This window comes from Equus asinus, chromosome 28 (assembly GCF_041296235.1).
Source record: "Equus asinus isolate D_3611 breed Donkey chromosome 28, EquAss-T2T_v2, whole genome shotgun sequence".
NCBI lineage: Eukaryota > Metazoa > Chordata > Mammalia > Perissodactyla > Equidae > Equus > Equus asinus.
In genome coordinates, this window is record NC_091817.1 from 38,037,772 (window position 1) to 38,090,739 (window position 52,968).

Consider the following 52,968-nt stretch of genomic DNA (forward strand, 5'->3'; position numbering starts at 1 on the left):
GAGGAAGATTGGCACAAATGTTCACTCAGGGACCATCTTCCTCAAGCAAAAAGAGGAAGATTGGCAACAGATGTTAACTCAAGGCCAATCTTCCTCACCAAAAAAAACCGAAAACAGAACTATCATATGATCCAGCAATTCCACTTCTGGGTATATGCCCAAAAGAATTGAAAGCGAGGACCTGAAGAGATATTTGTCCACCCATGTTCATAGCAGCATTATGCACAATAGGCAAAGATGGAACCAACCCAAGTGTCTATTGACAGATGAATGGATAAAATGTGGTATATACATATAATAGAATATTATTCAGCCTAAAAAAGGAAGGAAATCCTGACACATGCTACAATATGAATGACCATTGAAGACATTATGCTAAGTGAAATAAGCCAGACACAAAAGGGCAATTACTGTCCTCATGCTTATATGACTTGATAGTCTAATTCATAGAGACAGAAAGTAGAATGGTGGTTGTCAGGGGCTTGGGGGAGGGGAGAATGTGTGGCGTTATTGTTTACTGGGTACAGAATTTCAGTTTGCAAGATGAAAAGAGTTCTGTGGACGGATGGTGGTGATGGTAGCACAAGAATGTGAATGTAGTTAATGCACTTAGGTGTCCGCTTAAAAGTCGTTACAACGGCCCATTTTATGTTATGTGTGCTTTCCCACAATTTAAAAAAAAGAGTGAAGCTCTTCATCTCTTTGTGTTAGAGCCATTTGTGTTTCCTTCTCTGTGAACCATCTGTTCACATTCTTTTCACATTTCCTGCTGTTTTCTTGGTCATCTTCTTACCGATTTGCAGAAGCACTTCACATTAGCCTTTTACCTCTGATCTAAATTGCAAAAATGTCTTCCTTTTTTCTACTCATTTAGTTTCTGTTGTTATTTTTGGGTTTTAGCTAAGTAAGAGGTAGAGATCTGACTGAAGTTTAAAAAAAACCATTTTATTATGGAAAACTTCAAATACATGTAATATTAGAAAGATGTTATAATGAACCCCAAGTAACCATCACCGCTCAGATTCAACAATTATCAATTTAGCCAGCCTTGCTGTATCTATCCTTCCGCCTCAACCTTTGATTATTTTGAAGCAAACTCTGGACATCTTATCATTCCATAAACATGTTTGCAGTATATATCACTAAATGAGGGCTTTAAAATAAAAACAGCACAACACCATTAGCACACTTAAAACTAATAATAATTACTAATATCCAATGGTCAGTGTTCAAATTTTCCCTTTTCTTTTTTTTTAGAAGATTGGCACCTGAGCTAGCAACTGTTGCCAATCGTCTTTTTTTCCCTCCTTTTTCTCCTCAAATCCCCCAGTACATAGGTGTATATTTTTCAGTTGTGGATCCTTCTAGTTGTGGCATGTGAGATGCCGCCTCAACATGGCCTGATGAGTGGTGCCATGTCCACACCCGGGATCCGAACTGGTGAAACCCTGGGTGCGTGAACTTAACCACTCAGCCACGGGCCGGCCCCTACCCTTTTCTCATACAATTTTTCTTTCAGTTTGTTTGAATTAGGATTCAAATAACGTCCATACATTGCAATTGGTTGATATAGCATTTTTCAATTTACGGATTCTCCTCTTTGTGTTTTCTTAAAATTTGCAATGTGTTCATTGAAGAAACTGGGTCATTTGTCCTGTACAGTTTCTCACTGAATTTTGTTGATTGCATCCCCATGGTTTCAAATAATATGTTCCTGTGATACCTGCATTTTCTGCACATTGGTAGTTGTCAGATTTGGGGTGATTTCTTTTTTCAACACTACTTTCAGTGTGTCATACTTCTATCAGGGGTCAGTTATCTATTTATCTTCAAATGAAGCCAGTTATCTTCATTTTTCATGATACTGGTAGCTATTGGTGATTTTTGATTGATCCACTAATTCATTCAGAGTCAACTTTTTAGTAGGTGATTCCCCAATTGTCCCTACACCATTTATAGAATAATTCATCTTTCTCCCCACTTACTTGAAATATATCTTTACCATATGCCAAATTTCCATGAGTATTTGAGTTTATTTCTAGACTTGCAGGTCTATGTCACTGATCTACCATACTATTTTAACTTTATAATATGTTTACTATCTAAGAAGGCTAACACCTTTCACTACTGTTAGTTTTTCAGAAATTTCCCGACTAGTTTTGCTTGTTATTTTTCCAAGTGAATTTTTAAAATCCATTTTTATCTATTTGTACTGGGATCCCATTAAATTTATAGATTAACTTGATTTCTTTTTGATAGTCTTCCTATCTAAGATCATAGTATTTTTTCATTTGATCTTTACAACTACTCTAAAAAGTAGGGTCTATTATTATTATTCCCATCTTACAGATGAAGGAACTGTGTAACTTGCTCTGGGTCACACAAACCATTAGATGTGGGAGCTGCCAGATTGGTCTGCCTTTAAGCTTCTGTCCCCCAAACAGAAACCCAGGGAGGGAGGGAGCCAGCTCCTCTTTGCACTTTGCTACTTATAGTAGCTGTCTGCCTCCAAAGCCCTCTACTCTCATCTGCCATGTTGCACCGCCTCCCTTGCTCTGGACGGTTCACTGGCAAAGCTAGGCTTTTAAATGAATGATGCAAATTCAAGTGCTACACAAGGGATGAGGCTCACATGGGGCTGAGGCAGTTGGGGAGAAACTTCTGGAAGAAGGAAAACTCAAGGTAGACTTTGGACAGTCAGGCAGAATTGGGAGGGGTGGAGAAGGTGGGAATGCGCAATCAGCAAGGGGAAACAGGTGAACCATTTCGCCATCTAATTGGGAGGGAGCGAGGGTGGTGATGAGCGTTCTTGTTGGAGCTGAGAGATAGAGAGGGTCTGTCTGTCCTGCCGGTGAAGAGCCATCTTAATTTCCCCCTGAATAATCTGCTAATACAGATTTGGGAGATGGATGTAAACTCAAAAAAGGCTCATTTACCTTCTGCCTGCGAGGCGGATGTTGCCATTGCACGTGACTCAGGCGCAGAGGCAAAGCCCCTGCAGGAAGGGCCTGGCATCTGGTTTTACGGGCAGAGCATGGGCTTAGCCCATCACAGCCTGTGATGGGAACACATATCTAAAGGAAACAGAAAAGCATTCCAGAGTCAACCTTAGTGAGGGTCCAGTGCCTCTGGTGGCCACTTGGCTACTTGCCCAAGGATATAGTGATAACTCACCGTTTTAGCAGTTGGTGGAGAAGGGGAAAGCTAGAGCCTGGGTCCCCAGGACTCAGAACAGATACTCCCTTTGCCAAAGATAAACAATGCCAGATGCTAGTTAAAGTGGTAAGGCCAAATTTTAACCAGTAATACACTATTGCAGTAGTGAACAGGGTCCACCGTGAACTGAACTCAACTTCAATTCGCACAGAGTGAGCCTTTCAAAGGGAGAATGAGGGAGTAGGTAGGGATATAGGTAGGGAGGTGAGCAGGGGCTCAACAGAGTCAGGGAAGTGAAAAATTACAAAGGGTTGGTCAGTGTAAATGCTGATTAGGCCAGTTGTATCTGTTAGCTGGCCACTCTCAAAGTTAGGATGCTATCCTCTCACAGAGCCTAGGAGAGGAGGCCCTATCCTTAGTGATGATTACATTTCCAAGGAATGGCTTTCAGGTCCTTGGGAAAGACATTCCTCAGTTGTAGGAGATACATATACATCTCAAAGGGACAGAGGAAGGAGCCATAATTGTAAGCCCTTTTTAGTAAATGCTCTAAGAAGGGGTGGTCAGGGGCCTATCATCAGGTGTTGGCTAGAACAAACAGTAAATTCTTTTGGCAACCTTGAGCTTTATCAGACACTTTAAAGAGGGCTAGAGTCATCCTAGGGATGTGGCCTTGGGCTGTTAGAAACTACGTTATTATGTGTGTCTTTTAATGCGTGTTTGGGAGGGAAGAGTGGATGAAGTAATTTGTGTTGAGAGTATAGTTGTGTTTTGTTTTGTTTGTTTTTCGTGAGGAAGATTGGCTCTGAACTAATATCTGTGCCCATCTTCCTCTATTTTATGTGGGATGCCAACACAGCATGGCTTTACAAGCAGTGCTAGGTCCGCGCCCGGGATCCAAACCTGTGAACCCCAGGCCGCCAAAGTGGAGCACACGCACTTAACCACTATGCCACCAGGCCAGCCCGAGAGGATAGTTTTTATAGGCCAAGGTTGGCAACTGTTGGAGAAGAGAGCTCAGAGGAGCCTGGCTAGGGTTCGGTCGAGCAGAGAACATTTGTCAGCTTACAGCTGAGTCCGAGATCATGCCTGAGGGTGATGGTCACCAGGTTTCCCCTGGAGAGGTTTGTAGTTCCCAGAACATCAGGACAGCAGATGGTGAGGAGAGGCTACCTGGGTAGGTATGAGAATCACTCTCAGATACTTGACAAGTCAGGAATCCACCTCCCCACCTCTCACTCCTCCAAGCCTGTTTTAGGTCATAGCCCACCCAGAGGCAGCTCATTCTACTGAGCTGACCCTTTCCTAGGTGTTTGAGGTCACGACCCCTGGTTTGCATCCATAGCTTGGGGGGTGGCACTAGGTAGACTTCCTCTGCCCGACTTTTGAACAAAAAATCTTTCCAGCTTTAGAGTGAATGATACTGGCTCAACACAAGATTGACATGAGGGAAGCCATATTGTAGAAAAGAAACCATATTGTAACTTTGAATGACCTGATTAACTAACCCAGCTGGATATGCACCCTCCAGGAGATATACATGCTCTGTAGATTTTATGGCCCCTCTCAGCTGCGATAAATTGATAACTTTGTTCTTTTGAATTCCTTAGGAATGTGATGACCCCTGGACAGAGAGTCTATGCTGACAGCCATCATCAATGACAACTGAAAGATCTGGGCATAGGGTACTGCTCCGGTCTCTGATACATATCCAGTAAAACAAAAGATTATCAGGAACTAAAACCAGATGCCTCCCCAACCCAAGGGCCAGCTCCCTATATAACTGGCCTATAGTCTCTCTTCTGTGAGATGGTTCTTTCAACATTAGTCAGATATCCTCCCCCTTGCTAACAAGCTGTAATAAAATCCCTCTCTCACCATCTTGCCTCTCAAACTATTGGTGGGCGGTAACAGGAACGCCAAGGGCCAAGGTCTGGAACATCTTTCAATCAGATGGCCCACCTAGTATCTTCCCTATACTGGATGAAGTGATTTGTTTATTTAATTTACAGTTAAAAAGAGCATTTCTGTGCTAAACTAGACCGGGACCCTGCCTTCCATGGCTTGGCTCTTCAGTGGCTATAACTGTACAGCAGGCCCATCCTTGAAGGACAATGCCAGAACTCTAGCCAACAAACACCACCAGCAGTAGTTTTCAAAGTGGTTCCCCAGACCAGCAGCATCAGCATCACCTGGGAACTTGTTAGAAATGCAAATTCTCAGGCTCCACCCTGGAGTTAAAGAAACAGCAACTGGGGATAGGGGCCAGCTGTGTTTGAACAAACTCTCCAGGAGAATCTGACACTCGCCAAAATCTGAGAACCACTGACCTACAGGCCTACCCTCTGCCAGAGGAGATGAAGCTTGGAGAGCGAGACTGCGGTCAACCTGGAGCCTCGTTAAGGATTTGAGCTACGTTTGGAAGTTGGAGAAAGGATGTGCTAAGAGAAGACATGGAAAAATATTAAATGTGTGCACTTTAAGCTAGGCAGTAGGGAGGTAAGGGCATCTAAAAGAAAGGGAATGAGACTGGACGGAGTGCCCCTGTGAGTGAGCACTCCCGGAAACCCACAGACACTCGGCCCCCTTTCTCCAGGTGGGGAAAACCCCATGCCTACGCAGCTCCTGGTGCTGGGCGCAGCGCCTCCACCGCAGCTCCGGCTTGCGGAGCCCGCGCATGAAGCCGAGCGGGCCTCAGGTCATGATTCTTTGGGACCGCGAGTGGTAACGGTACCCGGGGCGCGGTTCGCGGGGCCAGAGGCTTCTCCTCCAATCGGGCTTGGCTGCAGCTGGCCACTGCCGCGTCTGAAAGGCATCCTGGGCTGGTTTGCACCTCCCTGGAGATCCAGGTATTCAACCCGGGTCCGGGACACCGCAGATGCCACATCCTGTGTTTCAAGCTGCTCGGAGGCCGGCCTTCTGGGAATGAACATTTCCCATCCCCCCAGCCCTCCTGCGCGATAGACCCTCTGAGTCCCGGCCGAACCACAAAGCCCACAATCCCTAGGGCGCGCGCACTGTCTTCTGGGAGTAGTAGTTCTGGATGCGGGACACCCCTAGCAGCCCAGCGCCAGCTGGACTTCACATCCCAGCATGCCCAGGAACTTGAGGGAGGAGGTGGGTGGGGAGAGACGGGGAGGATGTGAATGGGGAGGGGGCAGCCGCCCCCCTTCCCCCACCCTTCCCTTCAAGCCGGGCTGGGGTGGGGGGAGGGGCCGGGCTTTGGCGGCGGCGGCGGCGGCGGCGGCGGCTGCTTTCTCTGGGAGGGCTGGGAGGGCAGGGCGGGCAAGGGCGGGACTGGCCCGCTGCGGGCAGACGAGGGAGCCGCGGAGCTAACGGGTCGGGACGCCGGCGGCGGCAGCTTTCTGCACGGGCGGAGGCGGCGGCACGAGCGGCGAGCATGGCCCGCGCGGCGCCCGGCGCTGACTGAGGTGCGCGGGCGGGAAGAGGGCGGGCGGGATGCGGGGCGCCCCGGGCCCCTAGCTGCCCTGAACCCCCTCTGCGCGGGCAGCTCGCTCGGCCCGGTGGCCCAGACCGGTCCGGTCCACCCCGGCAACTTCCCTCGCATCGCGGCGGGCGGGGGGGGCCCGCGTGCCGTGGCCTCAATCCCCATCCCCGCCTTCCGCTGCTGCACATCAAGCCGCTCCCAGCCCTTCAGGCGCGACTGTTCCACTCCTTGTTAGCAGCCCCCAGCCCCAGCCCTGGGAAGCGCTCCCTGACCCATTCCTGACTTCCGATCCACTGCCTAGTTGGTTCCCCCAACCCCGGCGTGCCCCGGCCTCTGCACTACCTGGAGACCCCTGCCCTGCTGCTCTTGGCCAGAGGCTGTCTTTGCACCATCAGCGCCTCTCTCCTCTTTCCCCTACCTGGCACTGCCCCCTAGCCACCCCCAGTGGCCCAGTTCTCTCTAATAAGACCTAGCAGCTTGACCTCCTTCCCACTTTGGAGAAACTGAGGCACGGCACAAGCCAGGAACTTGTCCAAGGCCATGCCCCAGTCCTGTGGGGGCTGGCCTGAACTGGTGCCTTGCAATGGAAGAGTCATTTCTTCCCTCCAGTCTTTCCTCTATGACTGGACCAAACTTCCCAGCCCCCTGCTGCAGTTCTGGGCTGAGCTCACTTTAGTCTCCCCTTAGATTTCTACCACTTCTCTTTCCCCCTCCTCCCTCCTGTCGCCCACTTCTGGCCCTCTCCACCTGTAGAGAGTCACCCACCCGTTGCTTGTTTGCTCAAGTTAGCCTTTCGATTCCTGTTTCTTTCTCACTGCATCCATCTCCCATCTTGCCTCTTGCTTTACAGCTGCGTAAAGCACTGTAGAACAGAGTGGTTCTACAGAGTTGGGGGAAAGAGAAGAAAGAGGTCCTGGTGGCCGAGAGGGACCACTAGGGGAGTACGGGGCACTCTGGGTCCTCTGGGAAATGGTCATTTCTAGCCAGTAACTCAGATTCCCATCTTGTCTTTGGGACAGTTGTCTAGAAGCTGGTTGATCATCCCTTCTTCTTCTTATGCCTGGTGGGCTCCAAAGTCCCTCTGAGATGGAGGGAACCTCCTGTATTGGTGGAGATGGCAGCGGAAGAGGAGTACTGGGAGACCACACCCCTAAGCTTCATCTTGCTTCTGCTGCTAACTTTGGAGGGAATTCCAGTTCAGGGAAGGATGCTTGCTAGGTGTCCCGAGCTCTTTGTGGAGGAGGGCGTAGTGGCTGAGGCTGTGATCTTAAGTTTAGTCGTGGTGTCCAGGATTCAAAGGGAAGAGGGAACCAGGGCTCAGAGAGGTGGCACAGGCTTGCCTGTATAATTCAGTGTTTTGTTTTCTCGTGTTTCTTTGGCAGATTTGCCTTTGGGTCATCCCTTTCTAGCCCAATCCTCAGTTTCCCAGTGGGAAGTAAGGGGAGAGAGGAAGGCTCAGGAGGCTCTGGGAGTTCATTGGGGGTTCTGAATGAGCAATCTTGATCTGAACCAGATGGTTCCCTGCTTCACGCCCCCTCTCGTATCCCTCCCCCTTGGCTGTGAATGGGACGCCTTTAACCTTGTAACTTGAGAATGGAGGAAGGGAGGCCAGGGGGCCAACTGTCTATGTGTGTGTGTGTGTTTATGTCTGCATCTGCACACTTGCGTGCAAGCTTGCCAGGGGCCTGTGGGAGTGACCCTGCCCGAGAGTGCATTGTTGTGATGTGCTGTGGCATGCTCACGGCCCCCTAGGAACTTTCTGAGCCCAAACCCCATTTTCCAAGCCCCTAAGAACCACTGGGTGTGGCCACATGGGAGCATTTCCTCATGTGCTAAGGCACACCTCAGGGTGAGGATCCCTCTTCCTGAGAAAGCTGCCTGTGCTTGAGGAATTGGAAATAGCAGCAGTGTGAGTGGGTTTCCCAGAATTGGTGTTCTCCTTCCCTAATCATGTCAAGAGAAGGTCTGAGGGGTTGGCCCTGGGGAGAGGGTTGGGAAGCCAATTCCTCTGCCTTGTCCTATACCACATCCTGCCTTGAGTATTTGTGTACTTGATTTTGGCCCCCATTAGATTGTGGAAGTTCTTCAAATGTGTCCTCGTTTCTGAAATACCAACCCCCAGCTTGGTCCTTGGCATGCAGGAGGTGTTCAGTAAATGTTTGAGTCAAAGTGGAAGGTCTTATGGTTAAAGGTTTAGGGCAGGATTCCTCATACTTGGTCAGGCATCAGAGTCCCTTGGAGAGCTCCCTAAGACACAGATTGCTGGGCCCCACTCCCAGAGTTTTCCGATTCAGTCAGTCTGGGTGGGGCCTAAAATTTGTATTTCTGCCCAGCTCCTTGGAGATAATGCTTTGAGAGCCACTGGTTTGGGGCCATCACAGTTGCTTGGGAGATTAATCTAGGCAGATATAAAGTCTTAACAGAGACTTCCTTCCACTTGGCTTCCCCACCCAGGCTTGTCCTGGCAGCTGCATGGGTTTGGCCTTTTCTTTTCATTTTCTTGCTGCTCAGTGTTGGCTAGGTTAATGGCAGGGGTGCCTTGTGGTGCCTGAGCTCCCAGTCTCACTGTAACCACATAGCAGGCCCTGCCCCCTGGTTATTTGAAGGAAGGCCCCACAAAAGCAGGACATTTAGGAACCAGGGCTTTGGAAAAGGGGTGGCTACATGGACACGGGGAAGCAGATTCTCGAGCCAGGCCTTTGTCTGCCCTGTGCCTGTGTCATAGACCGAGCAGGTTGGGGTGCCTGCAAGGTGAAGTCCTGCCATGGCCGCACGCTGGACAGGATGCCTGGGACTCTCCAAAGTTTAGAAAAGCAGGAGGAATCACTTACATTGTGCTTTTACTTTGTGAAGCATTTTCCACCTGTTGTTTTTAGGCCAGTAGGAGGTTTATAAGGCAGATATAGACAGAGGTGGGCTTACTGAGGAACAGAGAGATACACTGTGGGTCACACAGCAGGCCCCAGGACTCGTGATTCCAGCTTCTGATGAAGAATCTGCTAAACCAGTAGCTACTAATAGCTGGAATAATGGCTGCTGTTCACTGGGTGCTTACTACTGCCAGGCACCGTGCTGGATGCTTTCACGCGTTATCTTGTTGAATCCTCACAGCAACGTTGCGAGGTGAGCATCATTGTCACTATTTTGTTGATGAAGGACTGAGAATTACAGAACTTTTACACTTGCCCGAACTCAGCTAGTAAGTGGAGGATCTGGAATTCAGACTCAGGTCTTTCTGATGGCATACCCCATGCTGTTTGTCACTCACTGTCTGACTTGCCCAGCAAACCTGTAATTGTCTTTTGGATTGACTGCCCCCAGACCCTACGGAATTTTACTGAGCCTGGAGCTATGCTGGGTGTTGTGGAGGAGACAACAGTGACCAAGTCACTGTCCTCCGAGAGGAAGATAAGACAAATACAGCAGTATCTACAGTGGAAGGCAGAGGGACAGCCAGTGCCTTGTAGGTTTAAAGGAAGTGCAAGTCATCCCTGTAGAGGGTTCAGAAGAGGCCTTTAGGATGGGCCCTGAAGGGGCAAGTAGAGTTCCAGCAGTGCCTATGGCCTGTACAGGCCAACAGGTGCAGAGAGAGGTCATCATGGTACGTTTAGGGAGTTTTCCCTTTTGGCTGGCTCGTAGGGGATGTATTTCAAAAAGTAATAAGAAGATCCTCTTATGTTACAAGGAACAATTTGGTCAACTTTGGCAGGAAAAGGCTTCCTTGGAAGACTGTGGGAACTCCCACAATCAGAGGGATGACTCAGGACCCAGCTCCCCTTCAGGATCTTGGAGTGGGTGCAGCAGGAACCAAAGGCCAGCCTTTTCAGGGTTGCACTGTCGCCAGGGTAAATCTGCTCCAGCTGTGCTCAGTAATTTTGTCACCACAGCTTGGGATTCACATCCCAAGGAGGAAAGGAAATGTCTGGTTGGTCCAGCCTGGGCTGTGCTCCCGCCCTTGGCCAGGGAAGGGCTGGTGCATGGTAGGCAGTCCCCGTCCCCCCCCCCCCACCCCCGGGCTGTATCTGAAAGCTAAAGTCCCCAGAGAAGAAGTGGACACTGCAAGAGATCAGTCCAGAAAGGTGCTAGGCGAGGACTTGAATTGGCAGATGGCAAAGGAGGTACTCAGTTCTGACAAGTTTTTGAGCAGGCAGAGGGCAGACTGGCAGCCAACTATGGTTGAGTCATAAGGGGGCAAGGAAAGAAGGGAGGGAGGACATGGAACACTAGATAGGGTCCAGGTGAGATGTAATGATGGCTGGGACTTGGCAGTAGAAATGGAAAAGAAGAGGCTCTGGAGAGATTGTGAAAGTGGACATCATCTTCTGGAATGACACTTGATTGAACAGACGCTTGATTGGCTGGGCTTTGATATTTCAGTGTCTGGTTGATGAGGTTGATTCCTTTAGCTGAAATGGGGCAGTGAGGAGGAGGAAGGGTTTGCAGGAGAGGATGATGGGCCCTTGTTTTGGAGATGCTGCGTGCAGTGTGCTGACAGCGCATCTGGAACCCTGGTGAGCACGTTATTCCTGACTCCACACTGCCCGAGGTTTGGGGCCTCAGCCCTGAAGAGGTGGGGCCACAAAGCCCCAGGGACCCTGTATATTCTGAAAGCTGCTCCTGCTTTGTGGCCCGAGCTCAGCACGCCTGCATGTCTTCAGTCTCCGCACTTGAGCCTGGGGCCGGCTTCTTCCTTCCCCTTCCCTGCTCTCAGTTGCCATGCCCCAGCTTCCCCTAATTCATGTTCAGCATACCTGACCCCTTACCAACTAAAAGTCCTGCCTCAGCTCTCTGGGGACCTGGTTTTCCTCCCTTTCTGCTCACAATGGCTTGTTAACAGTAAGTCCTTGCTGACTATTAGGGCAAACATCTCCAGGTGGTATTTCGCAAGGAGAGTGTCTGAACTTCGCCTGCTGTCTGGGGAAAACAGACTTTTCCTCCAGTTACGCCGTGGGATGCCTGCATATGTCCCTAACTAGCCATTCTAGAGTACTTCTTGGTGCTTATTTGTAAATCATTATTGTAATTGCAACATATTGTCAAACGAGCTTTCATGTTGCCTTTGCAGATCTCTCCTAAGGCTCCTGGGCCCAGGGTGGGTTTTGGGCCACCCCAGCTTTCTAGCTGAGAACTGGGCGAGTTTCCTCCTACAGAGATGGGGGGCGGGGCAGGGTCCTCTCTGGAGTGGAGCAGGAGGAGCTTTATCTCCACAGCTTCTCAGAGAGAAGTTTGTCTTCCTGGAGCAAAGAGGACTGTTCCCCTCAATTCCAGCTGTTGGCATTTGAGTAGATGTGGTATTTTGCCATACATATTTTTGCAGTGCATCTTACCAAGTACAGTAAGGTGAACCAAGGGCAAGGGAAATCTGGAGAAAAATGCAATTTTTCTTTATTTTTAGTATCAGGGATAAATTTTTATTTGTATAATAGTAATATTAAAACAAAACAAATAGTTTTGGTATTGGATGTTGAAAAACATCCTCAACCAGCTTCTTCCTTCAGGGGGATGTGACTCTCTAGAAATGAGGAAGTCCAGAGAGGGTAAGCGATTTTCTGACATCACCCCCTCTGGTTGCAGAGGTGGGAGGGGAGCCAGTAGCACATGGGTCTCCTGCCTTGAGGAGCATTGTTCTCCGTCCTGTAGTCTTCTGTTTCTCTCTCTTCCTCGATTATGATCTTTGTCCATTAGTGTCCTTTTCCCTTTTCTCCCCTCTTGCTCTTTTGTACCAGAAGGACACAAGGGGCAGCCCCACTTCTGTGTGATTAGGGCGTGAGGCCACCCTGAGGCAAAGAGGCTCCTTGTGCTCCCGAAAGGTTGGCATTGTAGGACCCCAGAGAGGGCAGGCAGGGGATCCTGGGATGCTGGGGCATGACCCGGGGACCCCAGAAAGCAGTTCTGCCCTGCTCTGCCCTTCCTCTCCGGAATCCTTCAGCTATCAGGTCCTAGCATGGGCTTGGGCAAGCAACATCCTCCCAGTCTGAGCAGATCTACAGCCTTCTGAGGAAGAAAATCAGCTACAAATGCAAATAGCTACTTGGTCTAGAGGCAACTACTCTGGTGAAGAAAAAGCAACAAGTTATTTATTTGTGTGGCTAAAGGGGATTTGGAGTGGCTGAGTGGGTAGGGAAGAGGGAAGGTGAGAGGTGGATTGTAGGAAGAGGCACAGGTGAGAGAATTGAGGGATGGGGTGGGGCTTCCTCCTCCCCACTCTTGTCACCCCCACAACTTCTTTCCTTCTTTTTTATTGAAGTATATTGACATATAACATCATATTAGTTTCAAGTGTACAACGTAATGATTCGATGTTTAGATACATTGTGAAATGATCACCACAATAAGTTTGGTTAACATCTGTCACTATGCGTGGTTACAACCTCCTTCCTTCTTTGCAGGGTTCCTCTGGGTTTGAAAGGGATGTTAGTAGAACTTTGAATCTCCCCTGACCTGTGAGCGGAGTTCCCCTCAACTCTCATTCCCACCCAAGATCAGTTAAAGACAAAATACCGGCCATTTGATACTGATAGTGAACTGGAACCAGAGTCAGGAGGAAATGAAAGTCTCTGTGGGCCTGTGCTGAGTCCTCTGGCTGTGCAAGTAAAACAGACAGCAACCAAAAGGAGCGCGGCTCTGTGGGCACTGCAGGGGAGGGGAGAGAGCCCCTGAGCTCCTCCTGGTTCCTGACTCTCTTGGGTGCTGTGAGGGGCCATGTGAGTCTGGTGGCCAGGACCCGAGGGAGTTTCCAGGGGTTGGCCTTCTCTCTGTTCCGTCCTGTCCTACAGGGCTTGGTATTTCCCTAGATCCATGCCTGTTTAGCCTCTGGGTTCCTGGGGCCTCCAGCAAAGTTCAGCAGACTCCAGGTACCATGGGTAGGGGGAGGCGTGAAAGCCTGAAGAGGGTGAGGAGAGGAGTGAGGACCCTGTTCAGGCTTTTCCAGTGGAGGGGAGCCAACATCTTCCTCAGATAGGACGATGCTGTGGAATGGGGAGCAGGGTAAACAGTCTGTGTCAAGGAGGTTCAGCCCAATGCCAAAGTGGCAGTTGTTTGATGAAGGAATTTCTTTAGTGCCTGAAAAACAATTCACGCTTGATGCTAAAGCGGCAGTGGGCAAACTTCTAGGATGAATGTGAGTTCTAATCTCTCAAGTGGCATTTCCTGTCCTTAACACAGGAGATACCCCACTTCCCTTCAAACTTGGGTGAGGTATTTTGGAGGGTGTCTTCTACCCAAGCCACCTGTCCTAGCTGTTCCTGCTCATCGCACATCTCTACCCTGCCATTCATCCTGGGCAAAACAGGGAGAGGAGCCGGTAGGCCCTCTGTTGGCAGCCTGTGAGGCCAAGGTAGAGGCCTGGGCTGGCTGAGGGCCCGAGAGCCTCAGGGCAGGGCTGCTTGGCTTTTCCAGAGGAGAAGCAGCTTGTTTGGTCAGGGGTCTCCTCAGTGATTTTCACAGTCCAGGGACCAGTCTGGTTGGATACATACAGGGTTCTTGCTGCCTTCACTACCCACAGGGGATTTGGTGCTGTGTGACCCAGGGCAAGTCGCTGCCCTTCTCTGGGCCTCAGAGTCCTTATCTGTGAGTATAGAATTTGAAGGTCTTTCTCTCAAACCATCTAGATCCAACAGAAGAACACCATATCCTGAGTAGGGTGGTAGTGCTAGGGACCCAGGATGGCACCATACAGCCCAGACATTCATGAGAATTGGCTTGACCTTCCTCAACCTGCTGGAGTACACTGAACTTCAGTCATCCTGCTTTAGCATCTCTCTGGAGAACTTGGGCTCCTCCAGCCAAGGGAGATGTCCCCCGGCCTCTCATTGTCCTCATCCCCACCTCCCATCCCTTGCTCTGACTCTGTTCTGGGTTCAGGCAGAAAAACCCATCTGGTCTCTCATCACATTCCTTCCTTTCTACACTGGCCACTGGTTAGGCCTTGGGATGACTGTTTATAGGGTTCCCATTTCTTTCTGCTCCCAATTCCCCACACCCCCTTATGCCCTGGGGTCTGCTGTAGCCGGTTGTTTCCCCAAAGCCAGGGTAGGAGATGGGATCACAAGCTGAACATGGGAATGTCCACGAACGAGGTTCAGCGGCACAGACCTATGGCAGGTCTGCCGGAAGTTGAGAACACGCCTGGAAGGGACTAGGGTAGGGTTTCATAGTAGAGGAAAGAAGGAAGGTGGTGGGGAAAAGGCCTCATGTAGCATGTATCATGTATGAGGCCTGAACTGAAAGGGCAGGGGACGACTGGGCACCTTGAGGAGTCCAGTTTGGGCAGAGCATAACGTTTCTGGATCATTGCCCAAGAAGGAGGGGCAGGTTGGATGGGTCTGGAGCCAGCCCGGCAGGGAGGAAAGTGCAGGCTTTCCTGTGGTGCTGGGCGGTCACACAAGGATTGTGTGTGCAGGAAGTGTGGGAGGGGTTGTTAATGGCTGTTTGCTCTCCACAGGCCTCCAGGCTGCCAAGGGTCAGTCTGATAAGAGGGAAGAGATAAACTCCTTGAGTTTTATACTCCCGACAGCTGCCTTCTCAGCGGCCCCACAGATACTGACAGTTTATTGTGGCACTGCTTTTAGTCTATCTCTTCTGCTTCCTGAAATACACAGTCCTTGGCTTCAGCCCAGCTGGGTTTTCCTTGCCTGGCCGCCAGCTCCCATTCCCATCTGTGGTCAGATGAGGTCTGCACTGGGGGAGGGGGTCAGACCTTGCAAGACTGAGCCAATTCTGAACCTGGCCTTGGAGTGGGAAGCCTCCCCAGGGTAGGGCCAGGGCTGAGCTGCGACTCCCAGACCTGCCTGGTTCATTTTGGTCTCAGGGTTCCCATGCCTCCTGGCCAGCCAGATCCGGGGCCGTGGGGCATTTGTGGAGTACCACGTTTACCCCCAGAGCATTGGGAGGTCTGCCTGTTTTGCTGGAAGGAGTAGAGATGGGATCTGATGGGATTTGCATTTGTGAAGAACACTTTGGCCTCCCTATGGAGAGTGAGTTGGAGGGGTCTCTTTAGTGGATCTGGCGCTTTAGCATTTAGGGAGCTACTGTAGGTGGAGGGTGACGGTTCCTTAATTAGAGTGATGGAGGGAGACGTGGAGAGAAGTAGGAAGATGACAGGTTTAGGTGGTAAAAATCAGGTGGGCTTTGTAATAGATGGCCGAGGGAGGTTGAAGGAAGGAGGGGACATAGCTCAGTCTTGGGTGTCAGCGTTGGATGGATGATGTCCCTTTCTCAGAAACTGAGAATACAGAAAGAGGACCGGATTCGAGGGGCTTAGAGCGTGGATGAATTTGGTTTGGGGCAGGTTGAGTTTGAGGTACTTTTGGGTACCTCTAAGGTATAAGACGTGGCATCTAGAAATGAGTGGGATAGATGGGTCTGGAGTTCAGGGCAGTGTTTGGCATCATTTGAGAAGCAAGACATGACTCTCTCTCTCTTTTTTTTTTAATATTTATTTTTTTCCTTTTTCTCCCCAAAGCCCCCCAGTACATAGTTGTATATTTTAGTTGTGGGTCCTTCTAGTTGTGGCATGTGGGACGCTGCCTCAGCATGGCTTGATGAGTGGTGCCAGGTCCGCGCCCAGGATCTGAACCGGGGAAACCCCAGGCCGCCAAAGCGGAGTGCACGAACTTAACCACTCAGCCAGGGGATGGGCCCCCAGACATGACTCTTAACAGGCTGAGAAACAGGCTTGGAAAGGGCTCCCCCCAAAATCCATTGCCAGACAAGGAATGGAAGTTAGGGTCCTGACTTCCCCTTGTGTTCCATGTCCAGGGTCATCTTCTCTTTCCCTGACCCCTTGAGCTGGTTCAGGGCCCGGCTGAGCAGCAAAACTCATAGTACCTCTCCTACCGAGTCCTCCCTGTGGTTGGGGAACTCTGGTGGTGGGCAGTGCTGACCTCAGGCTACCCAGGAAGGCTGTGCCTATCGGAGCTTCCCTTACCATCTGCATGTCTGGGCAGTGTCCCTGGCTGGAGAAGGACTTGAGTCCTGGCCAGAATTGAGCCACTGCCGGGAATCCCAGAACCACTTTTGTTCCTGTGGGCTTGTGGGCCTCTGAGCTAGGTTGACCTATCAAGTACAGGGTTTTAGGGACAGGCTCAGGGAACTTAGAATCACTGAGTCATTCCATTTACAGATCAGGAAGTGGAGGTTGAGAAATTTGCCCACTATCCTCAAACCAGTAGGTAGAAGAACTGAGACCAGAAACCAGGTCATTTGACTTTCAGACTGGAGGCTCTTTCCAGTATGAAGTGGTTTTTTGAGGGAGGAGCCCCCAGGCGCCCAGGCTGCCCATCCACAAGAAGTGGTTCATCCTTTGGACTGCGGGACAAAGAGCTGGCACAGGAGGGTTTTGGCAAGTGGTCCCTTCCTTGTGGTGGCCCAGGGCCATCTGTGTGGTGGTTGGTGTTCTGCAGGGGTCTGTCTGAGATGTGGGAGACACTGTGGCTTCATCCAGGTCCCAGTAAACAGGAGGCATTTGCCCAACTCTGGCTGGCCTCTGCCCTGGTGCTGCCTCTGTCTTCTCTTTGTCTCCGCATCGTCTTGGCTTCGTGAATGTCCACCCACCTCCGTGTTGTTTCCTGCTGGGGCCTGGATAAGGATGTAGCTCCAGGGCTGCCGTGCTTTCTGGATTATGTTGGGGTATTTCCTGCTGGGGAGAGTTGTGCCCCTCTACCTTCTCCCTTGGAAGAGAATGCCCAGGATAGTGATGCCAGTTTCAGGTACAGATGGATAAATAGCGCGATTTTGTCCTTAGTTCCCATCACCTCGAGTTTGTGAGGGTGTGGATATTTGACCGAGCTCGGCAGAGGCAGGAATGGGGTGTTGTACAAAGAACTCTAGGCTTCAAGCCTCCAACTTAGCAAGAGGAGACCTCACGTTCAGTCTGACATAGGCTTCTTGCCTTGGGTGGGTCACTCCCCTGGGATCTCTGGTCAGAAAGGGAAGGCTGTCCTCATAGAGACTTCGGACGTGTGAGAGTGTGAGTTATGTATTACGATGCTGGATGTCCTGGGAGTTTGGGGGCAGTTCTCACCTGTTCCTTGGTGCACAGGGGGTGAGGTGGGGGCTCTTCGGAGTTTGGGACTGAATTCCTTATTCATTCTGACCTTCTCCTCATTGCATCTTTCCTTCTGCCCTTCAGATATTTGCTGACAGCCAGTTCTCTCCTGAACTGTCTGCCAGCCCAGACTGATCAGGGTGCTGACCAGGGTGCCCTCTCTGTCCCTCATGCTCGGCTCCTGGAGGGCCCCTGATCTCCCTGTTTCTGTCTGGGGCCGTGTTCTAAGTGGTCCCTCAGCCTGGGTCAGACCTCCCTGTTCCCTTAGGCTTAGCCACAGTGTCTGCTCTTGTCCCTGTCTTCCTCCTCTCTCTGAGGCTGAAACTCAACGGTCCCTTGGGTACACAGTGCTTTGCAGCTTACAGTTCTCACTCATTTCAGCTTGGCAGGACCTGTGTGAGGTAAGTAGGGCAGGCGTTACGATGCTCATTTTACAGATGGGGGACCTGAGTCCCAGAGAGGTATGATTTGCCCAGAGACACACAACTGTCAAATAGCAGAGCCCGCCCTGGAACTGAGGTCTTCTGGGTTTAGTCTACAGTTTGCTGTAAAATGTTAACTTGTAGGCACATGTTGGGGTGGGGATGCCCCAGTCTCACCAGGGAAGGCAAGAGACTTGAAAGCAGGTCCTGGGCACCACCTCTTCACAGCCCTCAGGTCACCCCTGCACAACCCAAGTCCCAAACAAACACCTTCATGTTGACCATGCCTGTGTAACCCCAAGATACATAATAAAGCCAGGCAACAGAGACCACTTCCTGGGGACTGTCATAATGGACCCCAGTCTGTGTGTTCCTCCCTTCCATGTCCCCTGAAAGTTGACAACAGTAGTGCATGTCATGACAGATATCACCTTAGCAGGGAGCACATAACTTAGCCAGATCTGGGGGATGAGTCACACCTTGAGGACAGGACCAGGGGGGGCTCCTTACTCCCCACCCTGGCTCCCCTCACTGGGGGTGAGGGTCAGAGGCAGTGCAAGGGGAAGGCTCTCTTTGTGCCTACTCATAGCAGCTGATATTGCCACTTTCCAGAGGGGCTGAAGTGGATTACCTGGCAACGTTGGGGATGTTCTGTTGGGGATGTTCTTTCCTCCCGGGGGCCCTGCCTGAGTCAGTCACAGCATATTATCAGCTCCTCAATGAGGAGGAAGATTCCTCAGCCAGAGCAAGGGAGAAATGAAAGCAGGTATGTGTGGATGTGTCCCAGCCCTACAGCTGAGCTCTCCAGTTTACCAGTCACCTGCTCTCTGTCTCCTGGAGCTGAACGTTAGTGACACAGGAAAAAGTCGGAGCACAGGGCAGGGGTGCTTCCCAAAGCTGCCTGTAGGGTTGGTGGTAGAAGTTACCTGATGGCATCAGGCTGGGCATGGGCTCAGGGCCTCTAACTGGAACTTCCAAAGTCTTTGTTGGAAAGGCGACATCGAGAAGACACAGCGACCAAGAAAGGGGCCTGACTCTGGGCTCCTCCATCCTTTTACTCCACTTCTCTCTACCTCCACTCCCAGGAGAAAGAGGGGACATTGCTTCCTTTAATCTCCCAGTGCAAGCATAGATGCAAATACCTTCTTTGGGTTTCCATTAGCATAGCTGCCACAGGCTGACCTTTCCAAAAGACATTACTAAATATAAAAGGAGAACAAAAGAAAGCTAAAGATAGGGTATATGAAAAGTAAAAACAGTCTGGCTCACAAAGTACAGGTTACTGGTTTGTTTCCAGGGTTTTTGGAGTATTCTCACTGGAGATACCTACCTCTAGGGCCAGCGTACGTCTGCATGCCCTTCTGCCAGTCTCTGGCCTCCTAGCACTGACACGTCTCCCTATCTAAGGCACGCCATGAACGTCTACTCACACCCTGTGAATCTTCTACAAGACAGCTGGCCCACCTCCTGGTCAAGTGCCTGTCCCACCCTCCTCTCTACCCAGGCCTCACTGGCTGTGGGAAGTATGGTGCCTTCCCTAGGTCCCCCAGGGGATTGGCACCTGCATGACTACCTTATAGGAGTGTCATCTTATTCTAAATAAGCTTTGTGATTGGATGCATCTCTTGACTCAGTGCTCAGGCCCCAGCTTAGCCCATAAGCTGCCATAGAAGGGCTGGTGGTTCTCCAACATCTTATCTTGGCAGGAGCTGTCTAAGTCTCCCCCACCTGGTTTCTTCCTCCCACTGGGCTACAAGAATAGAAACTGATAAGAAGTTGGCCTGGTTCATGGAAGTTTTTGGGTGGGTTGAGGGAGAGACTGTTCTGTTTTTTTTTTTTTAAAAAAAACAAAAAACAAAAAGAACACTTTGAAGTCATCTAGTCTTGATGAAGGAAGTAGATAAGAGCCTGACCACAAAGCTGAGTTTCCAGCCTGCAGCACCGCCTCTGCATCTTGCCTGGGATGTGAGTGGTGCCCAGGAGCCAGACAGGTTAGCCACATAGGCACTCCAAACTGCTGCCTGCCAGCACACGTGATGCTCCAGTTTCCTACCAGGTGACCAGATGAAGCCACAACAAATCAAAAGAACCGCTGCCTCACAAGGAAATATGGGGGCAAGATGGATAGAAAAAGGGAGGTTGTCATCACTTACAGCCCACTGTCTTCTGCTAACGTTGGAGCCCTTCAGATAAATTTGCCCTGTGCAAAGTAGGCTTCCACGCCTACACCCCAGGCTGTACCTTCGCCATATTGCCTGGTCCCAGAGGCTCTGGCAGACATTCGGCCTGGGTAGTTTGGCTGAGCCTTGTGGACTGAAAAGTTACAGCCAGAGGTCATACCAGCCCAGGAAGAGATCTAGCGCATTACTGGGGCTGATGACAGAGAGCCTTGTTCTCACCTGCACCTTCAAGTGTGATGCTAGCCCTAGCTATGTGAGCGAGCTGCTCCTGACGTCCAGCCCCTGGGCTGGGAGAGGGGGGAATCCCAGACCTGGGGCTGCTGCATTCTGAGGGAGTGTCATTTCTGGACCCTTACACCCCAGAAGCTCGCTCAGCATTCTCATGGCTGTAGCTTGTCCTATGCATCAGAGCTTTGGGCCAAACCCATCCCAGTATGCCACCCAGGAAGAACTGGTGTCTGCTTTTCATTTGCTGAGGGCCTGGCATCCTATTAGGTGGTCTGTATGCAGTGACTGCACAGACCCCAGTCCTGCAGCCTGCCTTGCCAATGAAGCAGTCAGTTACCCTGCTTCCTGGGCCGCTTGCTTTCAGGCTCATGGTGCTGGTGGTTGGGTTGTGACCTCTTCCCTGGCTTTGTCTCTGCTATCCTCCTATCCCATAAAGGATGTGGGGATAGATGCTGGAGTTTCAAGTTGAGTCCAACTCTGGACCTGGCCAAGGCCTGGCTGGAGTTTTGAGTCACAGAGACTGTGGCCTGGATGCTTCTAAAAGCATAGCTTCTCCCTTCCCTAAGTGCACATTGGCAGGACTTGTACATGCTCTAGCTCAGCCCTTCTCCATCAGCCCCTGCAGGGGTCTAGAAGGTGTGAGCCTTCTTCAGGGTGGCCAACCTTCCAGTGCTTACAGGTAGAGGCAGAGGGAGAACCCAATCCAGAGCCCCTTGCTATGGCCCTGGCTTGGGAAGGGGCAAGAAAGGGCAGTGATGGAAAGCAAAAGCACCAATCCTGTTCCTTTCCCTGAGGTAGGGGAGAGATGGGATTTAGGAATTCCTGGAGTTGCTATCCAAGGGTTGGGAGAAAGAGGGCTCTGGAGTTAGGGAGGGAATGCCCTGCCCCTCTCCGCCATTTTGTATAAGTCACAGTTCCTTTAGGAGAGTGCTTGCCCTCTATCCCCAGCCCCTGGGGCTTCCTTCTCAGTCTGTGTCCCCTTGCCCAGGAGTGTTCCAAGAAGCTGACTGGGTATGGTGGACCATGTCTTCACTGGCCTTTTCCCTGTCATGTGGGTCCGTGAGTTGAGGAAGAGAGGGTTGAAGGTTACCTGGAGAAACCATTTACTCCTCTTCCCTTTCACCCCCTTTCTGGTGAGGGTGATGGAGTGCAATGAGACTCTCTTCTAAGTCTTCTCTTGGACCTTGTCCTCCCACCCCAGGGCAGAGGGGGTGTGTGTGTGTGTGTGTGAGGAGGCAGCATTGAGGAGAAGTGGATTAACCCACGTGTCTAAGAAGAGCAAGGAGGGCTCTCTTTGATAAGAGTGAGTTTGACAGGGAGGATGGACCTTTTCCCCCAAGGGGCTGTAGGGTGAGGATTGATTCACCTCTTCCTTCTTGAAGCCCTTGGCTCGGCCCTCCACCAGTGCTCTGGCTGGTGGGTATGGCTCTGTTTATGCCCCTCTGAAGGGCTCTGTGATAGGCTGTGGAATCGTGTCACTGGCTCCCACCTCTTTAGAGGGCGAGGCCCATAGTTGGGACCTGGGGTGCTGGTCTCCGAGGTCAGCTGCCCCATGGCATACCCTTGAAAAGGCAGCCCTCCCAGGGGAAGCCTAGCTGGCAAAACCAAGGAGCCATGGGTGGTAGGCAGGCTGGAGAGGCTGGGAAGAGTCCTCAGGAGAGAGGAGCCCCATTGCTCTGCTCCTTGACAGAGCAGGAGCTTCAGGCCTTAAAGAAGAGCTTTGCTAAGGCGCAGTGATGAGGCTGGGGGAGAAGGCTAGGCTCTTCCCATGCTGTCTGCCACTCCCTGGTGGCCACCATTATTTGCTGAAAGAGCTCATCCTCTGCTTTTCTCTTGAGATTCAAAGCATACCCCAGACATCCAGACAAGTACAGAAGGAAGAGGCGGCCCTGGCAGCTTCTCTGTGGCTCTTCGTTATACATCTCTGGTATGACCGAGATCTGAATCATAAACAGTGATGAATAGCCAAGCCACCCGGCGCTTTGAACCTTATCTTTAAAGGAAATTAGAGCAGACCATAAGTACCTAGTCCCCTGACCCTGGGAGGCAGTGTGGTCACGTTTAAGTGCCCCTGGGAGGCGGAACGGGGCAAGAAGATCTAAACCCCAGCCGTCTAGACTCCTCTCTGGCTTGCCGTGGGCCACAATTCGTCCATCCCACTCCCTCCTTCCTCCAGAAGTCCCCAAAGAAACTTAGATTTCTTTCCCAGTCTCTAACCTTCAGGATCCTCCACGTGTCTCCTGCCTCTCTTAATATCTGAGGCTTTCAGTCCTGTGGAGAAACCCCTTATTAACTTTGTCTTTCTGGACTCTTGCTGCTAAAGAGCCACAGAGATGGGCCTCGGCGAGCTGTTTAGAACATGCTCAGGACAGGCCTCTGTTCCGTGTGGTCTGATGAAGTAGAGCTGGGAAAGAGGTGACAGGCTCTGTGACCTACAGGATGCTCTGCCACAGGATGGACACAGCATTCCTCTCTGCACAGCCTGGGGGCAAGGGTCAACTGGGGCAGAGCTGACTCCGAGACCTCAGGTCTACACTGTCCATCCCATCTCCCTGGAAGTTTCTGCTTGCCGCTAGGGGGATGGTGGGGGTGGGCAATGCCTGTGGTTAGCCAGGAAAGGGAGCTCTGGAGCAAGACCCTGGCCGTGCTGGCCTGGGGAGGCTGGAGTGGGGCTGGGGATTCTGAGGAACCCATGATGTCTATCCAGGGTCATGGGACTCCAGCCAAGAAGAGTGGCCCAAACTGGGGCTGAGGTTAACAGAACTGTGGCCCTCAGTCTGCTCACCCCAGGAGTGCAGGCACTGAGCTAGGAGCTTTATGCCTCTCATCCTTACAGAAACCCTCCAAGATGGATGATATTCCCATTTTATAGATGAGGACCCGGATCAAAGAGGTTAAGTGGTTAGTGGCTGACAAGTGGCCAAGCCAGAAGGTGAATCCAAGCTTTTCTAGGTGCTTTCTTCATTTTGGGAGGCTTGACTGGAAAGAGGCTTTGAGCTGGATGAACAGATGTGAGATCTGACAAGCCCTAGCTAGGGAGGACTGCAGCCAGTAGCCTGCGGTGCTTAGGGAAGTGACCAGAGGGAGTTCCTCATTAGCAGCCCCTGTGTGTCTCTGCTGACAGAAACTCGAGAATGGGGCACTTTCACCGTTCCCACGGTCAGACAGCTTCAGCTTTTACACACACACCTTTCCCATTGCCTCGGAGTTGCTAAATCTCGTTTGTAACTGACTTGTGTTTCTTGGGGATCCACGAGAAGTTGGAGAAAACTTTCACTTCTGGAATATCAAAACTGGAAGAGCGGGGCAGAATGTAATCATCACTTTCATCTGCATACTTATATAAGGATTTATAAAATTGGTTTCAAAGCATTTTTTCATTACCATTATTTCTTCTGATTCTTATAACTCTGAGGTTATATATAGAGCTGATACTCAGTTGGACAAATACTTTTTGATGCCTATTATACGTAGGCTAGTGCTAGATGATGAATTAAATAACATGGTCTCTTTACACTGAGAGGTTGTATTTTAAGTGAAGGTGATAGACATGTACATGTCTTTTTAGGTTCCATGTAGGATCTTAATAAATATGGGCCAGCTTTGGCCTGTAATCCAAATTAGTTCATAACCCCTAGAGGGTAGGGTATGGTGGGAGATCGGGCTTAGAAGAGTGGCCTGGTTTTGGGATCTCTGGATGCTATATTAAGGAGCCTGACCTCGGCCTCATGAATAAGGGCGCCCTGTCTTGTATGCTTTTGATTACAAGATGATGAGTTTAAATCTGAAGTGCCAGATGGACACACTAAAGAGGCAGTTGAGAGTGTAGGTCTAGAACCCAGGCTCTTAGATTTGGAAGAGGATAGCACACAATAGAGAGGCAAAGAAGAAAAAAAGCCTGAGGGCAGAACTGTCAGGACACACTAGCGGCTGAAAGAAACAGTTAAGGAAGGGTCTGAATCAAGCAAGTAGATAGCAGTGGCTTGGAAGTCAAAGCGGTGGTCAGCAGGAACAGACAGGAAGTAATCAGAGAGGAAGAGGGTGGAGGTAGGCTAGCCTTCCTCTGATTGTTAAAAAATCTTGGTCCGGAAAGAAAAAATGGCTTGCTACCTCGTGACAGCCTGGATTAGAATTTGGCTCCTGAATCCACTGCTCTTCTGATGTAACTGAAATGAAAGCCTGGGCCTGCTGCAGGGAGGCTGGGGACTTGAAGAGAGTCAGATGGGCCTTTCATCAAGAGTGTCCATATGGCGAATATGCATTTTTCCCTGGCCAGGTAAAAGACTGTGAAATGGTCAAGTGGTATGGAAGAGGTGCTGAAAGCTAGGGTGGACTTGCTCACTGAAGGCCTGGTCAGACCACAGCTGAAAGATTCTGTTTGCGTGTCTGCCTCCCTCACCCCCCACCCTGCTCCCACCCCGCTGGGGACTGGAATGAAGATGGAGTGGGGATGGGAGAGAAGTTTTAATTGGGACTTTTGATCAGCTTACCCCAGGCTATCTCAGTCTGCTTCCTTCAGCGTGCTGGCTGGAACTCTCTGAATCTCATTAGAGATGGTTTGATATGCCTTCCCAGGAGACTGGTATTGGCAAAGATCCCCAGTTCCCTGGTACAAATAGTTTAATCCAACTCATCCAGTCAAGATGGCACTGTAAATTTATACTCTAAACATATAGCAGTAATACATAAAAAGATAACATCCTAAAAACATAGTCATGCAAAATCCCTTCCCCCCCACCCCCGATGACATCCTTGTGATGAGAAGTGAAACAGGAACACAAAGAGGAGAGTGGGGCTTAAAGCTGCAGGCCTGCTGGTCTCTGAGTCTGGAAGCAGGCAGAAGCAGCTGGAAATGTGAGGTAGCAGAGCCATAAAGTGCTCCACATGAAGAATGGAATTAGAGCTAGCACACTGCTTGAACCCAGGGGCTGGAAAAAGTTGCTACCAATCCTTCTCTGGGGCTATGGCTTATTATAAAAGATGCTTACCTAGGAAGACAGAACCTTACAGCCTGGAGTAAGCTGACCTGCTGCTACAAGATTTGATTCTGGAGTGGGAGACCCAAAGGACCGAGGGAGGCAAAGTTGAAAACCCCTAGATGCGGAGGGAAAGTCAAATGTAAGAGAGAAGATGAGCTTATAGACTAAAGTTTAGAAACCCAAGAAAAACTAATGAGAAAAAAGGCTAATAAAATCAAAGAAAAATTTACCCAGGAAGAAATGAAAATAACAGAGTAATCAAAGAATGTCTTTAGGGGCCGGCGCAGTGGCACAGCGAGTGGTTAAGTTCCCATGTTCCACTTCGGCAGCCAGGGGTTCGCCAGTTCAGATCCCGGGTGCGGACATGGCACCGCTTGGCAAGCCATGCTGTGGTAGGCATCCCACATATCAAGTAAAGGAAGATGGGCACGGATGTTAGCTCAGGGCCAGTCTTCCTCAGCAAAAAGAGGATTGGTGGCAGATGTTAGCTCAGGGCTAATCTTCCTCAAAAAAAAAAAAGAAAATTGTCTTTAATATAAATAGGTTTAGGGACTTTGAAGAGATAAGGAAACACAAAATCCATTAAAGAAAAGAAAGAGAAGTTACTAAAGAAAAAAGGGTGGCTGGCACCGTGGCCAAGTGGTTAAGTTCGCACGCTCCACTTCGGTGACCGAGGGTTTTGTTGGTTCTCATCCTGGGTGTGGACGTGGCACTGCTTGTCAGGCCATGCTGAGGCAGTGTCCCACATGCCACAACTAGAAGGACCTACAACTAGAATATACAACTATGTACTGGGGGGTTCTGGGAAAAAGAAGAAGAAAAAAAAAAGATTGGCAACAGATGTTAGCTCAGGTCCCAGTCTTTTTTTTTTTTTTAAAGAAGAAACAGGAATTGTGAATATGAAAAGGTATTAAAAATTCTCACAGTGAAAAATAGTGTCATTAGAAGCTAATACTGAGGAATTCATCCAGACTGCAGCACAGACCTGAAGGACAGATTGACAGGCTTTGGCATGTGTCTAATAGGAATTCCAGATATGAGTCAAGAAAATGGCAAAGAAGTAATATTTGAAGAGAGAATGGCTGAGAATTCTAGAATAGAAGAAACAGCATGAATACCAAACAGAATAAACAGATATCTAGGCATAAGACGGTGAAACTGTAGGCACCAGTAAAGTGAAAATATTAAAAACTACCAGAGAGGACAAGAATTCAACAGAATGACAATTAGACTGACAGACAACATTTCATCAACATTAGATGCCAGAAGATGATAGAAGAGTATCTTAGGGAAGCTAGAATTATATATCCAGCTATCATTCAAGAATGAGGTGAAATAAAGATATTTCTGGACATACCAGGACAGCTGTATCACCTACTGACCCTTGCCAAATAAAAGAACTGCTAAAGGTATATGTCAGTAAGCAGAAAAGTAAACCTGGGGGAGGGAGCAGGTTGTTGGTGCCAACAGTAAACACAGAAATCGACACATTATGTTGGCAAATCTAGTTAACTATAGACAGTATATCAGGATGCTTTATGCTAACAACGGAATAACCCACAGTAACTTAAACTCCAAAAAATATTTAATTAGCTTATAATGAGAAGTGTGGAGGAAGGAAGGTTGGGGTGGTGGTCCAGTGTTGCAACAAAGGACCCTAGATCATTCTATTGTTCTGCTCTGCCATCCTCAGGATATGAGATCTCTCTCCTCATGGTTGTGGGATGGCTGTTTCAGCGCCACGCATCATATCATTACCCTATGGCATCCTAAGCAGGAAGGCAGGGAGATGTTAGGAGAAAGCAAGCTTGCATTTTGTTTTTTTTTTTTTTTTGAGGAAGATTAGCCCTGAGCTAACTGCTGCCAATCCTCCTCTTTTTTTTGAGGAAGACTGGCCCTGAGCTAACATCCATGCCCATCTTTCTCTACTTTATATGTGGGACGCCTACCACAGCATGGCTTGACAAGCGGTGCCATGTCCATACCTGGGATCTGAACCAGTGAACCCTGGGCCACCGAGGTGGAACATGCGCACTTAACCACTGTGCCACCGGCCAGCCCTAAAAGGAAGCTTTCTAATCTGCCTCTTTTTCAGGAAGGAGAATTTTTCCAAAAAGGCCCGAGCAGACATCTCTATGTCTCATTGGCCTGAGCCGGTCTAACTTTGACCAGTTCTTGGTAAAAGGGAAAAAGCTTACTGTGATTGCCTTTGACCAGGCTTGCCTCATCTCCTGGGACTGGATCCTTTGCTGCCTGAACAAAATCAGGATTCTGTTGGCAGGAGAGATGGGGGAGTGGCTGCTGGTAGGCAACCAACAACGTCTGCCACAGATGGCAAAACACATGAACAAAAATCGTGTCAAATTTGTTTTTTAATTTTTAAAAAAGGAAAACTAAAATTGTTGACCACATTCTCAAGGAAGAATAAGATAGAACAAAGAGAATTTCCTTGTTAAATCACACCAAGTTTTTGCCCTCCCTAAGAGAATAGCGTTGCTGAAAACTATATACTTTATTATAAAAACGTGTACATGCTAACAGCTGAAAATAGCCACTAAAAGAAGAGGAATATAATTTCCAAGCCAGGAGGAAAAAAAAAAAAAGGTGGTGGGAGTAGGAATAGTATTTCAGTCCAACAGAAGGCAGGGGAAGAAAGAACTAAAGAAAGCTTAGTAAAGAGAAAACTCAAGTAAGATAGTAACATAAGTCCAAGTACATAAGTATAATGGAAAAAGAAAAACTACCAGATTGGATGAAAAGCAAGAAGTGGTCTGGAGAGTGGAGAGACCTGGTCAGCAGGACAGGTGGTTCTGTTCTTTATACAACTTTCTATTCCTTGCCACATCTGTCCCCTCTCTCCCCGACTGTTTCTGTCTGGTCTTGTCTGCCTAACGATTGAGATAATGTTGTTTTTCTAGGCTTTACTTCCTGCCCTAGTGTAGATATGTATAGCAAATTCCTGGACTTTAGCCCTCCCAAGACACGAACAAACCACACTGGGACTTCTGGAGCCGGCAGGTGTGGAGCAGAGCTGGGCTGGAGCAGAGCAGTCTGACTGAAGAGACCCCGCAGCCTAACTCTCCCCTGCCCCGCCCCCTCCCCACGCCTCAGCCCAGCGTTCCTCCCCTTAGAGGCTGTTTCTCAGGGCGTAACATTGATCTCCAGATGAAGACTGATGGTTTATTTCTCTAGGATTGATCGAAAGTTAGCCAGAATGACGATCATAAGTTTAAAGAAGTTTGTTAGCTCTTGCTTTCTGATTTCCTGGCTGCTAACTCTGGGCCATATCAGGAGCACCAGAGCCGAGATCTCAGACTGGATATTAAGTCAAGGAAGGCAGGGGCTCGAAAGGCAGAGGCTGCCGGAGGGGTTGTCACTGGGGAGCAAAGAGGCCTGAGTCATTAGGATCACTGTGAGGGGTCTGTGCCAGAGGCTGGGGCCAGAATGTTGCAATGTGATGACTTCAGTTAGCCGAACGTGCAGAGGTGCAGCAACCAGTTCTCAGACATGCTAGGACGTTCCTCACTGGGTTTGAGTTTTGTGTAAGGAAGAGGCTGTCAGGTCTCTTCCTCAAGATCATGACTGACACCCCCCTCACCCCCCAGGGCACCTTCTGCCAGCCTCAGCTGCTGCCTTACCCAGAAGGCAGGGAGTTTGCTAGGTTGCTAGGCTGGCAGGGATCTGGCCCTCGATGGTTGTACCCCAGTTAGTGGGAAAAGCCTCTCTGGAAGGCAGTGGGCGCTTGTGGAAGGAGCACTGGCCTTGGAGCCTTCAGACCTGGAGTGGCATTAAAACTCCATCACTTCCCGCCTGGCTGACCTCGTTCAGCTAGTCTTGGGACTTCTGTGAATACCAAGTGAGACGCTATGCCTGAAAACGCTCAGACACTCATAAGGCATCATGCAGTGTGAGTAATACCCTGTGGTTTGATGCCTTTACTTTGAGGCTCCGGGACACATCCTCAGGCTGTGTGTCAGTGGGTGGAAAGAGGGTGCTTCATCAGCATCTTGCTGGCCTTTTTCCTTCTCCCCACCCCTTCCAGATTCAAGCGGTCCACCTCCCCCCATCCTCTGCAGCTTATTTTGACATTTCTTTTCTCTGCCTGCCAAGAAGATTGTGTTCAGCTGCACTGGTCTGAGGCTGTGCTATCCTGTGCTTCATTAGGTTAATTCGACGGCTTGCCTCCTGGGAACTGACCTGAGAATGGCTCTAAAACCCAGTTGCCACTATTTTCTTTTTGGGGCAGGCTTTGCTGCTCAGTGCCTTACCCCTGCTTTTCCTCTCCTCTGCCTGTGAGCTGGTGAGGGCCTCCTTTGAGCTTCCATTGGTTTCTTGAACCTGCCAGAGCATGCATCTCCTGATTGGTAGAAGGCTCTAGGGGAGGGAGGCCATCCATTCTTCAAGGCTCCTGCTGCCCCTGACCTGGATTCTGGTCTCCAGTTCCTCTCTTCAGCCTCAGCATCTCAAGCTCGACCAGCCATCCACGGGACATTTATTGTTAAATGGTCTCACCAAATTTGCTAGATCTGTGACCACAAATCTCTTGGAAGACTGTAGCATTGCCTTGCCACCCGCTAAATTTCCCTCGTTCCTCCCCTTCTCTCTTAGAGGACTGTTTCACATCTGATCTCTGTAAATCTCCAACTCCAACAATAGTGAGACCATCCTCACTTCCCTACTGCAGACTGCATCACTCCCTGGGACTCTGCCCCATGCTCTGCTTTGCCTCCTGTTTCACGGGTAGACCCTCTCCATGTAGGCACTGCATCCTGCCCCTTCTTGCTACTCAGGGACGTTGTTTCTCGATTATCTTCTCTTTTTCCTGCAGCAGTAACCTTCCGTCTACTAAATCATTCCCACCAGTATACAAACATTCTGTAATATCTCCCAACTTAGCCCCCATTCTACTTTATCCCATTCCCTTTTTTTGGGTAACACCTTTATTGAGATATAAGTCACGTAGCATACAGTTCACCCATCTCAAGTGTACAATTCCATGGTTTTTAGTCTATTCACACGGTTGTGCAACCATCACCACAAATAATTTTAGAACATTTCATCACCCCAGAAGGAAACTCCATACCCATTAGCAGTCACTCCCATCTTCCCCAACCCCCAGCCCTAGGCAACCACTGATCTGCTTGATGGATTTGCCTATTCTGGACATTTCATATAAATGGAATCATATCATATGTCGTCTTTTGTGACTGGCTTCTTTCACTTAGCACAGTGTTTTCAAGGTTCATCCATATCGTAGTGTGTATCGGTATTTCGTTCCTTTTTATGGTTGAATAAGAGTCCATTGTATGAACATATGATGTCTTGTTCATCAGCTGATGGAACTTTGAGTTGTCTCCACTTTGGGGCTAATATGAATAATGCTGCTATAATCATTTGTGTACATGTTTTTGTGTGGACATATGTTTTCATTTCTCTTGAGTCTATACCTAGGAGTAGAATTGCTGAGTCATATGGTAAATCTGTGTTTTACCTTTTGAGGAACTGCCGGACTGTTCTCCAAAGCGACTGCACCATTTCTCATTCCCACCAGCAATGTATGAGGGCTGCAGTTTCTCCACATCCTCACTAACACTTGTTATTATCTGTCTTTTTGATTATAGCCTTCCCAGTGGGTGACAAGTAGTATCTAATTGTGGCTTGGATTTCTCTGATAGCAAATGATGTTGCGCATCTTTTCATCTGTTTGTTGGCCATTTCACATCCAGTCAGGTGTTTACTCCCACCATACCTCTGGATCAGTCACTGTGAAGGTCGCCACTGACCGCCTTCTCTTGTCCATGTCAGGCCTTCCATAGATAATTCCTCCTGGTCCTGTAGTTTTAAAAGTGAGCTGTGCTCTAATGACTTTCAGATGTATGCCTCCAGCTCTGACCTCATCCAGAGCTTCAGATGTGTGTCCAACTGCCTATTGCCATTTCCACGTGAATGTCTGAAGGGCATCTCAGATTTAACCTGTCACAAACAGAACACTTGTTTTTTCTCACCCAAACCCATTCCTTCCTGAGTTCTGTATCAGTGAATGGCACCCCCACCACCAGGTGGCTCAGGTCACAAGCCTCCGTGTCCCCTGATTCTGGTCTTTCTTTCTCACCCTCCACCCTCCATCCAACCCATCAGTTAAACCCTTCAGAATACATCCAGCCACTTCTCACCACCTCCACTGCCTGGGATATTGAAGTCCTCCTCTCTGGTCTCCCTGCTAGTCTTACACAGCAGGCAGAGTGGTCCTTTACTGAAAAATGTTGTAACCTAAAAAAACCATAGATTTTATTATGAATGTATCACATACTCAAAATAGTATATAGCATATATATATTCTTTAAAGAATAAAAATAAAAAAGACTGTGTACCCACCACCCGGATTAAGGAGTAATTACTCAGTACTTCTGAAGTCTTGGTAGGCCCCTGCTTGATCTTATCTCCCTTCCTGCCCCACCAGAAGAATTTCCTGAATTTTACAGTTGTTTCCTTGATTTTTTTTTCCTATTGTTTTACCATCTATATATAGAGTCCTAAACAATTTCTGGCTTAGCTTTGCATACTTTTGAACTTTTCGAAACTCATACTATAGGCATTCATCCACGATATATTCTTTTTGCTCAGCATAATAGTTTTTTGATCATATTTGTGCCTGTTGATGTCTGAAACTGGCTTCCCTTCATTCTTACTATATGACATGCATGTACCACAATTTATCTGTTCGATTATGATGAACATTTGGGTTGTTAGCAGTTTTCAGCTATTACCCAGCGCTGTCTTGAACATTTTTTTTCTATTTTATTTTTTTTATTGAGGTTATGATAGTTTACAACCTTGTGAAAGTTCAGTTGTACATTATAATTTGTCAGTTATATTATAGGTGCACCACTTCACCCTTTGTGCCCACCCCCACCCCCCCTTTCCCCAGGTAGCCACTAGTCTATTTTCTTTGTTCATGTGTTTGTTTATCTTCCACATATTAGTGGAGTCATACAGAGACTGTCTTTCTCTATCTCGCTTATTTTGCTTAACATAATACCCTCAAGGTCCATCCATGTTGTGAGTGGGACGATTTTTTTTTAATTTTTTTTTATTTTTTCCTTTTTTCTCCCCAAAGCCCCCGGAACATAGTTGTATATTCTTAGTTGTGGGTCCTTCTAGTCATGGCATGTGGGATGCTGCCTCAGTGTGGTTTGATGAGCAGTGCCCTGTCCGCGCCCAGGATTCGAACCAACGAAACACTGGGCTGCCTGCAGCGGAGTGCACCAAGTCAACCACTCGGCCACGGGGCCAGCCCCCTAGGGGTTGATGTTATCCTTTTTTATGGCTGAGTCGTATTCCATTGTGTATATCTATAGATATAGATATAGATATAGATATAGATATAGATATAGATATATACCATATCTTCTTTATCCAATCATCAGTCAATGGGCACTTAGGTTGCTTCCATGTCTTGGCTATTGTGAATAATGCTTCAATGAACATAGGGGTGCATGGGTCTCTTTGAATTGCTGATTTCAAGTTCTTTGGATAGATACCCAGTAGTGGGATGGCTGGGTCATATGGTATTTCTATTTTTAATTTTTATGAGAAATCTCCATACTGTTTTCCATAGTGGCTGCACCAGTTTGTATTCCCACCAGCAGTGTATGTCTTGAACATTTTTGTACATCTCTTGGTTCAGATGTTCATATGTACCTGGTAGCAGAAATACTAGAGTTTACCACATACCCACTGGGATGCCTAAAATTAAAAAGAAAATATCAAGGACCTGGAACAAATGGTGGAAATTTGTTACTGGTGGAAATGTAAAGTGCTACAATCACTTTGGAAAACTATTTGATAATTTCTAGTAAAGTTAAACATACACCTACCCTATGACCCAGTAATTCCACTCCCAGGTATTTACCCAAGGGAAATGAGACTTACGTGTCCACAAAAAGACTTGTATAAGAAAGTTCAGGGCAGTTTTATTCATAACAACCAAAAACTGAAAATGACTCAAATGTCCAAACGTGGAAAAGAACAAACTATTGATATACACAACATGGACGAATCTTCAAAACGTTGTGCTAAGCAAAAGAAGCTAGACACATAAGAGTACAAATGTGTGTTTATATGAAGTTCAAGGGCAAGTAAATCTAAGCTGTGGGGACAGAACTCAGAAAAGTGGTGGAATGGTGACTATGGAGTGGGAAGGAACACAAGGGAACTTTCTAGGGTGAGAGAAGTGCTCTGCTTCTTACGCTGGGTGCTTACACAGATGTACACAGAGGCAAACATTCACCAAGCTTTACGTTGAAGGATTTCTGCATTTTATTGTATATGAATTAAACCTCAATGAAAAAAGTAGATTGTCCCAAGTGGGGGTGAGGTTTTGGGGGAAAATGAAACAGTATATTCAACCTGTTGTCAGAATTCAGCTTAATCTTTAAATCTGCTTAATATGACAAGCTGGCTGAACTCACTGACTTTGTAATTCAGCGTTTTGAAATATTCAATCTTTGGGTGAGAAACCATTTGTTCCCGCCCAAACCTGAGGATTGCAATCTCTGAGGATGTCTCCACACATGGGAAGTCATAAAATAAATTAGCCTAGGATGACTAGGGGAACTTTCTAGACTCTCATTCTGTTCTTACGCCATATTTTCTGTGAGAAAGATGGTTGTAATTCCTCTTACAAAAAAGAAAAACACCACTGGGATGTGCCCATGTCCATCTTTATGAAGTAATTTCAAATTATCTTCCAAACATTGGAAGATATTTATTTTTTTCCCCACCAGTGGTCAGTGTGTATCAACTCCACATCCTTTCTAAACTCTTGGTACTGTTAGTTTTAAAAAATTTCCTCCAAGGATTTCTTTTAAAATATAGATCAGGTCATGACACATCCCTCCTCAAAACCCTCCATCAGATTAATAATAAATCCTAATGCCTTCAAAGTCCTCTGTGGCCGGGCCCCTCGTGCGTTCTTCTCTGGCACTCTCCCCTGCTTTGTTCCATATAATTTCCCTGTCATCACACTTTGTAATCACCTGTGCCTTTGTATTTGCCAGTAGACTGGAAGCTCCATGAGGACAGGACAGGTATGTCCTGTCCCACACTGTCCCCCTGCCCTGGCACTGGCCTGTTAAGTATCTGTTGACTGAGCCCCCACTGGGAAGTGGCCCAGGAAGACTGGCCTGCTTCCCTTTGCTGGCACCAGAGGTGGGGGCCGATGCCAAGTGTGTGCCCTGTGCCCTCCCTCCGGCTTTTTTGTTCTGGCTTATGCATGGGCTTAACGTGGATGACCAGAGCAACTGTGCAGGGGGGAAGCAGAATGAGGCAGTGAGCAACTGGAGGGCGTGGGCAGTTCACCGAGGAAGCAAGCTGCGTGCAGACACTTTGTAAGGGTCAGCATTGGGTGACTTCTAGGATTTGGGGTGCATGTGTAGGGGCCTCTGACATCTAGTCCCAGTTAGCAGCAGCCCCTCCCTGTGCCTGCATTTACCCTCAAACACAAGTTGAGCAGCTCAGGCTCCCAGGAACAGCCCCGCCATGGGGTTGCAAAGGAAAGGCTTTTGCTGATTATTCCACTTCTTTGCTCTTGCCAGACATGTCAAAACTAGGACTTTTCCTCTCCCCTCTCCCCAGCAAGGCAGCCAGTTACCTCAGATTCCTCCTTTGTTGGGTCAGAATCCCTAGGAGTGACTGACTTCTGCAATGGGAGAGGTGTTTCCTCTGGTGCCTCCTGCACCAGCTGCTGCCCAGCCCCCACCTTCAGTGGCCATAGTGGTCCAGGTTCACCAGAAACCAGGTTTCCCCAGCGAGGCCCCTTGCTCCCATACCTTGCTCAGCCTGGAAAGTCACCGCCTCACAGATCCACTTGCCTCATGGCTGGCTCTCCTCAGATCACTGGATGCTGGGAGCAGGATCCTGCAAAGCCAAGTTCCTTTCCTTAGAGTTGGTTGTGGAAATGGCAGAAGAGGACCTGGAAGAGTCAATGACCTGGCTTCTCCTTTACAGACTGTCCAGCCAAGGCCATGCCTAGAGTCTGGCATGCTAAATGAATCGATAGAACATTGGAAGAAACACATTGGAGCCAGTGCTGCTGGGGCCCCTGTGGATTACAGCCAGGAGCCCTGGGTGAGGCATGCGGCCTGGATGAAGCTTCACTCTTGATGGGAAGCAAGCTTCTCTGTCTCCTTCTCTCTCACCCCTGAGTCCCTGGGTAGTTGAAGGAGCTCATGGGCTGCTTTCTGTACCCTGGCCAGTTGCAGGCTTTGGAACCAGATAGACCTGGACTCAAATCTCACCTCCACTCACAAGGTTGTGACTTTAGGCAAGTTCCTTCACTTCCTTGAGCATCGTTTTCCCACCCAGAATAATGTACTCCTTATGGGAATGTGCCAGTTCCGTGTCCTGATGGCTTTGTGGTTTGGCTTGGCCCCAGAAATTTGAGCTGCCACGAATGGAAGGAGTGGCTGAGGTTCTTGAACATAGAACCTGAGAGGCTGTCTCTGCAGCTGCTGGCAGCAGCCAGAGGAACTGAAAGGGCTGGAGCTGGAGCTAGAGCTTTCAGTGAGAGGCTGTGAGGCCCAGGGGCCAGGTCAGAACCAGGGCTAGCCGGATTTGGAGAGGAGCTGATGGGAACAGGCAGGCAGCCAGGTTTAAGTGGTATGGAGCCAGTGCCTAGGGGCCTACTCTCAGCGTTGTCCCTGACTTTTACCTTGGCTCCCTTGCATGTGGCATCCATTTAGGCTCCTTTCCTTAGGGCGATCCCCAAACGGCCCCGCAAGTGGCCTTTTCTCCCTGCTCTTGCCTGCCAGGGCAGCACAGGGCCTCAGGCTGTCAGCATTCCCAGGGACCCTGGTATTCATTTTGTCCATAACATACAGATGAAGGTGACTGCCCAGAGGGCTGACTGGTGGTGGTGCTGAGCCCAGCACCCCTGAGTCCTGACACAGTTGGGTTCTTTCCCTGACACCAGAGCTGGAAGGGTTGTTAATGGTTCACTGAACTAACCCAGGAATGCTTCATCTATAATCCACACCCGAGAGAGAAGAGGGCAAATTCCAGAGCCCAGACCCAGCCCCCCTTCTTTCTCTGAGGGGCTTCTCACAGGCACTGTGGGTAGGAGGGTGCTAGGGCACTGGGATGGGGAGTCATATCCATGGTCCCCTGAATTTTCTCTGGGTCATTTTCTCTTAAGTGTCACCTGAAATTAACCTCACATGTCTGTACTGGGAACTGTGTAAACCTGGATCTTGCAGTGATTTGCCAGGCACTCTGGGAAACTACTTTCTGTCTTTGTTTACCTCCTAGCTAATAAGTGAGGATGGCGGGCTGATCTCGTCCTTTGCGGCCCTGAGTTATGGAGAACGGTGCTATCTCTGGATAGAGGGGAGAGCCCTTTCTTTCATCCACACTTTGGTTAAGTGGGCGTCTCCTCTACTGCCAGCTTTGTCCTCTCTGGGACTTGGGGGCGGGGCTGGGAGAAAACGTGTGTGCGCGTACATTTATCTGCACATTATTTTTCCTCTCTGCAATTTCAGGGTCACGCTGTAGCAGCCTGGCGCCTGATGAGTGACGGGGAACCTGCCAGGGGATTACTGCTAGCGAGAGCTAACAGCAGGACAGCCAGCCTCAGGGGAGTGGGGATGGGCAGAGCAGCCTTGGAGCCCGGGCCAGCAGCACCAAGACGGAGGCCTGGGCCCTAGCAGGGAGCTCGGCACACGCTCGGCTGACCCAGGCGGCATTCAAAGCAGCACCCTTCTGAGCAGCAGCTGTTCCCAGGCCCCAGAGGACCTCACAGCAGGGGCAGGAGTTATGAGACCCCCTACGCAACTGCATCCAGGGCTGTGACCTTCAGGAGAAAGGACTGGCACCTCAGATGGGAAGAGGAACAGCAGAACCTAACACAAGGAGGATCTTGGTCTCTGCAGCAGAGTTTTCTGACACCCACAGAGCTTCCTGTGTTTCTTCTCTCAGGATTGGGGCCTGGTTCCCTCCCCTGGCAGAGGGGTTGGGCCAGGAGGGCCAACAGAGGTGGGGGCGACTCTTGCATGGAATCCAGGCAGCTTGAAGCCCATGTGTTCTCTGTTGTGATTGGGGTGCGAAGGCTTCCCCCCTGTGGGGGACGAGGGGCCGCCTCGGCATCTGCTCATGAACCACAAGGACCCCGAATGCTCCAGACTGGACCGTTTCAAGCTGCCAAAGAAGGGGGCCCCCAGAGCTGGCAGCCAGCAACTCCAAGGGACTAGAGAGCTGGGATGGATTGACCTCCCTTTCGCTGGGGCGGCGGGAGAAGCAGAGCCTCTGTGGCCCAGCTAGTGACGGAGAGATCTGATGAAGCCGTAAGCAGGGGCCTGAGTGGCTCAAGGACAGGGGAGCCACTCCTGCCTACATACTTTCTCCTTACGTTGAGGGAGGGTGGGACCCCTGCTGCTGTCCTCTTCTTGGCACGTGCCTCTATGCCCTTTGCACGTGGTGCCAGAGTCGGCAGGCTACACCGTGGCTGGCCCGTCAACAGGCTGGGAACGGAGTGGCCACGGTGACACCCTCCTGCCCACCAGGCTGGTGGTCCAGCCCCCGGGGCGCTGAGCCATGAAGTGCTCCCTGCGGGTATGGTTCCTCTCCGTGGCCTTCCTGCTGGTGTTCATCATGTCACTGCTCTTCACCTACTCCCACCACAGCATGGCCACCCTGCCCTACCTGGACTCGGGGTCCCTGGGTGGGACCCACCGGGTGAAGCTGGTGCCTGGCTATGCTGGCCTGCAGCGTGTCGGCAAAGAGGGGCTCGCTGGCAAGAGCTGTGCCTGCCGCCGTTGCATGGGTGACACCGGTGCCTCTGACTGGTTTGATAGCCACTTCAACAGCAACATTTCCCCCGTCTGGACTCGAGAGAACATGGATCTGCCCCCGGATGTCCAGAGGTGGTGGATGGTGAGAGAGCCGCGGCCCCTTCTGCCTCCTCTTTGCTGCCCCCTCTCCAGGGGTCTGTCCCCCTGTTTGGGGGTCACTCTTAGAGCCCATTCTTGGATTTGGGCTGTCTGTCTTCTGGCTCCCAGAGCCTTAACAAAGTGTGAGGTCCTTTTGACCAGAACCATCTACTAGGATCACAGATCCTACAGGGCAGAGCAAGCTTTGGCCTGGAAGGAAAGAAAACAAGTATTTCCTAGTGCCTGTAGGGGCCAGGCATAGACCAGCAGTGCCTGCTGGGCAGGGAGGTAACATAGACAGGAGAAACAGATCCCAAGGGAGAAGATGGTGAGAAGCGAGGACCATGGCAACAGGGAGAGGGCCTGCCCTTTATACAGGAGGCAGCCGCTCTCAGCCCCAGCGATTGTTGCTCTGTAGGGATGTGACCCATCACGACTGGATCTTCTGGACCTTTAAGAGAACCCAGAAGTCCAGATTTTTTTTGCTAAATATCCTAATTTGTAAATGTTGGCTCAAAACAATTTTAAACACCATGAGGGCCACTTACTTGGTTCTTTACAATTACCGGAAAAGATTTTCTTCTGGGCAGGGATAAGAAAGCATTGTCAACTCCTCTGGGGGTTAAGGGTGGTGAAGGGGAGGGGCTAAGGGGACGCGTGTGCCCACGCCTCCCGGCTCTTCTGGATTCTGTCGCCTTTCTGCTGCTTTTAATTCCCTTCACCCCATCTCTGTCGTCTCTAGAGGGTTGCTCTCCAGGCTCTGCCAGGGGCTTCTGGTTGCCACATGTATCAGGGGTGGAGCAGTATCAGTACTTAACCCAGAGACCCGCAGGCTGCCTGCATTCCCCGAGGGGGAACTTGGGAGGCAGCTCATGGTCCTCAGTTTCCCCCTGGCAAATGGAGAGGATGATGACTCCCCCTTTTTCTCACCTTCAGGGAAGCTGTGAGGGTGAGTTCGTGTGATCAGGCTTATCACAACTCACAGATCCTGCTTCCTGGCCCAGACTGTCATAGTCCCTAAGGAGGAGGAGAACAGGGGTCACCAGGAGCCCCACAGCCCTTCCTGTGACAGCCTGGAGCCCTTGAAGGGTTCTACCTGTTGCTCATAGCCACAGCCTTCAGTTTATGGGAAAATCAAGGTTCAGAGAGTACGCAGGGTATATCCAAGGTGATGAGTTTCAGTGGTGGCCACCTAGGGCCAGAACAGGAGCCTGGGCAGGTGTAGACCCAGGGGCAGGCCAGGCCTCCTGCCTATGGGGTGGAACTCAAGGCTATTTAAGCACCAAGCATGTTTCTTGGCTGAGATGCAACAGAGGCCACAGTCACCCCCTTTTGCCACAAACTTAGAAACTCTTGTCTCCGAGCTAAACTTCCATTGCACACTGAGTTTGTGGTCTTGTTCTTGAAGGCCTGTTCTGTGCTCAGAAGAGGCAGAGAAGCAGGCCTACCCCTTCCCCTCCATGTATTCCGTCCCCTGAGCAGCTCCTGCTGGGCCACAAACCTGTGGTGTTTCGGCTTAGACCACAGAGCATTTGAAAGCCCTGGCTTCTACCTTACCAGCTGGTGGTCCCTGGGCCAAGTCTAACCCCCCTCAATGTTTTTAAAATCTTTGCATTAGTTACCAACGTTTAGGAATCAGGATATTTCACATGAAATCCATATTTTCAGCTTCTCTTTAAAAACTGTAAAATTTGGTCCTTCTTGGCTCATTGCTTCACTCTTGTGTGTTACTTTCTGGCAACGTAGGCATCTGAGTGCTGCCCCAGCCTCATTTCATGGTCTTTCACAGTCACTGGTGGTGGGAGGTACAGGGGACCAATTTCATTCCAGCCATTCTGACTTTGAAAGAATTTCTGTGCCTCCCTTCCTCTCATTAAGGGCTCAGGGAGTGGCTCTAGGTATCCTGTGGTGCGGCTTCTGTAACCCCAAGCCCTCAGGCTGAATCCCAGGGTTGTGTCCCCGTAGGCTGATTGGGAATGAACTCCTGAAGCTTGGTGGAGCTTTCCACATTAACTGCACCTCACAATAACTCTGTGTGACTCAGAGCTGCCCAGAGAGGACAGGAGAGCAGGGGCCTCTTCAAACATGACGAACCCAGGCAGTTTCTCTGCTTTGTGGCATGGGCCTGCAGATCCCTGGAGAATGTGTTGAATGGTGCCTTGACCCCTGAGCCCCCTCCAGTGCGTCAGGGCGGCTCCTCACTAGCAGAGCACTGTCTCAGAAGGGAGACTTTGCTGCTATTGAGAGAGGGGAGAATCCTCACTGCTCAAGGAGAATTCCTACTCACCCTGACAGCGTGGTTAGGAGGCCTGTGTGGCTTGGACCCTGGAGGATGAAGGCAGGGAGGGGAGGTAGGTGGGAATCTTTCCCTGCTCACACCCCTCCTTTCCCCTCCGCAGATGCTGCAGCCCCAGTTCAAGTCACACAACACCAACGAGGTGCTGGAGAAGCTATTCCAGATAGTCCCAGGCGAGAACCCCTACCGTTTCCGGGATCCCCACCAGTGTCGGCGCTGTGCTGTGGTGGGGAACTCAGGCAACCTGCGTGGCTCTGGCTACGGGCCGGATGTGGACGGGCACAACTTCGTCATGAGGTGAGCCCAAGGGTGAGCCCAGGACAAGCCTCCAGGAGGGAGGTCTGACCGCCTTGGCCTTGTTTGGCAGTGTAGAAGTTGCCAGCTGCTGGGGGTGCCATGGGTCTCTGACATCCAGAACCTTTTGTGACAGGCTCAAGTCTCTCACTTTTGTCTGTTGGGGTGGATGGGGAGACAAAATTCCCATTCTAAACTTTGCTTGAGGCCTGCACTCAGTTGCCAACTCTGAATTCCTCTGAAAAGACCTGGAACTAGACTCCTGGCTGATGTCTAGTGAAAACTCCCAGCAGAGGCCCTTCCACCTGCCTGGTCCCCTCAGCAGTTGGGCCAGGAGTGAGGGCCCCAAGATAGCATCTTGCTTAATAGCCACAGGTGATTCCTTCTGGCAGACTCACAGAAGACTGAAGTCCTGGGCAGGAAAAGGAGCTGTGCAGCGCTTGCTCTGGGCTGCTGTCCCTCCCCTTTATCTCGTAAGGTTTAGATCATGGAGGGGCTCATTCATTCAGCAGATACCTATGCCCGATCTTGAGGAAAGGAGAAGGGTTTGGAGGGCATTCATTCCATACAAAGACGCAGAGTGAGGAGCCTGGGAGTGAACAGGGACTAGAGGGTAGGCATACAGGGCTGCTCACTCTGCTCCTGAACCTCTGTCTTCTGACTTCCTCCCTAGATTTGAGGACAGGAAATGCCCCAGTAGGGATCCTTCCATCCTACTCCTTGGTGGAGAAAGAGCCTTAAGAATAAAGATACTGAAAATGCCCTGTTTTCACTTTTATCTTAGGATGAGCATTGTAGAAAGACCAGGTTTCCCAGGAGGTAGAAGGAAGGGCTTTGTCTTAGAAACTGTTGCTGTCTCCATAGCAACACCAAGGCAGCAATAGGTCTCTGAGGTTTTCAACATTCCTTACAAAACCTTTCTCATGTTGAGAACGGTGGGGGCTGGGAGAGAGAGAGGGATGCTAGGCCCCATCCAGGAACCCAGAGCCACCTGAGATTCTCCCCATCCTCCAAGTGCTGGCACCCAGAAGGTGAGGGAGGCAAGCTGGGAGCTGAGAGGGGCCTCTCTCCACCTAGAGACTTGGCCGAGATTGGGGAATGAGGCATCCATCACTTCAGTGCAGTGCCTTGGGAAGCCCAGGGCAGTGCTCTCGAGTGCCTGAAGCTCCTGCCTCACCTGTCCTCCCATCTACACCTAGTGGGAGCTTTCATTATACACGTTGGTGATGGTTGTGAAGCTCCAGGCTACAAGCACGGCAGACAAAAAGACTTGGCCTCTATGACTCATGGGCGGTACCTGGTCAGGCCCAGCTGCAGAGAGGAATTCACAGACATTCCCTCACAGGGACCAGGCTAGGAGATGTGGTGTTTTGGAGTGGACTTCAGAATGGCTTTGTAGAAGGGGTAACCGAGATGGTAATTGGCTTTTTGCTGATCTGTATAAGGAGCCAGATGGCAGTGGAGGTGACTCTGCTTATAGGCAATATGTTGGTTTGGAACCAGTGGGGAGGCCCGCCTTTCGGGAAGCAGGACCAACGTAAGACCTCATGGAAGGGCTGAGCTGAGATACAGTGAGATGATGGCTCTACCCACCTGCCCCCCAACCAGCTTCCTCCTCCTCCTATATGTCTTCTGAGCCCTGCTGACAACTCCAAATGGAGTTGAGCTGGTCCTGCCTTTACTGGCCAGCAGATAGATCCATGACTCCTAGAATAGCATCTGGCAGATTGGTAGGATCTGGTAGGATCGCCATAAATATACGAATAAGGAAAGGTATTAGGCGGCCAGGTGCCAAACCCTAAGCGTGAATGCATGTCAACCCTGCCTGTGCCCCTGCCCCCAGGTACTTCTTTGGCAGCTGGAAGCAGCCAGGAACAGATAGAATGCTAGAATGCTTTTCCTCCAAGTCACAGAGACCCAGCTCATCCTCTCTATCCTGCTTTGGCCCCTTTCCAGGGCTTGGCTTCTCCAGGGTGAATCAGAGCCTCGAAGCAAAATCCTGTCCCCAGAAGTATGCCACATTCCTTCCCTTTGCCTTGGAGGCTCCGAAACATCTTTTTGGACCTCTTACTCCATTCATTCTCAGACTTTGAAAGCTGGCGCCTGCCCAGCAAGCGGGAGGGACCTGAGGGAGGTGGAGGCTCTGCAACAGGGCTGACTGAGGAGCGGGAGGCAGTGATCCTGGCTGACACGTCTGTGAAGGGACTTCGTGAAAGCTCTGGCTGCTGATTCAGTGGACAAGTGGAAAAGGCAGATGGTGTGGGGTGGGGGTGGGGGAGTGTAGGGGTGGGGGTGTCTTCAGAAGCTAACCTAGGGCAGGTGTCCCCCTTTGATCTGCAGGACCACCTTGGCTCTCCATCTTAGGTGAGATGAGGTTTGTTTCTTGGGTACTCAGAAGAGTGAACCTTGACCCCAGCCCCTGCCCGGCCCAGGCCCTAGACAACTTGAGTGTCATCATCCCATCTTCCACCTCCTGCTGTCCCCTTCCATACCCCAGGCAGCTGAGAAATACCATCTTTGTTAAGGCTTCCTCGCCAACCTGCTCTGTTCCTCACAGACCCCAGGGCTGATGTGGCAGAGGGCAGATCCAGACTGTGGCTCTGGTGACCATAGGACACCAATGCTGTGTGTGGAGCTGTGGCAGCCCTGGAAAACTGTTACTGAGGAATGGGAAAGGATGCTTCTTGGCTCCTCTGGGAGACAATATCTCTGAACCCTAAAAAGCAGAAGATCAGAGGGGCACCTGGACAGGAGGCAGAGGGGCAGTTAATCTAAAGAAATAGGTTTGGGGGAGGGAGGCAGGGTCTGGATCCCTGTTTGGGGGCCAGAGCACAATTGGTCCTGCAGAGAAGATTCTAGGCTTCTACTTCACCAGAGTAGAACTGACACTGCTAAGAATAAAGACTCACTCTCTAGCTCCAAATCAGGCCACTCTCAGGCTTTATAGTCTCCCAGCCCCAAACACCCTTCAATCCCTCAAGGGAAGGGAACCGGAAAGGCAGGAGGTACAGTAGTGTGACCAGCAGGGGTGCGGCCTCCCTGAACATGCTCTTACCACATCACATCGTGCCATCAATGGGAGACGGGCAGAGGGAAGGCAGTGTGGGAGCCCCCGCGACACAAGAGGTCTTCACCCACCCAGCTCTGTGGTGCTGGCCACTTTAAAGATGCGGAATGTTCATACTGGTTTTACAAAACGCATAAACAGCTGGGAGAGCATGTGGAGACTTCACTCTCTCTCTCCCAGATCCCTGTGTCCCCAGTGGAGGTCCAGGTTACAGTCACCCACCTTGGTGGTCATGATTCTGCAAGGTGGTCCACATAAGACAGGAATGTTCTCATAAAGTATCACAGCAGAAAAGACCAACAAGTTTGTGTTTAAAGCTGGATCACCTGTTTTTAAGCTGCTCACCCAAAAAGGGAGCTTTGATTTTATTGATCCTATGTTTTGCACCAATTGAAAAGAAGTAGAAACCCTCTTGGCTTATTACACTCAGGGGGGGTGGGGAGCCTGTGCGGAGTTTCCAGCTTCTTCCATGACAGCGCAGGAGAGACAGACCCACACTGCACATCACCAGGGTACAGCCAAGGGTGGGCACTGTCAGAATTTGGGGCATCACTCTTGGCCTTGGCGTGGAAAGGCAGACAAGAACTTAAACTACAGGGACAGGGTGGCTGGGGCTGGGGGAATAGAGGCTGTCTTCTTCCCTCCCTCTTTTACTCCCTCCCTCCCTCCCTTCCTCCCTCTCTCTCTCTTTCCTTCTTCTCTCTGTTTCTCTCTCTCTCTTTTTTTTTTTTTTTACAAAATATGTTATCACACTATCTAGTTTGAAGTGTTCCTTTTCTGTGTTGTAATTCCCTCCTGCTGCACATAGTAGGTATTCAAAGGACATGTATTAAAAGGAAAGAAGTAGGATACCTCACAGCACTTGGTTTTTTCAATGAATAGCTCTTGGACTTATTTCTTATTTACACACGTACATCTACTTGATTCATTCTGATGGCTACGTGGTATTCCATTATATGAACGTGCCAAAATGTATCAACCAGTTCTTATTGTTTAATTGATTCTCCTTTTCACTATTATAAATAATAGTATTTATTTATGATACTATTCATATATAATATTCATAAATAATACTACAGTGAATATCTTTGTACGCATGTCTTTGTACACTTATGCAGCCATTTTTTTTTTTTTTCCTTTTTCTCCCTAAAGCCCCCCGGTACACAGTTGTATATTTGTAGTTGTGGGTCCATCTAGTTATGGTATGTGGGACGCTGCCTCAGTGTGGTTTCATGAGCAGTGCCATGTCCGCGCCCAGGATTCGAACCAACGAAACACTGGGCCGCCTGCAGCGGAGCGCGTGAACTTAACCACTCGGCCACGGGGCGAGCCCCTTATGCAGCCATTTTTATAGGACAGATTTCTAGAAATGGAATTGCTGGCTCAAAGTGTACCCCCATTTATATTTTGATGGCTAGCACCAAATTGTCCTCTAAAAATCTCCTATCAGTTTCCAGGGCGGTTTCTTCTCATATCACTCTCTTGTCCCTGCAGGATGAATCAGGCTCCAACTGTGGGCTTTGAGCAGGATGTTGGCAGCCGAACCACCCACCATTTCATGTACCCTGAGAGTGCCAAGAACCTGCCTGCCAATGTCAGCTTCGTGTTGGTGCCCTTCAAAGCCCTGGACCTCCTGTGGATTGCCAGTGCCCTGTCCACAGGGCAGATCCGATTGTGAGCCACTCTGCTGACTTGAAGTGGAATATGGGTGACAGGACTACCTGGGGAGGAGTCTTCCCAGGGACTGGATCTTAGAAGTCCTTTTACTTAATATTTTGGCCAAGAGGGGCTGATGAGGCAATAGTTGCAAGGGCCCCAAATGATAGGTTAACTGAGGCCACAGATTGCTGTGTCGCTTCCTGCATAGTGACAGCCAGCATACTGGTGGTGGAAAGGTGAAGAAAGGACAATCTAGTTTTGGTCTCCTTCCCAGGAGGTGGCTCCTGACTGTGGGAGCTCTGCCTTCTGAGAACTTTCTTTGGAGGCAGGTACCCAGTCACAACTGGGAACCTCAGGAAATTCAATACACCAAGCATTTTTTTAACAGCTTTATTGAGATATAATTCTCATACCATACAATTCACACATTTAAAGTGTACAATTCATTGGCTTTTAGTATATTCAGAGTTGTGTAACCATCACAGTTAATTTCAGGACACTTTCATATTCTCAAGGTGAAGATCTTTAAAGATAAAGATCTAGAGATATGCCTGTACGCCTTAGCCATGACGCTCACTCTCTCCACCCCCAGCCCCCAGCCCTAGGCAACCACTAATCGCTTCTGTATCTCATGATGTATTTTTGTGTGTGTGGTAAAATATATGTAACATAAAATATACCATTTTAACCACACAGGTCAGTAGCATTAAGTAACATTCACATTGTTGTGCCAACATCGCCGCCATCCATCTCCAGAACTTTTCATCATCTCAAATGGAAGCTCTGTACCCATTGAACAATAACTCCCATTTCCCCCTCCCCCTAGCCCTGATAATCACTATTCTTTCTGTCTCTACGATTTGACTGTTCTAGGTACTTCATATAAGTGGAATCATAGTGTTTGTCCTTTTGTGTCTGGCTTATTTCACTTAGCATAATGTTTTCAGGGTTCATCCATGTTGTAGGATGTATCAGGATTTCATTCCTTTTAAAGGCTGAATGGTATTCCATTATATGGATATACCATGTTTTATTTATCCATTCAGCTGTCAATTGACAGTTGGGTTGTCTCTACCTTTTGCCTGTTGTCACCATGTATTTTTTAAACACAGAAGTATAAGTTACAGTTTCCTTACTTTATTTTATCTTATGTTTGGGAGACATAAGCGCTAAAATAAGTGCTATAGAGTTTAAGTCCCATAGATACTTAGAAAAGGAAGTGTAGGTTACAGGCCCCATGGCTGGCTAATAGGGAAGGAGGGATTTGTGCCAAATGTGGGAACAGTAGCGAGAGGGTCATTGTGGGCAGCGGTCAGAGCACAAACATGGTGGGTGTGAGATGAACGGTGAACTCAAGTGGAGAGTTCACAGCAGAGAGTTGTGGGAAGAAAAGTTGGGGCTGGATTATGGAAGGCTCCCATGCTTGTCTAAAACATCCTCTTTTATCCTGGAGGACATGGGGAGCCACTGAAAGTTTCTGATGATATGCTGATGAAGGTATTCAGTGATGTGCTATGGAAGAGCAGTCTGGAAGCAGGGGGCGCCTGTTGTGAGGCTGTCATCACACAGGCCTGAGCGGGAGGAAAAGCATCCCTGGGTCCCATGGAGCCATCTCAGTGTTATTTTTCTTTCTGCTTGTAGCACCTATGCCCCAGTGAAGTCCTTCCTTCGAGTGGACAAAGAAAAGGTAAGCTCCCTCCTCCTCCTCCTTATTCATCCCCACCTCAATGGGAACAGTGCAGACCTGACTCATGGTGTCCCTGGTCCTGTGGCTCAGGTGTCCCTCAGTGCCCTTCCAGAACCTTCAGAGTCCAAATCTGCTAGTATGCCTGACCCCCCCACAGAGGCGGCAGGAACCACGGAACACGGACAAACAGGTCCCCTAGCAAGCATGGAGGAACTGGCAGAAGTTGCTCAGAGCCTGGCCTGAGTCTCCGTGCCCCAAAAGCCCCTCATGTGTCTGTTACCTATTCTCCCAGGTCCAGATCTACAACCCAGCCTTCTTCAAGTACATCCATGACCGGTGGACAGAGCATCATGGGCGGTACCCTTCCACAGGGATGCTGGTGCTCTTCTTTGCCCTGCATGTGTGTGATGAGGTGAGGAGCCCAGTCTGGGGGTAAAATCACAGGACTCATGGAATAGAGGGAGTCAGCCCATCTCAGGGCTTAGCCGTGCCTCAAGAGGAATGTGCTTTTATAGGCAGAATCCAAGTGGCTTTGATTCCCCCTGTTTCTAGGCTATAAAGTATAGATCTGCACTTCCCAAACTTACTACTTTCATGATTTTACCAAATCTGAAATCACTTCATTGAAAAGTTAAATTTATTTAAAAAGGAAATAGAATATTACTTCCATAATTGATATTATTTGCCAGAAAGAAAAAATAACCATAAACATAGATAGAATGGAAACAATGTAGTTAAAATTTCAGCTGGATGGTAGTCTCCCACAGTTGTGGGCACCAAGCATACTCTGTGTTAAAAATGGGGGTTAGTCTTTCAAGGAACCACATCCCGCTGGCGGGCTGGGTTACTGGGCCATACACGGTAGTGCTCACGCCCAGCACACCCACTTTGGCCAGTAGATTCTTCGGTGTATGGTACTGGGTGTTTGACCAGCTTTCAAATATAAGTGCTCCATTAACAACAACAAAAAAAGGAAGTTAGCAAGGGTTGGAGAGCTGTCATAGCCTACCCCCAAACTGAAGCATTCTTGATGTGATCAGAAGGACGGAAGGAGAACCGGAAGGGAGCAGCGTCTCCCACTGGTCAGTGTCTTCAGCGCCAGGCGTGGGTGCCCCCCCACCCCCACCCCGCGCACTCTGGGAATTGATGAGCTGCGGGCCTCCCAGGTGTCGTCGGGTCGCCGCGGCCCTTTTCTCCTCCCTCACCACGACCCGAGGCCCTCCCGCTCCCTGTCCTCCTGGTTCCCGACATGGAGTGACCTGCGCCGCCCTCCCCTGCAGGTGAACGTGTACGGGTTTGGGGCCGACAGCCGGGGCAACTGGCACCACTACTGGGAGAATAACCGGTACGCAGGCGAGTTCCGGAAGACGGGCGTGCACGACGCCGACTTCGAGGCCCACATCATCGACATGCTGGCCAAGGCCAGCAAGATCGAGGTCTACCGAGGGAACTGAACCCGGCCTCGCCGCGACCCTTCCGGCCCGGCCGCGAGTCGCCGGTGCGCGCTCCCAGCAGGGACTCGAGGCCAGCCCGGGCGCGGCGGCCTCGGCGTGGGCGCGGCGCCGGCTGCGCGTCTCCGGGCAATCGGCAGCGACGCCCGGCCGCGGTCTGGACCAATCATGCTGCAGTCCAGCGAGCGCTGCTGTCCCCCGCCAATCATGAGACTCTGGGGGCCGGCCCAAGCCTGGCACCAATCAGCGCTGCAGTCGGGCTGAGCCTCTGTTTTTCCCAACCAATCATGCGACTCAAGGAGAACTTCCGGCGCTGGGACCCGTCTCCTCCAATCAATGGCCTTTGGAGGCGGGCCAGCGGCCGCCCAGTCCCCACCCCTTTCTGCTTTTGGGTAGGGTTTTATTTCATGCTTTTTATGGAGTAGGGGATGCTTCTGCCTTCCTTGAAGTGGCTTCCTCACGCTCGTCTGGGGCGTTTCTCAGTCGTTTGCTGGCCTGACCCCTCCAGGTCACCGAGGAGGAAATGGGGAAGGCTGGGGCAGCGGCGGCTGGCTTCCCCTTCCCGGGGGTCCCTCGTGGCCTCGGGGTGGGCGGGGGGCGTTCGGCGAGCCTTTCTGGTGGTCGGGGCCGCTCCCGTGGTTTCCAGGGGGCGCGCTTTCACCCCAGGGGAAAAGCCAGCCCCTTCCCAAACCGCTCAAGGCCTCCGAGAGGGTTTTAGACTCCACCGTCTCTTTATCTGTCAGGCCCAGATGAGTGAGTGTAAACCCACCAAAGAAATGCAGAGAGAATCCAGAGGGCGCGTGGGACCCTCATCTCCCTTCCTCCCTTTCCCCACCATCGGCCACCCTATGGAATGGCCTTTCTGACCAGGGCATTTGGTGTCTCACTGGGAAACTAGAACTGTATTCACCCCTTGCTTGGGGGCGGAATTCGCTTAGGGCCTAATTCCGGGACGCAGGTGTAAGGAACAGGGCAGGGGACAAGGAGGCCCCGTCACATCAAAAGTAAGGTGCTTCTCACTCACGAGTACCCTCGGCCCCTAACCCTACTGTTCGCCCGCACCCTTTTCAGTGTCCCTCCCTAAGTCCTGGGCCTCCTCACCAGCCTACTTGTTGCTCAGAAAAGAAAATCAAAACCTGCCCTGGGATGATTGGGACACTGCTGCTTCTCCCTCTCTCCCTCTCTCCCCCTCCCCCCTCTCCCCTCTCCCCCACTCCCCTCTCTCCCTCTCCCCCACCCCCCTCCCCTCTCCCCCACCCCCCTCCCCTCTCCCCCACCCCCCTCCCCTCTCCCCCACCCCCTCCCCTCTCCCCCCTCCCTCCCCAACTCCCCCCTCCCCCTTTCCGCCTCTTCCCCTCTCCCCCTCTCTCCCCCTCTCCCCCCTCCCTCCCCCTCTCTCCCCCTCTCTCCCTCTCCCTCTCTCTCCCTCTCTCTCTCTCTCTCACACACACACACACACATACACGTCTTTGGCTGGCTCTAGGGAGAGGGAGCCACAGGTGGCAAAGAAAGCTGGAGATGGGGAGCGCAGCTGCCTGGTGCATGCACCTTCTTCCTTTAACCATCACCCCAAAGAGGAGTAGGAAACCTCTTGCTCGGGGGTGGAATTTGCTTCGGGCTCATAATTTGGTTAACCTGAGGTTACCAGGTTTGGCTGACCAACAATGATTCTTTTAAAATTCTGAGCTGGCCCCCTGCATGCCTCCTTCCCTGCCCACGTGTCCCCCCATGCTCCCCTCCTGCCTCCTTGCTCTAACCCACTTTCCATTTCCAGCTCTAGAAAGGCTGGGGAGTTAACAACCAGGTTACAAGTGGAAGCTGCTTGCATGACTGAACCCAGCTTAAGTCCCTAGAGGAAGCTGCTGGTGGTGGTCTCACCCTTCAAGGTGGGGACGTTTAGGAGGGGGAGAGGGCTTCTGTGAAGCTTCCAAACCACTAAAAGGATCCCCCTTCCTGACAGTGATGAACACAGATACCACCCTTTTTCTTAGTGAGTTGATACCACCTAGCAGCCTCCTGGCCATTGATATGGTTCCTGCAGCTGGCTGAGGGAACAGTACAGCAGGGGGGTGTATTAGAGGAGGGTTGGGGTGTGGGGGTGGGGCAGTGAGCACCCCTAAAAGTTAATATATTGAGAACTTAGCTTGAGTGTGTTCCTTCCCAATTCCAAAAGTAGGAGGAGTAAAGAATGAGGGTGGATTTGGGGGCCTTTAGTGGAACACCTCCTCAGGGCCTCCCTCCCCATTAGAGAGTCAAAGCTCCAGCCCTTCTTGCCAGTCTCCTCTCAGTGCTTCCTGAAGAGGCTGTTGTGAGTGTTTAGAAGAGGAAAAACACAATGCAATCATGCCAAACAGTATTGAGCAGAATAATTTATTTCTTTTTTGTTCCTTTTTCTTCTTTTTTTTTTGTTTTGTTTAAACCCATTAATAAATCCCCATTCTGGAAGAGGTAGGTCCCAGCATCTAGCCCTGATCTCCTTTTCTGCAATAGTTATTTAAACAAACGTTTTTTATTTTCTTCCCTTTCTCTCTCTTTCTGAATTAAAAAGAACAAAAAAACTGTATAGTCGTTTGTCTGTTCTGAAATGTGTATGGTCGTGGAAAGAAGGTGTATCTGCAGTGGGGGGCTGTGACTGAGTAATGGCTAAGAATGTTGGGGGCATATATGAAAGGGGGAGGGGACGACTCACAGACACCCTCCCCTTATACATGAGGAGCCTAGGTCCATGGACCCTACTGTCTGAAGTTCCCAAGACATGTAAATCGTCTTTTTGTTAAAAATCAATTCATTGTCCCCTCTTCACTTTTCTCTGAAAGAGGAATGAATTGGAGAGAATGGCTGGCAACTTCCCACAGTGGCTGTCCTGCCTCCACTTTGGCCCGTCTCCATCAGTCTCATGCATTTGGGCGTGTCACCAGCTGGGCGGCAAGCTTGGCCGTCCCCACCTCTCTGAGGGGTGAGTGCCTCTAGGACACGTTTCCCCCCCTTTTGCATGGCCTTCCTGTCTCTCCCTCCCCTGCTCCTACCATGTCTGGAGGAGAACCTGCATCTTGAGTGCAGGAGCTAGAAAGGAGGGAGGACCTCCTTTGGGAAGGCGGCTCTCTGCTCCTGTTTGCACCTCTTCTCTGCCAGCCGCCATCAGCCATCTATGTTCCCAGTGACATTTGCTGCAGTGTTCAAGTGGTGGGCAGATGAGAGACTTCTACTGCCTAGCGGCCAGCAATGGAGAAGAAAATGTCCTTGGGGTAAAGATACTGAGGATATGAAGAGCAGTGGGGCCTCAGGAACCCAGCATTAGGGAATTCTGTAAAGACACAGCTCCATTCTCTGAAGCCCAACTGAAGTGATGTTAACAGTGGGATTGGAGCTGGCTTCTCTTTGTCCGCCTTTCTGTCCCTGATGGTTAGTTAGACCCAGCTTTTCAATTGTTAGCAACAGAGAGTAGGGAGAGCTGGGAGCATCCTCTTCTCCTCCAACCTTCCCCACGGTGGAGAAACCTGGCCCTAGAGCTTGGCCAATTTCCCTAAAACACTGAAGGAGTCCAAGCTTAGGCGATGAGGACAGGCCCAGGGTGCCTCAGCCTGTTCCTTGGGTGGCGCTGCTTGTGGATGGCAGCGCTATTTCGTGGGTTTAGGGTTGATGGTGGGAACAGGGAGGTAGACCATCTCTCTTTGCCACAGACACTCTCCAGTAGCATTTAGATGGCTGAATTATGAGGCCTGGTGGCAGGATGGCACACACACAGTGTGGACTGCTCAGAACTGTTTCTTGTCTGGGCCCCACTCAAAGCCAGCTGCCTTATGGGTTACCATAATTGATTGGAGCAGTACTCCCAAATGTCCTATGTGTTACCTCCAGAATCAAGAGTTCTTCCAAATTGTGTCTTTCCCTCCCCCCCCCCCACCCCCCATGTTGGCCACGGACTGTATTGCTTTGATCTAGCAAAGATCTGGAACCACAGGTTGGCATTGCTGCTTGAGTACCTTTGCAATGAACTACTGTCATTCTCCATGACTTAGACAGTGAGTAATGGGATGAGGAAGAAATCACTCACCCCTGCATAAGTAGGTTTGATGACAGCACCAATCTCTGCAAATCTTCCTGGGACATGGCATTGACTTTGACTTACTA

At 50.2% G+C, this 52,968-nt stretch overlaps 1 protein-coding gene across 4 annotated transcripts; it reads left to right on the top strand.

Annotated features, from left to right (window-relative positions):
* The first annotated feature begins 6,360 nt into the window (after window positions 1–6,360).
* On the top strand, window positions 6,361–51,400 carry ST3GAL2 (ST3 beta-galactoside alpha-2,3-sialyltransferase 2). 4 transcript variants are annotated; one of them, XM_014829157.3, is made up of 8 exons: window positions 6,361–6,587; window positions 35,469–35,588; window positions 36,998–38,387; window positions 40,783–40,976; window positions 45,535–45,714; window positions 47,341–47,386; window positions 47,679–47,798; window positions 48,667–51,400. In XM_014829157.3, the coding sequence occupies exons 3-8, from the start codon at window positions 38,049–38,051 to the stop codon at window positions 48,838–48,840; spliced, it is 1,053 nt and encodes a 350-aa protein (XP_014684643.1). In that variant the 5' UTR covers window positions 6,361–6,587; window positions 35,469–35,588; window positions 36,998–38,048; the 3' UTR covers window positions 48,841–51,400. The 4 variants fall into 4 exon arrangements, with proteins under 4 accessions (XP_014684643.1, XP_014684645.1, XP_070356299.1 ...); XM_070500198.1 differs by having other exon boundaries at window positions 6,374–6,587; window positions 35,354–35,588; XM_014829159.3 differs by lacking the exon at window positions 35,469–35,588 and having other exon boundaries at window positions 6,369–6,587.
* The last annotated feature ends 1,568 nt before the right edge of the window (window positions 51,401–52,968 follow it).

Bases quoted from the DNA above. Each gene is read 5' to 3' on its own strand.
- ST3GAL2 (XM_014829157.3), top strand. From the start codon at position 38,049: ATGAAGTGCTCCCTGCGGGTATGGTTCCTCTCCGTGGCCTTCCTGCTG. The intron at 38,388-40,782 runs GTGAGAGAGCCG...TCCCCTCCGCAG, and splicing joins ATGTCCAGAGGTGGTGGATG to ATGCTGCAGCCCCAGTTCAA. The intron at 40,977-45,534 runs GTGAGCCCAAGG...TTGTCCCTGCAG, and splicing joins GGGCACAACTTCGTCATGAG to GATGAATCAGGCTCCAACTG.